General features: G+C 36.6%; 1 protein-coding gene across 1 annotated transcript; it reads right to left on the minus strand.

Moving 5' to 3' along the window:
* Window positions 1–13460: 13460 nt before the first annotated feature.
* CD163 (CD163 molecule) lies at window positions 13461–41760 on the minus strand. Its single transcript, XM_033117333.1, has 17 exons — window positions 41630–41760; window positions 40405–40491; window positions 37659–37979; window positions 33809–34129; window positions 25953–26273; window positions 25141–25461; window positions 23024–23338; window positions 22611–22925; window positions 22133–22225; window positions 21737–22051; window positions 20283–20603; window positions 19264–19572; window positions 18660–18692; window positions 18353–18451; window positions 17024–17119; window positions 16031–16082; window positions 13461–13662 (listed from the first exon to the last, which is right to left on the minus strand). The coding sequence occupies exons 1-17, from the start codon at window positions 41658–41660 to the stop codon at window positions 13656–13658; spliced, it is 3357 nt and encodes a 1118-aa protein (XP_032973224.1). The 5' UTR covers window positions 41661–41760; the 3' UTR covers window positions 13461–13655.
* Window positions 41761–66165: the final 24405 nt, after the last annotated feature.

The raw sequence follows: 66165 nt of genomic DNA on the forward strand, positions 1-66165 counted from the left end.
TCCTCGGCTGACTAGCTGTGAGACTTGGCTCAGGGTGTTCTACTGCGTGAGGGTTGACCACGTACATGTGGTTTGGCCTCTATTGGCTCTTGTGCCTGTAGAGAATTCCCTCTGGTGTGTCACTTGTAGGTCAAACCTGGTAGTACTCTGGTTTGGTCTGGAGTTGGCAAATCACCAAGCACAAAAACAACAACAACAACAAAGAAAAAATCAAATACGTTCACATGTAAAAACAACCAACAACCCCCACTCAACACAGGCAAAGATATCAAAGATATAAAGACAAAACAAAACAAATCAAAACAAAACAAAAAGCAGCGCCAGTCTTGGCTTAAGCCCACCAACTAATCTCCAGGTTGTCCTCTGCTGTACCAAAGAGTCCTCTGCGTATTGTGCAGGCAGAGCTGGTCACATGGTGCCCAGAGTGACGTTGGAACTGCAGATTTAGATGCGTGGGGCTGAGGGGTCTGGATGGTAGTGTCTACAAAGTCGGTGCAGTTTCTGCTCTTGCCTGCACATATGCGCACTGAGAGTAGCACCACCAGCCCTGTGTCCAGTTCTCCTGAGTCTTAGGGCACTTCTTCCGCGCGTGTGTGTGTGTGTGTGTGTGTGTGTGTGTGTGGCGGGCAGGAGATTTCTGAGCTGCTGAAAGCCCAGAGCTGCATCTGCCACTTACTGCTGATCCCTGGGAGTGCCTCTGCAATTGTAATTGCCCCGCCCTAGGCAGGCCAGAAAGGGTGGGGGCTGGGGATGGAGAGGTCTTCTCTCTCCCAGCCCACCCGTTTCACACTTTTCCCACAGGCCAGAAAAGGTGGTAGCTGGGGGTGGAGGAGTCTCTTCTCTCCTAGCCCAGCAAAAATCACACTCTTCCCAGCCTCTTCCCTGGGTCAGAGCTGCACACCAGTCTTCCCAGAGCCTGAGCACTAAGGCTCCTCTGTAATCTGACACTACTCCTCAGTTCAGGGGCCAGTTTAAGTCTCTGGAAGGGCGGGGGTAGGATTGAAAGAGTGGGTGGGAGGGGCCCAGGTATGGAGTTTGTGTCCTTTGTCCGGCCTAGGGCCCAACTGGAGGTCTCACTGAGGTTATTGCGTCAAATGCTGGATATCCTGCCCCCTCAGCGGGAGAGATCAGCTGTGGGACGCAGGGAAAGAGCCCACCTCCTGGCTTCTGTGTTCTCTGTTCCGTCCTGGGATCCCCTGCGTCTCTACAGCTGTGGATGCCGGCCGCGTTTCCACCGTCGCAGATGCGGGCTGTGTCTCCACTCCGCTCCCTTCCCTCTTCCCCTGGTCGCCCAATTTGCCCACCTTCAAGTAATCCTTGCACGAGTCTCTTAGCTGTTCTGCGTGATGAGCAGAGAGTGCTTTCATGGGTTATAGATCTCCCGTTTGTGATAAGATCTGGAGGAGAACTCAAAAAGTGTGCCCCACTGCCGCCATTCCTATGACATCTCCTCACCAATCCTCTTCTTATTTAATCTCTGTTTTTCTTTATAGATGCTCCTGCCATTTCTTGGGGCACATTCTTTTTTATTTTCTAATTTAATTTTTTGTTCTCTTTTTATATGTTATTTATTAAATTTTATTCTTCTAACATCCTGATTATTTGAAAAAGTTTTAAATAATTTTGTTTCCTTCATCTTTGAGCTTGTGCATTTATTTCTGAAGTCTCTGATTATTTCTTACTGAATGTAATTTCTTTTACTTTCTCTTTTTTTTCTTTTTACCTGTCTAATAAATTTCTTGTAAATGTTTCATTCGTCATGTTTCACTACTTTAGAATGAAAGAATACTACTCTAAAGTCCTATTGTACCTCTCTCAAAATGTAATTCTGCCCAGGATTAAATGAATTTAAGGAGACACAGGGCTCAAAAATCAGACACTAAACAGAAAGCCCTCTAGGTATTTAAAACAGGAAGTGGTTTACTACAGAAAATTATATGCTTACAAAGTTCTCATGAAATTTAAAAAACCACAAGAAACCACTGCTAAAGGTCATGATGCTGCAATGCCAAGGCGAGCAATTTTCAGGGTATGTGCAAAGGCTCCTGCAAAACTAAATCTCCCATGAATTGAAGAACATGTCATTGGTGGAACATATCATTCAGGATAGCCCAAACTGATCCTGAAGGGATTGTGGGAAATGTAGTTCTCAGTCTCCCAGTCCCAGTTGTTCAGGGAGAGCATAAAAGAAGGCAGCAATAGGAGGAATTGATAAGAATGTAGTTCAGAGACCTACTCAGTGAAAGGGGGAGCTAGTTATCTGCTTACCATCAGCAGAACACCTACTGATCACACCACAGGACTCCTCTAGCTATTTGTGTTTCTGTTCTTAACAGGGATTCTTCAGGATGCTGGGTTAGGAGGGCTTCACATTACCTACATATTATGCCAAGATCTCATTGTTTTAGAAAATAATTCCAACTCTGGAAACCATCCCTTTCCTTACTTTCTGAAAATACACTGCAATCACAATAGCTTTACATTCATTCCCCCAAATCTTATTTGACTTTTTTGATATATAAGTTATATATCATGTGTGGGGCACCAACATTCTAGTGTTAATTTCCTTCCCAGGAAACCATTGCTCTTCAAAAATGCTCCCTAGCTAGTGATATGCCTGATGAATTTATTTAAAAAATATACATTGTTAACCAATCTCTGTGACCTAAATTGAGATTCAAGAAGGCCTAATAGTTTTCTTAATGGACAATGGGTGTTTACTACCCTTATACTTGTTTAAACAAATAGTTTATCATGGTTAATTTCCAAACTCAAAAGGAGTTCTCATTTATGCTAATGATGTCATGGAATAAAACTTCCAGAAACCCTTCAATTGCCATTCTCTTGATAAAATAATGCTAAATATCAAGTAAAAAAAAATAGTTTCATTGAACTATTATTGTCTTTCCATATAACCTTCATCTATCATTTAAATGTCAACAACCTCCCCATTTTTGTCCTTTAACCTTTGATTAACATTTTTGGCCATTAAATTAATCTTAAAATTTCAAACATTGTTTTTAAATGGAAAGGCAAATATCTATATTGTCTTTTAAATATCTCATTATTATTAAAATGGTGTTTTTTCCTGTTGTTTATCTATATAGGGGACATAAACAGACTTTATATGAAAAAGAATAAAAATATTGAACAGAGTTCTTCATAAGAAGGAAAGGGCTTTTTTTGGTGAAAAATGATGTGCTGGAGTTATTGAGTATCTTTAGGCATAAAACACTTGCCCAAGATCTTCCTGTGGAAAGTAATCAAAATGAAAGAAAATAAAACATAATAGATAATTGTTTTTCTAGTGATTAACTAAAATATCAACAATTGTTTTTCAATTCAGTTTCTAAATGTGGATTTTTATCTCAATAAATATTTTTAAAATTTAGGTTGAGAAATTTTCAGTTTCTGAGACTGTCCTCAAAATGAAGCCCATAAACGCACATAAGTATCTTGGTTCCTGTATCCATCCCCTGAAACCAGAAAGTAACCACGAATCTCAGGAGATGATTTCTTTTTCGTTCTATTTGCTTAATGGCTATTTTTCCTTTCTAACATTCCATGAAGACCTCCCCAATTAATCCAGCCATAGTCACCCTTGCCTTTTCTGCCCGGTATTTTATTTCCTCAATTGGGTGAGAAGCTCTCACAGGACAGTATTTGGGCTGCATATTCCTTGTCCAATCTTGCACTGGGCATATTTTTTGTTCTTAGGCAGTGTTGTGGCGTCAGTGATTTCTCTTTGTTGTTTTGGGTGAGAAATAGGGAGATTGTGGACCCTGAGAGGAAACATACTCACAGCAGTAGAGATTAGGCATAAAGGCTTCTGGAGGTAGTATGTAACAAGTCTTGGAAGATGGCAAAGATTATAGATGCATCTTGTCATGGGGTCTGCACTGGTCACCTTAGCAAAGGTTGAATTCAGACCAGGAATTGAAGTCATTGTATGAACTGGGGAGTGGTGGTGGGACAGAGTGTTCCCTATGTCAGTGGGCTGGGAATCCCTAGAGAAAGTGACTTGAAGTATAAGACAGCTTCCGCTGTCAGGTGCTCTTTTGAATGGGGGAGAATTGATTGATCTAAGTTCTTTGAAACATATTAGATGGGTTTGTGTAGTAGGCTAGCAATGCAGAGATAACTGTGAGCAAAGCTGTGTTCTTGTACCAGGTATGCTATGGCCTGATCCCTTGGCTCACTCCCCAGTGGTTCCAGAGCTGCTGCCAACGATCAAGGGAGCACATTCTGGTGCTATTCAGAGCAATCCCAGTGCCTGATATTGTTTAGCTCAGAAGACAACATTAAATTTATCTGAGAAAATAAATAATTCCCTCCTCTGACACATGTGATTGGGGAGATATCCTATCATTAATGGGACACACATTCCTGACGTGAATAAGTACGTACACCAAGACGGAATTCTGGAGCTTCTACTGAAAGATCTGGGCTTTCTTTTCAGGAACACTTGCTCTTTCTTCATCTTTAAACTTAGATGTCTTTTTCTCTAAATAAAGCTGGCTCTAAAGCTGAGAAGTCTGAGGAAACAGGCTGTTCCTTTTATATGTAGATATGATTCCAGTGCAGTAACACACTCATTCTGAATATTTGTGTCTGAGTCTTCTGTCTTCCTGATTGAGTTTAGCTATGCTAGTATTTTGAGGGCCATTAAGGCTTTTGTGGAAGTGAAGCTATCTGATATTATTCAATGTTTCCTGTATGGTATATATAGGAAAAGGCTTGGCCAATCTGCCTGAGACGTTCATTACTCCCGTTCTTTCTGAAACTGTGACTTTATCACCTGATCACTCAGGTAATGACAGAGCTGCAAAAGAGAATTCCTTTATCCTTATTTACATCTTCATGTGAGTTTGAATTAGGCGTCAGATAACATCTAAATGTAGTCTTTTGGCTACACATCCTACTTGTAATGACCATCGTTTTCATTGTCTTCTCATTTTTTCCCCTTCTTTGGTGAGGCTGATGAACACATAAAGAAATATAAATTTTAATGTGGAGCTTAGAAAATGTATATATGGAAGGAGGGTAAGGGATCCATTAAACTGTAAGGTACTTGAAAATATGTTCCTTACTACATGATCTGAGAAAATAATTCCTTCTCTTTGGAATTTAAGGCCTTTCAATGACCCTGTGCTAAGAGTTCTTAAAAATCATGCTTTCACATATGATAGAAATACTGGGTGGCAGAGTTCAGGACCTGGGTAGAAAGTCCATTCCTGGTATACCTCTGGAGCATGAGGAAGTATCTGGGGCCCTGACTGAGCTAAGGATATGGGAAACCCTATAGATCCTGAGGATCTATGAGAGAGCTTTCAGATATTCTCTCCGACCCAAGGAACTTTGTATTAGCCCTGTTCAGATACAGATATTCTCGGCATAATGCTGTGTATAAGGATAAAAATGATCATAACTCCTATATACTGTGTATCTGAGGCAACTTGCATCTCCAAGTAACGTCAAATCTTCCCTCCTTTGTGCTGTTCTATGACTCCTTATGGCATTATAGAGTCTTAGGTTGTCTGTGTCCACCATATCTCTCTATCAATATGAATGTTAACATGTTCTACAGATTTTCTGACCAGGTTTCCCTCACACAAAATTGAAATACCTGGTCTATAAAAGGTTATCATGTTGCTTTGAGGTAGGTAAAAAAGATAGAAAATACATTTTTGGTTGAATAAATATTTGGATTTGAGAACTTCTTTGTTTACTAACTCAAGGGAAGAATGATGGTGCCGTATATCTGGATTTTTCACATCCTCAGCATAATAAAAGAATATGGTGGTTTTAATTATAAAAAAATCACAAAATCCAACACTGCCATTATAGAAATAAGAATATATAATTTAAAATAATATAATTTATTGTTGTAGTTGGAAAAGTTATGTGAATTGCTCCAAATTTCACATGAAGTCACTGTAACTCTGTCATTTTTACAAAAATGTCTCCACTACCCCAATTCATGTTACATTTCACCTCTGCTCCTGGTCTTGAAATCCTGGTTTGCCCAGAGGACCCCAAATCAGAACAACAATATCCGGAATGACGTCATAGGAATGGCGGCAGCCGGGCGCACTTTCTGAGTTCTCCTCCGGATCTTATTACAAACGGGACCTATAACCCATCAAAGAACTCTTTGCTCATCACACAGAACAGCTAAGAGACTCGTGGATTACTTGAAGCTAAGGATTACTTCAAGGTGCGCTAATTGGGCGAGCAGGGGAAGGAAGGAAGTGAGTGGAGTGAAAACTCGCGGCCCGCGGCAGCATCCCGGCCCGCGGCGGGGTCCCGGCCGTCGGTGGTGGTGAAAACCGCGGTGGCACCCGCAGTTCCGGGCACGCACGGGATCCCAGGGCGGAACAGAGAGCACAGAGATCAGGAGGTGGGCTCTTTCCCTGCGTCCCACGGCTGATTTCTCCCGCTGGGAGGGCGGTTAGTGGGCCCTAGGGCGGACAAAGAACACAGACTCCATACCTGGGCCCCCCCACCCCACCCCGCTCTTCCAATTCTACCCCCGCCCCTCCAGAGACTTAAACTGGCCCCTGAACTGAGGAGTAGTGTCAGATTACAGAAGAGCCGTAGTAGTGCTCAGGCTCTGGGAAGACTGACAGGCAGCCCTGCCCCAGGGAAGAGGCTGGGAACAGTGTGATTTTGGCTGGGCTAGGAGAGAAGAGACTCTTCCACCCCCAGCCACCACCTTTTCTGGCCTGAGGCAAGAGTGTGACGCGCGGCTGGGCTGGGAGAGAGAAGACCCCTCCATCCCCAGCCCCCACCCTTTCTGGCCTGCCTAGGGCGGGGCAATTACAACTGAGAGGCACTCCTAGGGATCAGCAGTAAGGCAGACGCAGCTCTGGGCTTTCAGCAGCTCAGAAATCTCCCGCCTGCACCCCCCCATACACACACACACTGAAGAAGTACCCTAAGACTCAGGAGTACTGGACACGGGGCTGGTGGTGCTACTCTCAGTGTGCATATGTGCAGGCAAGGGCAGAAAATGCACTGACTTGGTAAAAACTATCATCCAGACCTCTTAGGCCCACACATTTAAATCTACAGTCCCAAAGTCACTCTGGGCACCAGGTGACTGGCTCTGCCTGCGCAATAAGCAGGGGGCTCTTTGGTAAAGCAGAGGACAACCTGGACATTACTTGGTGGGCTTAAGCCAAGACTGGCGCTGCTTTTTTTTTGCTTTGTTTTGTTTTGTTTTGCTTTGTCTTTATATCTTTGATATCTTTGCCTGTGTCGCGTGGGGGTTATCGGGTGTTTTTACATGTGAATGTATTTGATTTTTTTCTTTGTTGTTGTTGTTGCTGTTGTGCTTGGTGATTTGCTTTGTTCTGAAACTGCCCTACCAGGGCCCAGCTTAAGAGGCACAAGATTCAACATATCCAGAGGCCAACTCCAGACCAAACCAGAGTACTACCGGGTTTGACCTACAAGTCATACACCCAGAGGGAATTCTCTACAGGCACTAGAGCCCATAGAGGCCAAACCACATTTAAGTGGTCAACCCTCACGCAGCAGAACGCCCTGCGGTGGGCAGAGCCAAGTCTCACAACGAGTCAGCCTAGGAGTTAACCCCACCTACTCACAAGCAAAAAGCAATTAAAGATCTTCTTGAACAGGACAATATACACAACACAAGAGTCACCTTTGGAGCTCACGCAGAGGAGAAGAATAAAGTAGTGCAAGTCAAATATAAAGGACACATACTACATAAGATAACCTAGCAAGAACTAAGAACTCTAGGGGATCTACCTAATACATCAAAACAAACACAGAGAGTCAGCCAGAATGGGGAAACAAAGATACACGTCCCAAATAAAAGAACAGAAGAAACCTCCGCAACTGGAACCAAATGAAACAGAGGTAACCAACCTTTCAGAGACAGAGTTCAGAACACTGGTGATAAGAATGTTTAAGGAGCTTAGAGAAGACATAAAGAAGGATATAGAAATCATAACGAACAACCAGTTAGAACTAAAGAACACAATTACCGAAATTAAGAACTCACTTGAAGGAATTACCAGCAGGTTAGATGAAGCAGAGGATCGAATCAGCGACTTAAAAGACAAGGTAGCAGAGCTCACCCAAACGGAACAACAGAAAGAAAAAAGAATAAAAAACAATGAGGATGGCTTAAGAGACCTCTGGGATAACATCAAGCGCAACAACATGCCCATCATAGGAATACCAGAAGGTGAAGAGAGGAAGCAAGGGATTGAGAACATATTTGAAGTAATAATGTCCGAAAACTTCCCCAGCCTGATGAAGGAAACCAACATACAAGCCCAGGAAGTGCAGAGAGTTCCAACCAGGATAAACCCAAACAGGTCCACACCAAGACACATTATAGTTAAAATGGCAAAGCTTAAAGACAAAGAGAGAATCCTAAAAACAGCAAGAGAAAGACAGAGGGTTACATACAAGGGAACTCCCATAAGACTATCAAATGACTTTTCTACAGAAACATTGAAGGCCAGGAGGGAGTGGCAGGAGATACTCAAAGTGACGGAAAACAAAGGCCTACAACCTAGACTGCTTTACCAGCAAGGCTATCATTTAAAGTTGATGGAGAGATAAAGAGCTTTCCAGAAAAAGATAAGCTAAAGGAATTTATTACCACCAAGCCAGCATTGCAAGACATACTAAAAGGACTTCTGTAAATAGAAGAAAGATCAAAACAACCTAACTACAAATTTAAAAATGGCAATAACTATGTACCTATCAATAATCGCTTTAAATGTAAACGGATTAAATGCTCCAATCAAAAAACATAGGGTGGCTGACTGGATAAGAAAGCAAGACCCTTGTATAGAACAAAAGACACACATGGGCTGAAAGTGAAGGGTTGGAGTAAGATATTTCATGCAAATGGAAACGAGAAAAAAGCTGGAGTTGCAATCCTTATATCTGACAAAATAGACTTTAAAATGAAGAACATATTAAAAGATAAAGATGGGCACTATATAATAATAAAGGGATTGATCCGACAAGAGGACATAACCCTAGTAAACATCTATGCACCCAACATAGGAGCACCTAAATATATAAAACAGGTACTGACTGACATAAAGACAGAGATCAACAGTAACACTATCATAGTAGGGGACTTCAACACACCCCTGGCAACAAGGGACAGGTCTTCCAGACAGAAAATCAATATGGAAACAACAGCTTTAAATGATACATTGGACCACTTGGATTTAATTAACATTTTCAGAATATTTCACCCCAATGCTGCAAAATACACATTTTTCTCAAGCGCACATGGAACATTTTCCAAGATAGAACATATGTTAGGCCACAAAACAAGTCTTGATAAATTTAAGAAAATTGAAATCATACCAATTGTCTTCTCTGATCATAATGCTATTAAATTAGAAATGAACTACAGGAAAAAAAACTGGAAGACACACCAATTCATGGAGGCTGAATAACTTATTACTAAATAATGAATGGGTCAAGCAGGAGACCAAGAAAGAAATCAAAAGATATCTCGAGACAAACGAAAATGAAAATACGACGACCCAAAATCTATGGGATGCCGCGAAAGCAGTCCTAAGAGGGAAATTAATAGCTTTGCAGGCCTACCTAAAGAAACAAGAAACATCACTAATCAACAGTTTATCTTCACACTTAAGGGATCTGGAAAAAGAACAGAAAATAAGCCCAAAGGGAGCACAAGGAAAGAGATAATAAAGATCAGAGCAGAAATAAATGAAATAGAAACCAGAAAAACAATACAAAAGATCAATGAATCCAAGAGTTGGTTCTTAGAGAAGATAAACAAAATTGACAAACTTTTAGCCAGACTAATTAAAAAAAAGAGAGAGAGGACCCAAATTAATAAAATCAGAAATGAAAGAGGAGAACTGACAACGGACACCGCAGAAATACAAAAAGTTTTAAGAAGTTACTATGAGAAACTATATGCCAACAAATTTGACAATCTGGAAGAAATGGACAATTTTCTAGAGGCGTACAACCTTCCAAGGCTAACTCAAGAAGAAACAGAAAACCTGAATAGACTGATTACCACCACGGAAATTGAATCAGTAATCAACAATCTCCCAACAAACAAAAGCCCTGGACCAGATGGCTTTACAGGTGAATTTTACAAAACGTTCAAAAAAGAATTATCACCTATTCTCCTCAAGCTCTTCCAAAAAATCCAGAAGGAGGGAAGACTCCCAAACACTTTTTACGAAGCCACTATCACCCTGATCCCAAAATCAGACAAAGACACCACAAAAAAAGAAAACTACAGGCCGATATCTCTAATGAATATACATGCAAAAATCCTCAACAATATATTAGCGAACAGAATTCAGCAATACATTAAAAAGATCATACACCATGATCAAGTGGGATTCATCCCTGTTATGCATGGGTGGTTCAACATCCGCAAATCAATTAATGTGATACACCACATTAACAAAATGAAAAATAAAAATCACATGATCACATCAATAGATGCAGAAAAAGCATTTGATAAAATTCAACAGCCATTTATGATAAAAACCCTTAAGAAAGTGGGAATAGAGGGATCATATCTCAACATATTAAAGGCCATATATGATAAACCCACAGCTAACATCATACTCAATGGGGCAAAGCTAAAACCATCCCCCCTAAGATCAGGAACAAGGCAAGGTTGCCCACTATCTCCGCTTCTATTCAACATAGTGCTGGAAGTTCTAGCCACAGCAATCAGACAAGAAAAAGAAACAAAAGGAATACAAATTGGTAAGGAGGAAGTAAAATTATCATTATATGCAGATGATACGATACTATATATAGAGAACCCTAAAGACTCCACCAAGAAGCTATTAGAGCTGATAGATGAATTTAGTAAAGTAGCAGGATACAAAATTAATATTCAGAAATCAGTTGCATTTGTATATATCAATAATAAAACATCAAAAGGAGAAATTAAAAAAAAACAATCCCATTTACAATTGCTCCAAAGACTATAAAATACCTGGGAATAAATTTAACCAAAGAAGTAAAAGATCTGTACTCAGAAAATTATAAGACACTGAAGAAAGGAATGAAGGAAGATATAAATAGATGGAAACACATATCATGTTCATGGATAGGAAGAATTAATATAGTTAAAATGTCCATACTGCCTAAGGCAATATACATATTCAACGCAATTCCTATCAAACTACCAACGACGTTTTTCACAGAAATAGAACATATAATCCTAAAATTTATATGGGACCATAAAAGACTCCGTATAGCCTCAGCAATCTTGAGAAATAAGAACAAAGTGGGAGGTATTACAATACCTGACTTCAAATTATACTACAAGGGTACAGTAATCAAGACAGCATGGTACTGGCATAAAAACAGACACATAGATCAATGGAACAGAATAGAGAGTCCAGAAATAAATCCATGCCTATATGGCCATTTAATCTATGACAATGGAAGCAAGAATGTACGATGGGGTAAAGACAGTCTATTCAATAAATGGTGCTGGGAAACCTGGACAGACACATGCAAAAAAATGAAGCTGGACCACCTCCTTACACCATATACAAAAATAAATTCAAAATGGCTTAAAGACTTAAATGTAAGATCTGAAACCATAAAATACCTAGAAGAAAACATAGGAAGAAACTTCACAGGCATTACCCAGAGTAAGATTTTTACTGATATATCCCCTTGAGCGAGGGAAGTAAGAGAACAAATAAACATGTGGGATTATATCAAACTAAAAAGTTTTTTCACAGCAATGGAAACCATCAATAAAACAAAAAGGGATCCTACTGAATGGGAAAAGATATTTGCCAATGATATATCTGATAAGGGATTAATATCACAAATCTATGAAAAACTCACTCAACTCAACTCCAAAAAAACAAACGACCCAATTAAGAAATGGGCAGAGGACTTGAAGAGACATTTTTCTAAAAAGGACATACAGATGGCAAACAGACATATGAAGAAATGCTCAACCTCACTAACCATCAGAGAAATGCAAATAAAAACCACAATGAGGTACCACCTCACCCCAGTCAAAATGGCTATCATCAATAAATCAGCAAACAACAAGTGCTGGCGTTGATGTGGAGAAAAAGGAATGCTTGTGCACTGTTGGTGGGATTGCAGATTGGTGCAGCCACTATGGAAAACAGTATGGAGGTATCTCAAAAATCTGAAAATGGAACTACCCTATGATCCAGTAATTCCACTCCTAGGTATCTATCCGGAGAAATCCAAAACTCCAATTCAAAAATCTTTATGCACTCCTATGTTTATTGCAGCACTATACACAATAGCTAAGACATGGAAACAACCGAAATGCCCATCGGTAGATGACTGGATTAAGAAACTGTGGTACATTTATACAATGGAGTATTATGCAGCCATAAAGAAGAAAGAAATCTTACCATTTGCAACAACATGGATGGACCTAGAGAACATTATGTCAAGTGAAGTAAGTCAGACAGAGAAAGATAAGTACTATATGATCTCACTTATATGCGGAATCTAAAGAAAAGAATAAGTCAATGAACTAATCAGAAACAGTATTGGAGACAAAGAGGAAAAACTGAGGGTTGCTAGATGGGCGGGAGGGGGGTAGGGGTAAAGGGGAAGGTGAGGGGATTAGAAAACAATCAGTAACCACAAGATGGCCATGGGGTTTGAAAATTAATCTGGGGAACGTAATTTAGTGGTTACCAGAGGGTAAGGGGGTTGGGGGATGGGAGATGAGGGTAAGGGGGATCAAATATGTGGTGATGGAAGGAGAACTGACTCTGGATGGTGAACACATAATGTAATTTATAGATGATGTGATACAGAATTGCACACCTGAAATCTATGTAATTTTACTAACAATTGTCACCCCAATAAATTTAAAAAATAAATTAATTAATTAATAAAATTTTAAAAAAGTAAAAAGAAAGCTAAAAAAAAGAGAAATCAATCTGTTTTGATTTTGTAATAAGAAGAAAATTATTATTTAAACCAAACTAGAAAAATATGCATTAGATGTAAATAAAAACATTGTCAAATGAAAAGACATCATATTATATTTATGAAGCTCGAAAGGCATCAGAAAGCGCACTCAGAAATTCATAAAATGTAAAATAAATCAGACAAAAGAAGTCAAGAACCATATGACTTCACTCATATGTGGGATATAAAACTCAAGGTAACAAAGGAATAAGACAAACAAATAAAGAAACAAAAACTCATAGATGCAGACAGCTTAGTGGTTACCAGAGGGTGAGGGGGTCAAGGGAAAAAGGGGTTAAATATATCGTGATGGAAGGAAAACTGACTCTGTGTGGTGAGCACACAATGTGATATACAGATGATGTATTACAGAATTGTACACTTGAAACCTATGTAATTTTACTAACCGTTGTCACCCAATAAATTTTAATTAAAAAAAAGAAATTCATAAAATCAAGAATAAAAAGTTAAGACAAATTCAAATCAGTTTTTATTTAATCACACTGAAAGTATTATACAACTTTTAGTAGTCACAGTCATCAATTTAATTTTTATAAATTTAGCAGCAGTCTTTGGAATATAGGGAAAATAGGACTGTATTGTGATCTTCAGTGAAGGAGTTGAATTCTTCATTCAATAGTCCAGGTCTTCATCAAGGTATGTCAAAGGCTGAATTAAAGCCATAAATAAAAAAGTGTTATTTTCCTCTTCACATGCACATGCATAGAAGAATTACATTATAATATAATATAATGTGTTCCATTATCACACACATACACCACTCACTCACCTATATTAAAAAGCATACTACTTTCTTAAACAGAAAAATGCAATGGTTTCTATTCCATAGAACTACAGTGGCGCCTAGAATTTCTATTTTTAAAAACACCCCACATGATTCTGAAGCAGTTATTCAGCTATTCAGCAGTGATTACTCTTTAAGGAAAAAAAGTAGTTTAAGCATTATTTATTATATCAGAAGAATATTTATGTTTGAGATTACACATCAAAAGTCATTTATAGTCCTCAGTTTACAATGGTGTTAGAATTTTTAAATGTTTCTTTATAGATATTCACGTATAATTTTATAGATGGAAACATTGTATTAGATTAAATAACATGAGCACATAAATGGAATGATATTATTGCACTTTTATAGATGATTTTTCCTTTTTTAGTTGGCTGCACCATAATTTTCCAGCCACTACCTCACTGATTGCCATTCATTTTGTTTGCAGCTTTTGCCACTACTATCAAAACTGCAAAAAATAATCTTTTATATATGTTCTTACATACTAGTGGCTTTATATGTATGGAAAAAATTCTGTGGGGTAGAATTGTTGGGTCAAAGGATCTGTGAAGCATTAAAAAAATTTTTTTAATAGAAATTTCCAGGTTGCTTTCTCTAAAGGGTATCACAATTTTCATTTCCAATAGCAATGTTTGAAATTACATTTTTCTCTGTACACCCACCAACAATAAATATTGGTGCTTTTAAATTTGTTTTGGTCTGATGTATATAAATTTATATATTCTTAATCATAACTTGAATTTCTCAGACATACTGGTGAATTTGAGCATTTAAAAATGTCTACTTGTTATTTGAAATTAATTTTGTACAAATTGCCTTTTCACAGCATTGCCCAATTATCAATTAGATGTCTTTGTCTTAAAAATTGCTAAGATATATATATATATATATATATATATATATATATATACACATATGTATATATATGAAATTTATATACACATACTTACCCTTTTCATGCAATATACAAGTTATAAGCATTCTATGTGTGTATGTATACATATATATTAACACTTTACATTTATATAGTTTTAAGAGTTTCAACTTTTATCTTTTGACTCAATCTGTATTTTTTATATGTCATATGTAATATTTCTACAAAAATCTTACTTTTGCTATATGTCATTTCTAAATATATAGTCCTCCCCACATTTTTTTAAAGAACAGAAAATGTACCCACTAACTCATTTCACCATGTTTTCTCTTTGATGTATAACTCAATAAATTTCTTGCCTTGTTCATTTTTTTTGTTGTTGTTATACTTTTCTCATGAAAGCAAATTGTAAAATGTAAATCTGATCACGACTTGCCCTAGCTTAAACTTCTAAAGCGTGCTACCTGCCCAATAGTCCCTAAAATAAAATATAAACATAAAATATAGCCAGTAAGACCATTCATGCAGCCTTTTCTTTGTTTTAATTTTTATTAAATTTATTGGGGTGACATTGGTTAGTAAAATTATATAGGTTTCAAGCGTACACTTCTATAACACATCACTATGTATTACACTATGTGTTTACCCACCCAGACAGCCTTAGGATCTCATCTCTTACCCTCTATCCACATTAACTTCTCCATAGTCTCACCTATAGACTGAGAAATTTCATTAAACAATTATGTCTTTTTCAACAGCATCTTTTATCTCTGTACCTTCAGTGCTCAGGACACCACTTGTCACCAAAATATGTTCAATATATCTGAACATATATATCAAAACTTCTTATTGTTTCCCAAAGGTGTGCTTCTATTTCATGCCTCCATATTTTGTACATGTTATGTTCTTTCTCTAAAATGGTCTTTCAGTCATCTCATGTTTAACTTGAACATTACATCTTCACAATCTCCCCAAACTTTCTTTGGCAAACTTTCTATATTCCTATAGTATCTTATACTACTCTACATGGCATGCATTATACAACCGTAGATATGCCTTATATTTTTCCTGAAATGACCCTCAAAATATCTTTAAAAGATTTATTCATGTGTATTTACCTAGTTTCTCCTTAATTCTATGATGTACCATTGTTATGGCTAAGAATATATCTATAACTAAGAGATATATGAGTCACAGTAATAAAAATGTTATACATTCCAAATATAGATATACACACAGATGTATATGGAAATATATGTGTATATACATTCTTTCTAATACCAGAAGAGTCCTCAATTTTCCAAAGGAATATACTTGTTTAGCACAATGATGAATAAATTCTCCTCACTCACCTCACTGGATTATAATTCCCATTTTCTTTTTCAGTGTACTTCAGAATGGTCTCTTTTTCATCCAGAAACAGAAAAACATTTAGACATAGAAATTAGTCCAGCAGCATTAAAACTATCTGACTTATTGGGATTTTCTTAAAAGAAGAAAATAATTATGGGGAAATAAATCAGACCTCCCCTCAAGTGCCTTAGAAGCTCTTTGAACATTTAAAAACACTGTCCACAATTAGGAAGGTGAACAAGTGTGATTCAAGGGGCACAGAAAGACTTTCCTGTGCCTTAAATATGTTTTCCTGATGTAACTGCAGCAAATACAAATTCCTTGGGCTGAAGATGTGAGGCAGGCCCCTGTCAGAAGGTAAGGACTATTGAAAAGGAATTGAGCCTTCATGTAGTGAGTGGATATTGGGATATTTTTTCCAACCTAGCAGAGTGATGCTTCCTAGAGGCAGAATAGCACCAGTGCACTGGTGCTAAATAGTTGGGGGATAGAGAAAGAAGCATTATGTAAAATGAGGCCAGTCCTGTGAATAGTGATGACTTCTGATGGGAAAAAAATATAGAGAGTTCAAGTTTATAGGTTTTAGGGAAAATATAACACGTAGCCAGTTAGAGAAAGGAAAGTAGCAGGAGTGGGAATGGAAGAAATTGTAAAAGAGATATATGAAAAGTTAAACTACTTTTCAGAAGATTAATTTTGTTGTCATAAAATGAGGTCTAAGTCATGATATTCTACTGCATGGTTATTTGTACCTCTGTCAGAAATAATCATAGACTTCTTAGCCAGAGGTTTCCCCATGTTTGCAATTTTTATGTTCTCCAAAAAAAAATTTTCAGTTTATTCCTGCCTTTCTTCCTTATGTGCATCATAAGCTTCCTATTACTAGCTGTTTGCTATTTCTTTCCACTGCTATGCAAAGTAGAATGCCTCAGCCTCAATTGCATCTACTGGTCTGCACCCCGGGGATGTAGACCCTCAAAGAACCCACAGACCTGAGGAGTTCAGCAGGTCCAGGTCATCTGCTTTGGGGCAGGAATTCATCTCCTGGTATTGAACTTGGGAGACAGAATGCTCTCCTCTCAAGGAAACTGAAAACAGAGGTCCTAGGTTAGGAATCAGCAGACCACAATAAAGTTTTTTTCCCCTATGTGTGCTTTTCCCCAGCGAAGCAAACATACTTAATCTTCATTCATACCCTTGTCTTGTTTCCATCCCATTCTACTACCAAGATTTTCCCTTATAATGCCACAAACTCAAGTCCAGTGGAATGATGCTATTGCCATGGTAGAACAATCCAGTTTCTTTCCCTAAGGCAGCAGTAGTCTTTTCTCTTTTTTTAAATTAAAGTTTATTGAGGTGACAATTGTTAGTTCATTGGAGCTTTCTCTAAAGTCTGTCTCCTCTCCATTCTCACTATAAAGTTATTTTTCATCTTTCATCTCAACTAATTCAAAATGCTATCCTTGTCAACAATGTGGTCCTCCTTCAATTCCTTATACATCCTTTTGTCAAACAGAACTTTCTGAAAGGCCACTTGGCATAATACTCTTTGATGACTATTCATCTTCTTACCATGGAATACAGAACTTCATAATTTGTTTCTTCCCTCTTCTCCAGCTTTATCAGTAGCTTCTCTCCTTGAGCTCAAGTTTTACTCCCCACCAAAAAACCACAAATGTGATATCTGTCAAGCTTCTCTACATTTGTACATATTTTTCTCCTTCCCTATATTGCACCTTCCCAGTTCTTTGAACTCCTATCTTCAAAGTTTGCCTCAAAAGCCTCCTAGAAGCCTCTGATACTTCCATTTCCCTTTCAGTTAGTTATTCTCTTCTTAGTGCCATCTTTTTCTTTATTTGTATTAATGTATAATACTATACTACAGTTTATTTGTTTACATATATATCTCTTCCACTAGGTTTGAAATTCCATGAAGACAAAAACACTTGATTATCCATGTCTACATCAGGGCCTAGTACATTGCTTGGCAGAACAGTAAAATTAGAATTAAGCATATAGTAAGAGCAAATAAATGTTCGGGCAATAAAGTATTCACCCGAAACCAAATAAGCATATCCATTCTAAACTATCAATTGTATAATGTCCCAATTAAACATGTAGGTGAAGTATAGGAATCATCAATATAACCAAGCCCCTTGTCTTTTCTGAAATCTTGCTCTCTCCTTTTGAGAAACTGCTTAAGCCTCTTCTTGGCTCCATGTTTCTGGCCATTTGATACTTGAATCTAATATGTATATTTTTTAATCCCAAGAATCTTCTAATCCCATAAGACATTAGAGAGATCATAATTTGGCTCAGACCTGTAAGTCGCTGTAACTGTCTTCGCTTCTGAGTCCACAAGAGGAGCGCAAGGAGACCAGCCAACAGAATGAATCCGAATGCAACAAGGAATGCGAGACCTAAGCACAAGTAAATATCACAAGAGATGACAATGTCTTAGCTCAAAAACCTGGATCCCTAGTTACCACCATCCCTCCCTTACATCAGATACAGGATCACCGAAGTGAATTTCATATTCTCAGAACTGCTTCTGCTCTAAAATCTCTTAACAAAAGGGTTCTAAATAATCCAGGTAATTGATCCCATGCTCATAAACCCCAGATATACCTGTGATATTTGATGGTTCTTTGGTTACAGGTCCTGTAGGGAAAAAAAGAGGAGACTCAATTCTAAAATAACATATAGAACAAATATTTCTATTTCCATCTACTTGAAACTTATAGAATGTTCATAACCAATAATCCCCAATAAATTTAATTAAAAAAAAATATATAGAACCTGGTGCCTGGGGAAGGTGATAGATGAGAGGGAGAGGAAGAAATTTAAACTGGAGAATTGGATGGGTAGTGGTATCACTTCCTGGATTAAAGAATACAGTTTTTATTGAAAAAATTTAAAAAAAAATTCTATTTTTTTATGTGAGCCCTCAGTGCTTCTCAGCTAAGTAAACTACTCCTTCCCACCCAAAACTATGATCTCCCTGTCTTTCTTCCTTCTGCATAGAGATCCAGATAAGTAATATGCTTTTCCTTGGTGAAAGTCAACGTATAAAAACAAATATTTTCATCATTCCTTCAGACAGAAACATCATGATTCTCTCTGCACTAGATCCTGGTGTTGACACATCCAGTCTTTACACAATATACTTGACTGCCCAACCCTTCTTCTGCTGCCAGAGAGTCCAGATTTCATCCCGGGTCCTGGCACTCACCTGAGCAGATCACAGCAGCATCTTCCTTGTGCCCACAGTCACTGTGTCCCCAGGATGTGGCAGAACAATCCCACAAGGAAGATTCATTCCCTTTGCACTTCACTTCATTTAGCCATACGGGTCCAGTTCCCTGACCAAATGCTGCCTCTTTTAGTGGCTCCAAAGCTGAGCCACAGCCCAGCTGTCGACACACCACCTGAGCATTGTCAAAGTTCCAAGAGTCATCACACACTGTCCCCCAGGAACCTTCATGCCAGATCTCCACACGTCCAGAACAAGTAGTGTTTCCTTCTTGAAGTCTTATCTTGTCTGAAAAATCAGAGACACCTAGGTCATTTCTGAGAAGATAAAAACTCCTAAGAGGTCACAGGGGAAAAGAGAGATTTGAAACTCTTTTCAAATCTCTATTTTAAAACTTTTCTTATTTAATGCACATTTAAAATATATTTTAATAAAATTTATCTTTTATGAAAGCACATGCCCTTTTAGCAAAATATTTCATCCTGGACATAATGCTAGTGTGACTCAGGAAATGTGAAATGAATAATGTTAACATTATATAATGTTAAGTTGTTAAATGGAAAAGAGCTTGGGGTATTGCCAGATACATAGAAATTTTCTTCCAGTTTAATACGATGGAGAATGGGGAAATACTTCAGCATTGATCTTTCTGACTGCTTTTCTCTTTATATTAATACAGCAAGATAATATTCGAAAGAAAAATGGGAAAGGTAAGGTAGACCATTCAATAGTCAATACTAAATCACATATTCTCTGCTCCTCATTTGTTCATAGAGAAAGAAATTGAATAAAACTTTCAAGAAGACCACAGAGAATATAATATTTGAAAAATGATCTCAGATCCTGAAAATCTATAGGTAAAGTTAAATAAAACAAATTACACTGTCCAGGTAGAATAGATGCTCGTATTAACTAGGGTTTAATCATTCCTAGTACTTAGCAGAAGACGATAATGGAGTCATAGAATAGAATTTTCATATAGGCCAACAAATACTCACTGGCACATGTGATCCAGGTCTCCTCTGAGGGGCTGGCCAGTCTCCGCTTCCATGGAGATGATGGGCACTGCCATAATGTGTCAGAACCTTTCGGACACTGAACGTTGTCCACCCACATGTGTCTGGACATTGTCTTGACCACAGATGCAGGGATGATATGCCCTTTGTCTGCACAGCCCAGCTGCCTGCATATCACCTCCACAGTGGTTAGAGACATATTACTCTTGCCCACGCTGCCCCAAGCTCCATCATAAAAAATTTCCAGACGCCCAGCACAGGTCTCTCTGCTGGTTTCACTGATCAGTCTCAGAGACATGAACTCTGGGAAATACAAAGTTAGTAGTTTCACAGCTTCTCTAAAAATTCAGAAGACTCCCTTCTTTTACTCTGATATGAAAATGGCTTTAAAAATAGGTATACTGTCAATTACTAGTAATTCTTTAGTAACTTCTGGGTGATTTAGTAGCTTTTAGTAAAATATAGTATTTGTTCTATAAATATCTTCTGCTTTTCTAGTCTTGGGTTTTGTACTCAGGGACCTCTTTAGAATGGCACAAATGATTCTAAGTTGACTTCTAGATTTCAATAAAAGGCTCAAAGCCTTTTATTAATTTATACTTTGGATTTTTCTTCCTAAGTTACTGTCACTTAAGAATCTTATTCTGTTCATTTTTGTGTTTTTTGCAACTGCCCTTGGCAGTTAAAATTTAGTGAGCTACTCAGACACTAAAACCAAGACTTTGTGCACATTATCTTAAAATGAAATATTTCCCTTTTTGACACCTCACAGTTTTGTTGTGTATGTCCTCTACCAAATTTATGTCATGAAATGTGAAATGATACCCAAATCACTTTTGGGATAAAGAATTTTTCACTTCCCTAAGTTACTGATTCATAGTACTGTTTTCCGAGTATATTACAACTGACTACATTTTTCTACTTCACAATAGTTTCTAAAGCTTGCCATGTATACAAAAAAAACAGATTCGTGGCCTCTTATGGTAATTTTTGCTCCTATGACAAGTAAGTCTCATTTATTTGTCTGTCATGAAAAATTATTTGTGCATAGTAATTATTTTTGTCTCTGTAGAATGTAGCACTGATGTATTTCTTCTTGTCCTTTTTAATCTACTGATTATCAGGTGGTGCTCTGAATCCTTATCCAATATCCAGCTCCATGTATATTTATAAAAGAACTCATTAGTTTTGTTGTCATTTTCATGACATGCAAGCTCATTTCTGAATATTCCTCCTTCTGATTGTATACTACCTTGCATATGAGGCAGCACTACACTAATTCATCAAAGCTACACTTCTGGGATCCTGGCTCTTGCAACAGTTCTCTCTGAGTTACTTTTCAGGGAATTCTCTCAGATTAATATTCCTCACTACCCTTTGCCCCACCTCAGTCCTCTCTTATGTAATTGTGACCAGAGGTTATGTGCAGAACTTACCTGAGCAGATAACTCCTGCATCCTCCTTATGCCTGCAATTGTGCCGCCCCCAGCCATGTGAAGGGCATTGCCAAATATGAGATTCTTTTCCATTACAGTTTATCTCATCTAGCAAGATTAACCCTGTTCCTTCCCCAAAATGAGCAGAACCAGTGGCATTAATGGCCACTCCACAGCCCAGCTGTCTGCACACCACATGGGCATCAATCAGGTCCCAGCTGTCATCACAGACGGTCCCCCAGGAGCCCTCATGATAAATCTCAATTCTCCCAGCACAGCGACCACTTCCATTTACCAAGCGAATTTGATCACTCCCTGGAAAGAGAAAACAAAATATTAATAAAATGCATTCCTAAGGATTGAGATCATTTTCATAGTCTGGTCACTGATTCTCACCTATGCAGGCAACAGCACTTTCTTCTGAAATGGTAGAGCTTGTTGGGTCTGAAGATGATGAATTGCATGGGGATAGTGTCTGATTCTGGTTTCCTGTAAACATCAAACTGCTCAGTCATACAAGATACAAAAGGTAGGGTGAGGAATGGAGGTCAGACGAAGTATTAGATAGATGAGCTGAGGACAAACATAGCTTTAGAGGGAAAGGAAGGGGGATGGGTCAGCCAGGCTGGGATTAATCAGGTGCTTTGAGAAGGGCTGGCACATGATAAGCAGTAGATAACTATGAGGTCCACAAAAATTAAGTTTATACTCTCTCTAAAAAGACAAATGTGGTTAATATTCAGGTACACTTCTCCTGATCCCTCAAAATGGATCATTCCCTTTTACTTCTGTTCTTCATCACTATAGGTATACTTGATCTTAAGGCACACCACTAGATAACAGGCTCATCACTGTCTACCCTTGATCCTCTTACCTGAGCAGATTACAGAGGCCACTTGCTCTGCAGAACATAGCGATGCACCCAGAGCAGTTACAGGACAATCTCCTATGTGCTGCTCAGTCCCAGTGCAGTGAAACATGTGCCTCCAGGTTTGACCACTTCCTTTCCCAAAATGTGCTCCTTCTGGGGTAGAAAGGGCAACTCCACATTTCAGCTGCTGGCACAAAACGTGGGCATCTTCCATGTCCCAGTGAGAGTTGCAGAGGGATCCCCAGGACCCAAGAACCTTGAGCGCCACTCTTCCTTCACATGGGGATTTGCCATTCACCAAGAGGATTTCTGTGTATCCTGGAAGGAATCAGGGCTTTACAAAAGGTGTCTGTGATTACCTAACCCTACCCTCTTCATGGCAAGGGAACATATTGAACATGTTCTCTGGGTCTCACTTGAGCAGACTACTCCAACGTCTCTGCTGTGGCTGCAAGTCTCGTCTGGGCGGGGTGCTACTGAGCACAGTGAAAGATGGGACTCATGTCCATCGCACTGGAATTCTTCAGCCCAGATATGTCCATTTCCTTCTCCAAAGTGAGCTCCCCCCATGATAGAAATGACTGTGCCACATTGTAATTCCCTACACAGTACACTGGCAGCTTCTAGAGAGAAGTCAGAGTCACAGATGGTGCCCCATGTGTCACCACGTTTTACTTCAACACGACCAGAGCAGGGAATGTCCCCTCCAACCAGTCTTGGTTCCCTGTGGGCTGAAAAAATAATATTTCAGTGAGAGATAACATGATTCCAAGATTTTCCTTTATGATGGAAGTGAGGAAGGGAGTGAAGAGTAAGAAAGGGGGGCCAGAGTATTTAGTGATTTTTTTTTCTATACTCATTTCTTTTGGCTTTTCTGCCTAGAATTGGGCATAGCAAATTCTAGACCTCTTCATTCCTCATTATAGCAATTCATCTGAGAGAATTCTGGAACTTTACCTCCTGGAACCAACTATTCCTGGAAGCATGATAACTTTTTCCTTTCTGTATTTTCCTTATGTTGTTCATAGCATTGGAGACCACAGATAGTGTGTATCCATGCTCTCTATCTTTTAGACCTGTACTCAGTTCTTCACCTACTGCAATGTGGGATCTGCACTAACATTTTCAAATGATTTTAAGTAAAGTTTTCCAACATAACTTCCTGTTTTCAAAATGAAAATTAGACCCTTTTTTTTTCCTTTTGATCTCTGTTGCACTCAATACACGAGACACTTCTTTCTTCTCCTTCCTGCTTGACAATGTTTTATCAGAACTTTTCATGAATTTCCTGACTGAAGGTTCTATCCTCAGCTTTCCTATCCTATTAATGGACATCTTCTCTTAACTGTCAATAAATATGTCTTCGTTTATACTTTTCTCTTTAAATTTATATTCATAAATATATCTACTTAGACATCAGGAATTTAAGGTGTTCAAAATTGAATAAATTATGTATTGACAAGACCATTGTATTTTTTACTTAATTAATGATATCTAAACCAAATTAGAATGACCTGAAACTGAACAATTTCTTTATCTACCAAAAATGTTATAATAATGATCGTAGTGAACACTAAGTGAAAACCTATTATTATGGCATTTTTACTAAGTATTTAACAAACATTATTTCATTCTTACAATTGCCTTAGGGTAGAATTATTAAAATCATTCTAATTTTCTGAAGCATAAAGAGGTGTAGTAATTTGCTAAGTTCACAGCGAGTTAGTAAAGAGCCAGGATTTGAAGGCAGAGGCTAGAATCTTGACCCTCACAATACGCTAGCACATGTGGAAAGTCACCAGTCTCTGTCAGTCCTCCAGCATGTTTCTTCTGCATGTTCTTTGCTATTGCTTTAATGTAATTTGTCATCTTGTTATGTAGACCTTTGCAATATCTTCCTAAGTGTTCTTTTTGCTTCTAAGTCCTCTTTCTAATAAATCTACAACATGATCACAAACATATTATTAAATTTCAAATGTTTTCACATGATTTCTTTGTCTTCAAGATGATTCAATGTTGCTTTCCTGTTTATACAATAATCTGTCCTTTCAACAAACATTACTACGCACCTACAATGCTTTACGCATTTGGGTGGGTTAAAAAGTCTGTCACAGAGTTCAGTCTATCAGTGAAGACAGATAATGCTAATACTACTAATAATAATCATAACCATTTATTGCTCACTTAGTGTGTAATTCCTGTAAGGAAGGTATTTTTGTTACTATCATTTTTCTTTTGAGGAAACTGCAGCACAGAGAGCTTTGGTAGATTTCCCAGTATCAGCCATCTATTAAAATTAAGGAGAGATAATAAACACTAATAATTTAACATACTTTAAAGTACTCTATGATGTTACCTTAAAAGCATTAATATCTATTACTCTATCAATCATACCTGATGCCCCAGCCTAACAATACTTGGGAATACCATGCTTTTTCATGCTTCTGTGCATCTGTGGAAACTTTTCTCTCTACTTATAACACACTTCTAAACTTTAAATTAAACTTCTTAACATATTGCTTGAACATCTTACCTGAGCAGGTAATTTTGGCTTCTTCATAGTGATCACAGCTAAGTCCACCCCACTGCCAATTCTTGCAGTCCCAAAGCGAAGTCTCATTTCCATTACAGCTGCTTACAAACAGCCATGTGTTTGTTGGATTAATTTTGGAATAAACTTGATAGGATGTTTTGAGTACAGATCCACATCCCAGGTGCCTGCAAACCACATCAGCTTCTTTCAGTCCCCAGCCTCTTTCACACACTTTCCCTACTAATTTCTGAATTTCCACCTCCACTGTCCCAGCACAGCGGCTGCCACCACCTTTAAGTCTCAGTTCCAGATCTGATCCATCTGCCAAAGAAACATAAACTTAGGCCATAGATACATATGGAGGTTAAATAAAGGACATATTTTTTATTTTGTTTCTTCCAAGATAGTGAGGCACTGGAAATTATGGCTTGCCCATCTCCTGGTTCTTTTAACAGCCAGTATAGATCACAAATTTGGTTACAAATGGGATTATAGTTTCAAAGGTTAATAAAAATTACCAATAGCAGAAAAATATGAGCAAGTCAGATTTTTTTTAAAAAGTGCTATAACATTTTGTGTCTCAGCGCTCCAGGTAGATTTAGAATTTGAAGTGTGGTTCCTCACAGCAGTCTGAATAATTATTACAGAAAATAGAGTCAGACGATGCTCCAAACTAGTCAAATAAAGATTCCACACAACTGTAAGAATTCCCAACAAGGAAATTATTAGATATTTCTGTCTCTCACATCTCATACTTATTCTTACTCCTACAAAATACAGGTCCTTCCTCCTCTATTTTTGTTTTAACTTACCAGAACATGTCACACCCGCATCTTCAATATGATTGCAATAATGCTTTCCCCATTCGTGGTGTTTGCACTGCCAGACAGCAGATTCATTTCCATGGCAGGAAACACGGTCAAGCCAAATGTTTCCAGTTCCCTCACTGGCATTAACTCGACCAATGGCAGTGACAGCTGTTGGGCATCCCAGTTGCTTACATGCCACAGCAGCATCATTACTATCCCAACCATCATCACACACTGTCCCCCATTCTCCTTGGAATTTCACTTCTAATCTTCCTGAACATTCAGTGACTCCATCTACCAGTCTCAGGCTCAGATCTGCTCCATCTGTAAGAGGGACACAAAACAAGTCAGTGATAAAGAAACAAGAGATTTCCAGTTAAGATGGCAGAATAGGTAAACTCTGTGCTTACCTTTTCCCATGACCACATCAAAATTACAACTAAATTAGAGAACAACCATCACTGAAAAAAACCTGAACTAGCCGAACAGAATTCATATAACTAAGGGTATAAAGAAGAAGCCCCATTGAGACTAGTAGGAGGGGTGGAAATACAGAAAGGGCAGGTCCCACGACCATGGTGGGACAACTAAGCATCAGGAGGGATCTCTCAACTGCAGAAGTCCCCCTTAAGGAGTGAAAGGTCCCAGCCCCACTCCAGGCTCCCAAACCCGAGGCATCAACGTCAGGAAGAGGAGTTCCCATAACATTAGGCTGTGAAAATCAGAAGGGATGTGTCCAACAAAGACAATGGCATGCTAGAGACGGAGGCACTGCAGGTCCTAAAAGGCCCACACACAGAATCACTCACTCACAATCTCACTCACACTAAAGATTAGTGCAGGGGCAGCAGCTTTAAAAGATCCAGGAAAAACTAAATTGACTAACTTCAGGGTGAGAGCTGGAACGGTAGGGATTGGGGCAACTATCTCCGGGGATGGGAGTGCTGACAGACGTCATTGCTCCTTTGTTGAGCCTTTCTCCCACCCAGCTGGCAGGAGCAGGTTGGCACCAAATCTGTACTCTCCATTAACTTGGCTAACACCATTTGCCGCTCCCTGGTGATTCCCTGAGGCCCCACCATATCCAACTCACACCCTGGAATAAAGCCTCTTCCAGTGGCTTCCCCACAAAAGTGGCCTGCCACAACTTACATAATCAACCAAGTGATGGACATAAAGGGAACTAGTGAGAGTAATACAATAATAATAGGGGACTTGAACATCCCATTGACACCAATGGATAGATTATCTAGACAAAAGATGCACAAGGAAATGGTGGCCTTAAATGACACTTTAATCAGATGGACTTAACTGATATTTTTAGAACATTTAACCCAAAAGCAGCAGAATATACATTCTTTTCAAAAGCACTGGGAACATTTTCCAGTATAGACCACATGTTAGCCACAAAACATGGCTCAAGGAATTTAAGAAGATAGAAATCATGCCAAGTATCTTCTCTGATCACAATGGTATGAAACTAGAAATCAGTTAGAATTGAAAACATACAAATATGTGGAGACTAAATAACATGCTACTAAACAATGAATGGGTTTACAATGAGATGAAGGAAGAAATCAAAAGATACCTTGAGACAAATAAAAATGAAACACAATGACCCAAAATCTACAGGACACAGCAAAAGCAGTTCTAACAGTGAAATTCATAGCAGTACAGGCCTACCTCAAGAAACAAGAAAAAATCTCAAATAAACAATCTAACTTTATGCTTAAGAAAACTAGAAAAAGAACAGCAAACAAAGGCCAAAGTGAGTGGAAGGAAGGAAATAATAAACATCAGAGTGGAAATAAATGAAATAGAATTTTAAAAACCAATACAAAAGATCAATGAAACCAAGAGCTGCCTCTGTGAAAAAATAAACAAAATTGATAAGCCTTTAACCAGACTCATAAAAAGAGAGAGAGAGAGAGAGGACCCAAATAAATAAAATCAGAAATGAAAGAGAAGTGACAGCAGACACCACAGAAATACAAAAAATTTTAAGAAAATACTATGAACAATTATATGCCAACAAATTGGACAATCTGGAAGAAGTGGATAAATTTCTAGAAACATTTAATCTTCCAAGACTGAATCAAGAAGAAACAGAAAATCTGAACAGACCACTTACTACAAATGAAATCAAATCAGTAATCAAAACAACTCCCAATAAACAAAAGTCCTAGACTGAATGGCTGGGCTTCACAGGTGAATTTTATCAAACATTCAAAGACTTGACACCTATTCTTCTTAAACTATTCCAAAAAATTCAAGAGGAGGAACTGCTCCTAAGCTCATTCTATAAGGCCACCATAACATGGATTCCAAAACCAGACAAAGACATTATAGAAAAAGAAAACTATAGGCTGATATCCTTGATAAACATAGATGCAAAAATCCTCAACAAAATGTTAGCAAACTGAATTCAGTAATACATTAAAAAGACCATACACCATGATCAAGTGAGATTTATTCCTAGGATGCAAGTTTGGTTCAATATCTGCAAATCAATTAATATGACATACCACATAAAAAATGAAAGATAACAATTTTATTATCATATCAATAAACGCAGAAAAAGTTTTTGACAAAACCCAGCATCAATTTATGATTAAAAAAAAAACAAACTCTCAGCAAAGTGGGAATAGAGGGCACATACCTTGAAATAATAAAGGCCAATACAACAAATCCACAGATAACATCATACTCAATGGGGAAAAGATAAAAGTGTTTTCCTTAAGATCAGGAACAAGACATGGATGCCCACTCTCACCACTTTTATTTAACATAGTATGGAAAGCGCTAGCCACAGCAATCAGACAAGAAAATAAATCAAAGGACATCCAAATTGGACAGGAAGAAGTAGAATTGTCAATATTTGCAGATGACATGATACTACATATATCAAAAACTCAAAAGATTCCACCAAAAATTATTAGAGCTAGTAAATGAATTCAGTAAAGTAGCAGGATACAAAATTAATGTTCAGAAATTGGTTGCATTTTATGTACCAATAAAGAACGGTCTGAAAGAGAAATCAAGAAAACAATGCCATTTACCACTGCATAAAAAAAAATACCTAGGAATAAATTTAACCAAGGTGGTAAAAGACCTGTATTCTAAAAATACGGTGGCTCAGGCGGTTAGAGCTCCATGCTCCTAACTCCGAAGGCTGCCAGTTCGATTCCCACATGGGCCAATAGGCTCTCAACCACAAGGTTGCCTGTTCAATTCCTCGAGTCCCGCAAGGGATGGTGGGCTCTTCCCCCTGCAACTAAGATTGAACACGGCACCTTGAGTTGAGCTGCTGCTGAGCTCCCGGATGTCTCAGTTGATTGGAGCATGTCCTCTCAACAACAAGGTTGCTGGTTTCGACTCCCACAAGGGATGGTGGGCTGTGCCCCCTGAAACTAGCAACGACAACTGGACCTGGAGCTGAGCTGAGCCCTCCACAACTAAGAGTGAAAGGACAACTACTTGACTTGGAAAAAAAGTCCTGGAAGTACACACACTGTTCCCCAATAAAGTCCTGTTCCCCTTCCCCAATAAAATCTTTAAAAAAAAAAAAAAGAAAGAAAAGAAAGACACTGAAAAAAGAAATTGAAGAAGATACAAATAAATGGAAGCATATATATAGCATGCTCACAGATAGGAAGAATTAACATAGTTAAAATGTCCATACTACACAAAGCAATCTATAAATTCAATGCAATCTCTATCAAAATTCCAGCGGCGTTTTTCACAGAACTAGAAAAAATAATCCTAAAATTTATATAGAACCATAAAAGAACCTGAATAGCCACAGCAATCCTGAGAAAGAAGACTAAAGCTAGAGGTATCATGCTACCTAATATCAAACTATACTAGAAGGCCATAGTAATCAAAACAGTATGGTATTGGCATAAAAACAGACACATATATAAATGGAACAGAATAAAAAGCCCAGAAAAAACCCATGCCTATATGGTCACTTAATCTACGACAAAAGAGGCAAAAATATACAATGGGGTAAAGACAGTCTCTTCAATAAATAGTGCTGGGGAAACTAGAGAGATACATGCAAAAAAGAGAGAGTGAACAACTTTCTTACTCCATATACAAGAATAAACTCAAAATGGATTAAAAACTTAAAGGAAGACCTGAAACCAATAGAACTCCTAAAGGAAAAGATAGGCAGTAAACTCTCCAAGATTGCCCAAAGTAATTTTTTGGGGGTTATGTTTCCTCAGGCAACAGAAACAAAAGAAAAAATAAACAAATGGGAATACATCAAACTAAAAAGTTTTTGCACAGCAAAGGAAATCATCAACAAAACAAGAAGACATCCTACTGAATGGGAGAAGATATTCACCAATGATACACCTGATAAGGGATTAATATCCAAAATTTATAAAGAACTCATACAACTCAAGTAATCCAAAAAACAAACAAGTAATCCAATTAAAATATAGGCAGAGGACCTGAACAGACATTTCTCCAGAGAGGACATACATTGGCCAACAGACATATGAAAATATGCTCAACGTCACTAATCACCAGAGAAATGAAAATTAAAACCACAATAAGATACCACTTCACACTTGTCAGAATGGTTATCATCAATAAATCAAAAAACAACAAGTGTTGACAAGGATGTGGAGAAAAGGGAACCCTCATCCACTGTTGGTGGTACTGCAAATTGGTGCAGCCACTAGGGAAAACAATTTGGAGGTTCTTCAATAAATTGAAAATAGAACTACCTTATGACCCAGCAATTCCACTTTTGGGTATTTATCCAAAGAAATCCAAAACACTAATTCAAAAAAGATATATGCACCCTTATGTTCACTGCAGCACTATTTACAATAGCTACGATATGGAAGCAACTGAAATTCTCATCAATAGATGATTGCATAAAAAAGATGTGGTACACGTGTCTCATTTGGGAGACCATCTCAGGGAAGATGTAGATGCCTGATCATTGCACTGTACACCTGAAGCTGAACAATAATGAATGCCAACTATAATATTATATATATATGTATATATAGGTATGTATACATTTACAAGAGGCAGAGTACAGCATTGGGAGTGGAGATAGTGGAAATGGGATGGCTCGGTGCGATGTCAGAGAGATAGTGGATGGGGGGAGGGGGGCCCACAGTGTGAGGGATATAAATGATAAACGTCTAAGAAAAAAAAAACAACTCATAGACACAGACAATAGTTTAGTGGTTACCAGAGGGTAAGGGGGGTGGGGGGTGGGAGATGAGGGTAAGGGGGATCAAATATATGGTGATGGAAGGAGAAGTGACTCTGGGTGGTGAACACACAATGGGATTTATAGATGATGTGATACAGAATTGTACACTTGAAATCTATGTAATTTTATTAACAACTGTCACCCCAATAAATTAAATAAATAAATAAAATTAATTAATTAATTAAAAAATTTTAAAAATTAAAAAAAAAAGATGTGGTACATATATACAATGGAATGTTACTCAGCCATGAAAAAGAAAGCCTTACCATTTGCAACAACATGAATGTATCTAGAGGGTATAATGCTAACTGAAAGTCAGACAGACATAAACAAATACCATATGATCTCACTTACATGTAGGATCTAAAGAGCATAAACAACAACAGCAAAAAACAGTAACAGAGTCATAGATATAGAGACCATATTGATGGTTGCCAGATGGGAGGTGTGTTGGGGGACTGGGTTAAAAAGGTAAAGGGATTAAGAAATACAAATTGGCAGTTACAGGATAGTCACAGGGATGTAAAGTACAGTATAGGGCATATGGTCAATAATATTGTAATGACTATGTATGGTACCAGGTGGGTATTAGACTTATCAGGGGATCACTTCATAAATTATATAAATATCTAACCACTAGGCTGTATACCTGAAACTAATATAAAATAATACTGAATGCAAACTATAATTTAAAAAAAAAGTCACAAGGATGTAAAGTATGGCACAGAGAATATAGTCAATAATGTTGTAATAATTATGTATGGTGTCAAAGAGGTACTAGACTTATTGGGGTGATCACTTCATAAGTTGTATAAATGTCTAATCATTACAGTGTACTCCTGAAACTAACATAATATTGTATGCCAACTGTAATTGAAAAATAAATGAAAAACAAAGAAACAAGAATAAGGGGACTCTAAATAGCTGTATCTGAGATGAATTAAGGAAAAGGGGGAGATATAAGTAGAGACAGAGAAAACAATGATATACTACTACTGAAAACTATTGAAGAAGAAAGAGTGGATCAGGTAAGAAGACAGAACTTTTCAGTGTAGAGAGCATGCACTGTAGGAAGAGTTCCTAACGAGAGGTCCAGGGGCTGAATTTTATCTAATGATCTACTTTTTTGACCACCACAGATTTTTTTTTTTGTCGGAATTGTTTGTTTTTTCTTGCTAAATATATATTTGCATGTATTTAGGTGGTACCCACATACTCTAGTTCGCCTCAATATTTAACACTCAATTTTCCCTCTGACTGTATTTCCTATCTATACTACCTGGTCAGTATTATGTGCCTGGCACCTTTGTGACGACTTCCTTAGTTTAAAAGCAAAGCACAGAGAACAAGGACTTCACCCTTACTGCTTTCATCTTCTTCCAATCAATATTCCTCAAAGTTCAGAACTTGATTCTAAGTAATAGCCTATAATAAATAAATTAGTTTTTTCCTTCGGCAGTTTTACTTTTTGCTGCCATAATACTATTTATTAGGATTCCTCAGCATGTATAAAACATATTGAGAAGAAATGTGCTGATTGTTGACCCAGAAATATTTTGATGGGTAAAGGAAAATAGAAGGTACATACTGAGTTTTTTTCTACCCCAAATCCCTTTCATTTTCTTCAGCTAATGAAATCTGCAGGAATCCCATTCTTTGCGATTCAGACTATATATATAGATGGTTATATTGTTCAAGGAAAAGCAAATCCGAGAAATAAAAAAGGAGCCAGAACCCTGATGACATTGCTTTAAGTGCTTGAATTCAGCCATGTACTTCCGGAATTGCCCAGTTTTCTGAGTCAGCATCTTCTTATTTTAATATTAGTTTGAATTGAGTTTCCTGCATTTGCCTCCCTCCCCCCTCAAAAAGAAAAAAAATACCTGGGTGAATACAGGGACATTTTAACTCCAATTATATTTTCCTAAATGTTCCTTGGGGTTCAAGATATCCTAGATCTTCTTCAAAACAAGAACTCAAGTTAAAAAAGGGAGACCATCATCCCTGCACATACAAATCCATTGCCCATGTGCCCTGATCAAGTATGGAACATGAAAGTCTCTAGACAAACTCAGTGTCTGGTCGTATCATAGCAGTAGCATAAATGAGGTTTTACCAGGAAACCAACAATTTTGTTTTAATCATTTGATTCTGTGAATTTGAGCTACTACTTTGGGAAGGGATGGGTTAACATGGCTAATGAGGAGACTTTTATAGGTAGAGGATAATAAGGTTATTTCCTTTTAAAACACATCCTGATAGTAAAATTTGCTAGTTAAGCCATTTCTTCTTCCCTCTTCTCTTTTTCTTTCTTTTTTTTTTTGGGGGGGGGTGTGGATGGGATTGGACTATTCTCTAAAAGTCTCCTTTTATCCTTATTATTTGGATCTCAATTTCACTTTTCATCCCTCCTTTCTAATCTATTAATCCTAATTTCAGTTACAATAAAAACTCCACAGCTATCAGAACTGGAACTTGACATTAGGTAATAATAAAGTGACAATGAAAACTGACTTCCTTATACATTTAAGAGTTCAGCCTTTTAAGGCTCTTATCCCGCATACCCCATTTTTTTTGTCTTCTCTTGGAGAACATAACAAACCCACATCAGTCTTACCTAAGCAAATCACTCCAGCATCCTCAGCATGATCACAATTATGCTTTCCCCATCCTTCGTGTTTGCAGTTCCAGAGAGCTGACTCATTTCCATTGCATACAAGATCATCAAACCAGATTGGTCCAGAACCTTCTCCAAAAATAGCTGAACTAGAAAAACTGATAGCACTTCCACATTCAAGTTGTTTACAAACCACAGAAGCATGACGCACATTGAAATTATCATCACAAACTGTTCCCCACTGTCCCTGGAATTTGATCTCTATTCTTCCTGAACACCGGTTTCCTCCATTCATCAGCTTCATCTCCAAATTGGATCCATCTAGAGCAGAGAAAAGACCAGAGTTCAAAGTGGTATGCATTCAGAAGGAATTTCAGAAAATAAGATTCTTCGGGACATTTGGGATTTCATGTTTTCCTTAAAATTGTGCCTCATTTTGGATGCTGCCCATCTTCACATATTGGAGAATTTTAATTTTTTAAAAGTAAGTTAACAATTAGGATTTTTATGTACATCTACTTACCAATGAAAATGTTTTACAGATTAAATTTATTTTTTGTTTTGTTCCTTCATGAGGACAGAACAAACACTCTTTTATATAGAAATAGATAAAATCTATTCAAATCAGTTATTTAAAAAACTAGAAAAAAATAAAACTGGTCCACACAACAAAGTAGTAAAAATGACTAACTGGTCACTTGTAGAACATTTAAAATCTTTATCACAAAAAAAGTTAACAAAAAAATAAATAAATAAAAAGGAACATTTCTATAAAAATAAAAATAAAATCTTTATCACAAATAGTTCAGAGCTTGAGTAATTGTCTGAAATTGAATTTGAAATTAGAAAACAGAAAAAAGCAAAAATAAAATGCACAATCATGAATGTTTTGCAAAAGTACCCTGTACTATACCAAACTATTAAAAACTGAGGCCAAAAATCAATCAAAATAATTCATTTCTTACCAATTTCCTGTTTAAACCAAAGGGTGTTGTTTTTCCCATCCCCAAAGCATCTGGTACTAGTTTTCGCAAAGAACAGCTTTTTCATAAAGATTTTCTCTATACACTGTCCCTTAGATTTTCTATGAGGACTAAAATATCTGAGAAAAGAAGATTTGGCATGAAACTTTGGGACACATGAAAAACAAAAACTGTTTGTGGTTAAACAAAAAGTTTAGAAGCTTCTTTTTGAAAAAGTAATTCAATTTTAAAAGCTCTAAACTCCAGGTAAAAAGATCACTTAACAAGATTTTTTATTATGAAAAATTAATAATAATAATAATAATAATAATAATAGCTCACAATCAAAATATGCATAAGTTGTTCCAAGTGCATCAGATATGTTCTCTTCTTTAGTATTCACAACAAATTTAAGCCTTATGTGTTATTACCACTATCCCTACTTTACAGATAAGCAAACTGAGGTTAAATAATTGACACAGGATCAAATACCTAGAAAATAATAGAGCTAGAATGTGGGAGGGGAAAAAGCAGTAGTGCATCAGAGTCTATTCTCTTCACTTTTATGCTATATTGCCCCTGTGCATATAATAATCTTAAAATCTCCCAGGAGGCACAGGTTCTGAGGTTTGAGCATTGATCAGGATGGAGAACCTCAGAAAGTCAGACTCTGAAACCACATGAAACTAGGGAGGTGAGTGTCTATATATTCCTAATATTAATATTATGCACCAGTTGGAGCTTTAGATGTATAAACTTGAAAAAGTAAGTTTGATCAACTCCATCCTTAAGCATAAAAAAATAGAAAACAAGAGTTAAAAATACTACATTGTGTCTTAGCTTAAAAAGTCAACTTTATAGACAGAAATAATGCTAGGCTCTTACCAGAAATAATTATGGTAAGAGCCTAGCAAGATTTATTATGATTTTTAGCTTTGCTGTAGGTGTTTGATGTACATCTTAGCATTGCTTTTCCCTGAGTAATGATTAACATAAAAGACAAGAAGAAAAGGAAGAAGGAGGAGGGGGAGAAAAAAGAGAAGGGGAAGAGGAGGGGAGGAAAGAAGGAGGAAGAGAGATGGGGAAAGAAGTGGGGAGGAGGGAGAAAAAAGGAGGGAGAAAGAAGAAAGAGAACTGAGTAGTCAAGGTAATGAGAACTAATGAGCCATGAGGAAACTAACGTTAATTTTTAACTCCTGTTACATACCAGACAGTGTACCAGTAGGTTTACATGTATTCTGTCGTTGAGTCCTCAGAAATTGAAGTTTAGAAAAATTTAACAACTTGCTCAAAATAATAGCATTAGTAAGTGGTTGACTGGAATTTATTCCAGCGTTTTTCTAGGTACTAGCCTGTGTTGCTCCCATTATACCACAATACTTGGGTAGAGATTAGCCCCTTCTAAAATCAGTCCTATGAAGGAGATGATCTCTAAGAAAGAAGCTGGAAGGTGAGAGGGTTGCATAAAGCTCAGTGAAGTGGGCAAAGAGAAATGAGAAGCCCAGGAATCTGAATTGGGTCAGAAACACAACTTTGGATTTGTCAAGAGAAAGGTCTGACACATGACTTTCTGAGTCATTGTAAGGTCAACAGACATAAAACTCATAAAATATTTTATAAATTAAAACCACTATGTGGGGGGGTGGGGATAAGGGGGAAAGTGAGGGGATTAGAAAACAATCAGTAACCACAAGATGGCCACGGGGTTTTGAAAATTAATCTGGGGAACGTAATTTAGTGGTTACCAGAGGGTAAGGGGGTTGGGGGGTGGGAGATGAGGGTAAGGGGGATCAAATATATGGTGATGGAAGGAGAACTGACTCTGGGTGGTGAACACACAATGTAATTTATAGATGATGTGATACAGAATTGTACACCTGAAATCTATATAATTTTACTAACAATTGTCACCCCAATAAAGTAAAAATAAAAAAACCCACTATGTAAATGAAATGAATAGCATTGTATACTGGAAAAGGAGCAAAGAAGGATTAGTGCTAAGAATATTTATTTTTTGATTCAGTAAGTTGATTATCAGTTAATGGAAAAAAGGGTAATTAATGATTTATGTATGTGTCAATGCATGAAAGCAGTATGTCATTGGGAAAGGGGACAAGGAACTAACTTCAATATCATGATTTTTTTATGTAGGAGTAGGAGATTATAGTCAGATTACTGAATATAAAATGGAAGCTAGTCACTTCCTCATTGATTGAAATGTTCAGAATCTTTATTTATTTATTTATATTGTCTTCTGGATTTTATTTTATTTTTAATTAATGTTTTGGGGTGACAATAGTTAGTAAAATTACATAGGTTTTAAGTGTACAATTCTGTAATACATCACCTATATATAATATTGTGTGCTCACCACACAGAGTCATTTCTCTTTCCATCACCATATATTTAATCCCGTTTACCCTCATCTACCACCTCCCTCTCCCCTCTCACCCTCTGGTAACCACTAAACTATTGTCTACGCCTATGAGTTTTTGTTTCTTTATTTGTTTGTCTTGTTCCTTTGTTGCTTTCAGTTTTATATCCCACATATCAGTGAAATCAAATGGTTCGATTGGATGAAGAAGATGTGGTATATATACACAATGGAATACTATTCTACCATAAGAGAAGATGAAATAGTGCCATTTGTGACAAGATGGATGAATCTTGAGATCATTGTGCTAAGCAAAATAAGTCAGACAGAAAAAGTCGATTTATTTTTTTAATATGGGCTTTTTCATGTGTTTTCTGGTCTTTTAGCAATGGATTGGGTGATATTATACGTGGACTAGATTACTTACCAAAAACTCCTTTTTATTTTTAATCCATCTGTATATTTTTTCCCACAAAGCATTTCATGTTGAGGCTTTGACTTATGCAAGTCTTACCTGAGCAGGTTACTCCAGCATCCTGTTGGTGAGTGCAGTTATGTTTTCCCCATCCATCATGTTTGCAGTTCCAGAGAGCTGATTCATTCCCACGACAAGAAACATGATCCATCCAAATGCGTCCAGAGCCTGCACTGGAATTAGTCCATCCAGTGGTTTTGATAGCAGTTGGACATCCTAGCTGCCTACAAATTACAGAGACCTCATCCACGTCCCAGCCATTATTACACACAGTTCCCCACTCCCCCTGTACTTTCACCTCCACTCTCCCAGTGCACTTGTTTTCACCATCCACTAGTCTCAGCTCTTTGTTTGTTCCTCCTGCAACAAAGGGTAAAGGCAGCAACTGGTCAAGATCCAAAGAGCAAGTAGAGAACTATTATTCCTTAGATTATCTATTTTCCAAAGCCAGGTTTGAGAAACATTCCTGGACCCATCTATGGTACAATAGGATAATGAATGCTATTTCATAGAAATTCAAATACAAATATTGGCATCACAGGCTTCAAATTAAACAATGACATAAACCAGTAAATCCAACTAATACAATATTATATATCATTATATTATGGCTGATATTCTTTATAATGCCAATGTATAGAATCTACATGGAGAGTTTACTATTTAAATAAGGTAGTACAAAATCTTAAAGGAATGAGCTATGTAAGTTTCTCCAAAATCCCAACATCAATAGAAAGAAGGCTGATGGTTAGGATGAAAAGACCAGTTATAAAAAATGTTACTCCTGTTTCACATATATATGTAAAATACCATACATTTTTAAAATACCAGTTGAAGCCTGCAAAATACTTAACTTCAAAAAGAAAGTATACACAGACTGAAAGTAAAGAGATGGAGGGGCAGCCAGATGGCTCAGTTGGTTAGAGCGTGAGCTCTGAACAACAGGGTTGCCGGTTCGATTCCCACATGGGCCAGTGAGCTGCACCCTCCACAACTAGAATGAAGACAATTAGCTGCCGCTGGGCTTCTGGAGGGGTGGCTGGATGACACAGTTGGCTAGAGCGCAAGCTCTCAACAATAAAGTTGTGGGTTCAATTCGTGCATGGGATGGAAGGCTGCACCCTCTGCAACTAAAGATTGAAAATGGCAACTGGACTTGGAGCTGTGCCCTCCACAAGATTGGACAACAACTTGGAGATGATGGGCCCTGGAGAAACACACTGTTCCTCAATATTCCCCAATAAAATCTTAAAGAGAGAGAGAGAGAGAGAGAGAGAGAGAGAGAGAGAGAGAGAGAGAAATGGAAAAAGTTACTGTGCTTCCTCCAAAATAAGACCTACCCTGAAAATAAGCCCTAGTTAAGATCGGCAGCCAGATGGACACATTTAGTATGTTATGACGATGTTCCAGAAGAAGATGACATGACTGTATTTGAATAAATATAGATTGTTATACAAGAAAAAAGAAGACATCCTCTGAAAATAAGCCCTAATGGAACAAAAATTAATATAAGACCCAGTCTTATTTTCAGGGAAACACGGTATTTTATGAAAGTGGAAATAATATTTAAAAAACCTGGGATAGCAATACTTATACCAGACAAAATAGACTTTAAAACAAAGGCTACACATCTGGGTATTTATCCAAAGAAACCCAAAACAATATTTTGAAGGGACATGTGCATTCATATTTTCATCACAGTATTATCTACAATAGCCAATATACGGAGGCAACCTGGTTGTCCATAATGGATGAACAGATAAAGAAGAAGTAGTACATATATGGAATGGAATATTACTCAGCCAAAAAATAGAATTAAATTTTGCCATCTGCAACAACATGGATCAACACAGACGGTACTGTGCTGAGTGGAGTAAAATCAGACAGAGAAAGGCAAATATCATGTGATTTCCCTTATACATGGAATCTAAAGATAAACAAACAAACAAGGTCATAGATACAGAGAGGATTTTGATGGACGCCATTAGGATGAGTGAAGTGGGGGAGGGGGTTAACAGGTACAAATTGGTAGTTACAAAACAGTCATGGGGATGTAGAGTATAGCAGAGGGAACATAGTCAGTAGTATTGTAATAACTATGTATGGTATCAGATGGGTACTGGATTTGTTGCAGTGATTACTTTGTAAGTTATATAAATGACTAATCACTGTGTTGTACACCTGAAACTAATATAATGTATGTTGACTGTAATTGAAAAAAATCTTTAAAAAAGTACTAGTTGAAATATGACAGAAATGCATCTACTTAAATAGAAGTTGAGATGGAGATATTTTCCTTTTATCTTCTACCATAAAATAAATCGCCTTTCCCCCACATCCCTCCCAAATGTCTCAGCCAGCACTTCATGATTATTTTAGCTGTGGTCCCACTGATAAATATATCCAGTCTCTCAATACCTTTTTGATAAATTTTAACATTTGAATTTATTAAAGTGTCCCTAAAATTCCCATAATCCCAATGATTCTGAGGTTTTTCCTCCCCTTATTTTTCTTTTTTTTTTAGTTAGATGTTATTTCAAATCTTTAAATAAAATGCATTTTTTTTTCTCTGTGAGAGTTTATTGTGGGGGAAACTGTGCTATTATTTTGTTCATTTTTTGTGTATCACATGGTTAGTTTCTTATTTTGTACATTTAATATCTGATCCTTTGAAACCATGAAGCATGTTTTCAGATGCTATTTGGCCTTAAGGAGAATTATTTGCTTTTCACTGATTCTTGTCAGAGTGGGCTAAGGCTGCAACTAGATTTGACAAAATACTCACCAAGAGAACTGGTAATCAAACAGGCACAGAGAACTGAGACCACAGCAACAATGAAGGAACTCGAGTAGACAAAACATCTTCTAAAATCTGTGAAGAAAAATAAAGAGGGCAAAAGTGTAGCCTTCCTAAAAAGAGACTTTAGAGAAGGCAGATGGTTTCAGAGGTTTGAGATTAATAAAGAAGATCAAATCAAGACAGAAAAGCCTTCCTTCTTAATGGCAAGGCAGACAGAAAAAATTCATAGCCAGGGTCATAGAGTCTCAGTGAAATAGCTTTGAAAATGTTCATGTTGATAGGCAACCTAGTGGTGAGTAATTAGAAGGAAATTGGGAATGGAAAAAGAATTTCAAGAGCAGTCTTAAAAACTGGAAAATTGAAAAGGCATTAATGAAACTTAGAAGTGGGTAATTCTCCCTGAAGGCACAGAGCAATATTCAATTATTGATGTTCCTGTCTCTAAGCCTACTTAATTCACATTGTTAGATGGTAAGTTCCATGAGGAAATGGATTATATCTATAATGCTCACCATAGTTTCACGGGTACCTGGCACTGTCCCTGCTAAATAGAAGCCAAACAATACATTGATGAAATAAAGTAACAATGTTTATATTGGAAAGACCCAAACATTGGACCTCATCTTCAGATATAGCATAAAATGCTCTTTACAGCTCTCTTCATCACTCTCATTCTTCCTCCTACACTAAGCTAACAATAATTTAAAAGTAAAAAATGCTATGTGGTAACCACATAGGAGCACTCACTTTGGGACAAGTTACTGAACTTTGCACTTACGATTTATGCTTTCATGTGATATGTTATACTTCAATATAAAAGCTTGAAAAAAATTAAAAATTCTAAATGAGTTTAACACATCCATATAAACCATGAAGTAGATTTTAACACTCTGGTGTGTTATTCTGTTTCTTTGTAATCAACTTACAATTAATATTCATTCCTACATGCTCTATCTTTTCTAACAATTATTGTTTTAATACTCAATTCACTCATTTCAGTTCTTAATTTCACCTCAGCAGTTTTACAAAACTGACACCAAATCTAATCTAGAATATATGGCAGGTATGAGGTCCTACCATATAAACTTAATGCCCTCTTCCCATTTCTTATTCTCCTGAAACCAATCACTATTAAATTAGATCAACTGACTGTCAGAATAATGCTATACTCCGTTAAAGGATAAATGTACAATAAATGAGAAAATTTTACCAGCAGATCCAGAGTTTTCATGTGGTACCATTCTGAGTTTGCCTGTCCCAAAGTCTTATGATTTCTAAATCTTCTTGTATTATTCCCTAGAAATGTTCTCCTAAAGAAGAGGACCACTAAGAATTCTAAAAATCATCTCACTTCCACAAAAATATAGAAAGGTTATGTAATAGAGGTGGAGTCAACCAAAAAAGGGAAATCATTAAAAGAGTAAGGTTCCCTTTCATAATCATGTTTTCTTCAATATGGGGCATAAAACAACCAAAGAAATTGAGAAAAAATTCACTACAAATTTACAAAATTAATGGGAAATATTAACTCATATACTGTTGTTAAATTGACTACATCAAATTTCTGCACTTTGCTTTGGACTAATACATTAGAATCAAAATTGGCAATTGTTATCTGGTCAAATTATGTCAAAACACTAAAATAAAATAGGCTAAATATAATTAAATAATTAATGTTTTTTTATTATAACCGATTTTAATATTATTTCCATAATTAAATGTCTAGTGAATAATTTTATGTAGATTGTCTATAGACAGCCTTGCATTTCTTTTCTAATGGGATGGAGAACAGCAATAAAATTAGGCATGACTATTACAGATTCCACAAATGGTGGAAATTTTACAAGACATTATTTTACAATAAAATTTTAATTCACAATAAAATTTTACAAGACATTATTTTAGCTCTAAATAACTCAAAATCAAGTAAGAGTATCAGATATGATAGCACTAATGAACATAGTTTCAAAGTATAGTGTGAAAAAGAAAGAAAGAAATGGTCATATCAACTGGGAGACAGAAATGAACAGCCAGAAAACTCTTATCTGTGAGAAGATGCTGAAATTGTGCCTAAAATATGAGAAGGACTTTGCCAAAAGTTAAAAAAGATAGAGGAATTTAAGGCATAAAAATAGCACACAAAAAAGAATACAAGCATGTGAAAACATAAAAATTTTATAGCTCATGATGGCATTAATATTGTCAGGTGTTAGTGGTGCACCAGAACTGGAGAATTAATGAAGCATCTCCAGGGGCAGTTGGGTGGCTCAGTTGATTAGAGCATGAGCTCTTGACAACAAGGTTGCCCATTCAATTCCCACATGGGATGGTAGGCTACGCCCCCTGCAACTGAGATTGAAAAACAGCGACTGGACTTGGAGCTGAGCTGCACCCTCCACAACTAGATTGAAGGACAATGACTTGGAGCTGATGGACCCTGGAGAAACACAATATTCCTCCCCACCCCCCAAAAAAAAGCAACAAGAGAAAAGCAGTTAGTTACCTACGGGGGAGCACCCATAATACTATCGGCTGATTTCACAACAGAAACTTTGCAGGCCAGAAGGGATTGGCACAAAATATTCAAAGTGATGGAAAGCAAGGACCAACAACCAAGATTACTCTACCCAGCAAAGTTATCATCTAGAATCAAAAAACAGATAAAGAGCTTCCCAGACACAAAAAAGCTAAATGAGTTCATCACCACCAAATTGGTATTCTAGTATTAAAAGAAATGTTAAAGGAACTTCTTTGAGAAATATAAAAAGAAAAAAAGATTAAAAATATGAATAATAAAATGGCAATAACAACATATCTATCAACAATTATTTTAAATGGATTAAATGCTCCAATCAAAAGATAAGCGTGGCTAAAATCAAGCGTGGTAGGAAATCAAGACCAATTGTTTTAATACTCAATTCACTCATTTCAGTTCTTAATTTCACCTCAGCAGTTTTACAAAACTGACACCAAATCTAATCTAGAATATATGGCAGGTATGAGGTCCTACCATATAAACTTAATGCCCTCTTCCCATTTCTTATTCTCCTGAAACCAATCACTATTAAATTATATGCTGCCTGCAAGAGACTCACCAGATCAAATACACACACAGACTGAAAGTAAAGGGGTGGAAAAAGTTATTTCATGAAAATGGAAATTAAAAAACAAAGCTGGGGTAGCAATATTTATACCAGATAAAATAGACTTCAAAACAAAGGCTATAAAAAGAGACAAAGAAAAATTCAGTAATTCCACTTCTGGATATTTATCCGAAGAAACCCAAAACACTACTTCGAGGGGACATGTTTACTCATATGTTCAGTGTAGCATTATTTACAATAATCAAGATATGGAGCCAACCTGGGCGTCCCTGAATGGATGAATGGATAAAGAAGAGGTGGTACATACATATAATGGCATATTATTCAGCCATTAGAAAGAACGAAATCTTGCCATCGTTGACAATATGGATGAACCTAGAGGGTAATGTGCTGAGTGTAGTCAGTCAGACAGTGAAAGACAAATGTTGTATGATTTCACTTACAAGTGGAATCTAAAGAATGAAATATGAGTAAACAAACAAATGAAACAGAAACAAGTTCATAGATACAGAGAACATTTTGATGGTTGCCAAATGGGAGGAGGGTTAGGGGTAGACATAAAAGGCGAAGAGATTAAGAGGAATAAATTGGTTGTTACACAGTAGTCATGCAGATATAGGGTATAGTATAAGGAATACAGTCAATAATATTGTAATAACTATGTATGGTATCAAATGGGTACTAGATCTATTGGGGTGACAGATGGGAGGGAGGTTGGGGACAGGGTAAAAAAGGTGAAGGGATTATGAAATACAAATTGGAAGTTACAAAATAGTCAATGGAATGTAAAGTAAAGCATAAGGAATATAATTAACAATATGGTAATAACTATGAATAGTGCCAGGTGGGTACTAGACTAGTTAGGAGAATCACTTAAATTATATAAACGTCTAACCACTATGCTGTACACTTGATGTAATGCACAGCATAGGGAATACAGTCAATAATATTGTGATAGCATGATACAGTGTCAGATGGTTGCTGGAATAATCATGGTGATTATCTTTAGGTATAAAAATGTTGGCTAACTTATGGTGTACACCCGAAACTAATATAATAGTGTATGTTAGCTACATTTTAATAAAATCTTTAAAAAGAGAGAGAACAACCTTCACAGCTATTTGCCTTTAACAGAAGACAAAAGAAAACACAAATAAAGATAGATGTTGATATCTGGGGAAAAAATACACTGAATCGGCTTAATGGCAAATTAAATATTGCAGAAAAAAGGTTAGTGAATTTGAAGAATAGCAATAGAAACAACCCAAAATGAAACATGCAGAGAGAAAAAAAATTAAGGAAATGAAAAGAGCATCAGTGAACTGTGGGACAACTTCAAGCAGCTTTATATATGTGTAATTATAGTCCCTAAAAGTATTTGAAGGAATAATGGCTCAAATTTTTCCAGACTTTGTGAAGATTCTAAACCCACAGATTGAAGATCAACAAACCTCAAGCACAAGAAACATGAAAAACACTACAATAAGACACATCAAAATAAATTGTCCCAATCCAATGATAAAAATTTTGAAAACAGCCAGAAAAAAAATTCACACAAGTACAGAGGAACAAAGACAGGAAAATAACAGATTTCTTGTCAGAAACAATGCAAACAAGAAGCTAGTGGAGCATCAGTATTAACTACAGAAATAAAAATATACTTCTAACCTAAATTTCTTTAACCAGCAAAAATATCTTTCAAATACTGAGGAAAAATAAAGACACCACATTTAAAAGCTTAAATAAATCATTACCATTAGATACACACCACAAGAAATGTTAAAGAAAGTCTTTCAGGCAGGAGAAAAATAATATTCGGTGGAAATATAGTTTAACATAAGAAATAAAGAGCATAAGAAATGGTAACTACATAAGTAAATATATCATTTTTATCTATTTAGTTATTTTTTAAAAATAATCCATTGTTTAAACAACAATAAAGCTGTATAGTATGTATAGTATGTATAGTATGGAGTTGATAACATCTGTAAAAGGAAGAATATATGAAAATAATAACACAAAGGGTAAAGAGACAAATGGAAAAATATTATGATAAAGTTTATGTACTATATGTAAAGTGATAGAATATTTTTTGAAGGTAGATAATAATGAGCTAAAATTGTATACTATAAACCTAAAGAGGCCACTAAAATAACAAAACAAGGAGTTATAGCTAATAAGCCAACATACTAGATAAAGTGGAATCATAAATCACATTCAATTAATCCAAAAGAATCCATAAAGAGTCAAATATAGAACAAAGAATAGATGGGACAAAGAGAAAAACAAAGAGCAAGGTAATAGATTTGGGCCCAACTATATCTATAATTACATTAAATATAAAGAGTCTAAGCACCCCCAATTGAAAGGCAGAACTTGGCAAACTGGATTAAAAAGAAAAATTCAACTATATGATGCATAAATATGAAGACAAAAAACAGGCTAAAAGTTAAAGGATGGAAAATAATATGCCATGGAAAATAATAATCAGTTAAAAGAAAGCCCAAGTGGCTATATTAAAATCAACAAAAGGGGATTTCAGAGTATAAAATATTTTCAGGGATAAAGAAAATCATTTTATAACATTAAATGTGTCCGTTTATCAAGAGTACATATCAATCCTACATGTTTATAAAATTAACACCAGAGTTTTAAAATTCACGAAGCAAAAATTTATAGAACTGCAAGGAGAAATAGAAAATCCATAATTATAATAGGATATTTCAATGTCTTCTCTCAAAAATTGATAAATCAAATAGGCAGAAAATCAGTAAGAATAGTATAGAATTGAACAATATCAATCAACTTATCCTAATCAACATTGATAGAACATTTTATCCATAACAACAGAACACACATTCTTTTCAAGAGCATATGGAACATTTCCTAAGGTAGATAATATTTTTAGACATATAAAAATTATCAACAGTTGGGCTGGCCCAGTGGCTCAGGCGGTTGGAGCTCCGTGCTCCTAATGGCGAAGACTGCCGGTTTGATTCCCACATGGGCCAGTGGGCTCTCAACCACAAGGTTGCCGGTTCGACTCCCATAAGGGATGCTGGGCTGCGCCCCCTACAACGAACAATGGCAACTGGACCTGGAGCTGAGCTGCGCCTTTCACAACTAAGATCGAAAGAACAACAACTTGGGAAAAGTCCTGGAAGGGCACACTGTTCCCCAATAAAGTTCTGTTCCCCTTTCCCATTAAAAAAATCTTAAAAAAAAAAAAAGAAGAAGAAGAAGAAATTTAAAAAATTTATCAACAGTTAAATAATTCAAATCATACACAATATCTTCTCTAATCACAATGGAATGAAATTAGAAATCAAAAACAATTATCTCTGGAAAAACTCAAATATTTGAGTTGTATACCTTAAACTTGTACACAGAGGTATATGTAGGCTCATAACCCAGCATGGGCCAGGGAGCTGTGTCCTACACAACTAGACTGAGAAACAACGGCTTGAACCGGAGGTGGAAGAAGGGGGGAAAATCATCTAGTATTTGTAAAATAAAATAAGTTTCTTTACTGCTGTGTTAAAAATCTGTATATATAAATTGCACATTTATAGTAGTATTATATAAATGATGGAATGAATCCATGCCTTTTCCTTACTGACTCTTGCACTGCTCAACCACAGAGAATATCTGTGTTCTATTCCTAATTTGCCTAAGATACAGCCTCTTCACAATGCTGAGCAAACTCAATTTTTCCTTTTTTAAGGCTCTACCAATCAGTGAATAAACAGTCACATTAATTGTCTAGTCTTCTGTTGCAGTTCATGAAGAATGGCAATTTAGACCTAATTATCCTTTGTGATAGAGTGCCAGGACTCTCTTGGTTTCAAATTCTTCAACTATTATTTTTCAGCCTTTCTGGAAAGTTCTTCATTCCTCATATCAAAGTGTTTTCCCTCAAATCCCAGAGTGCATTGTCTTCTGACTCCTATATGCTCTTAGCCTTAATTAACTCAATATTATCCTTTTTCTCAGATTATTTTCCCTTAATTTTCTAGCATTTTGAGTATAAGTTTAAGCTACACATCTGCAAACTCACCACTTACATTGAACATACAAAGTGTAGATGTTTGTGTAATATCGTACATGCTGATTGTGTACAAATAGTTCATTGCAGGCTGCTTATTGACTAATACTTGGCTTTGATTTCTTCATATTTTTATTTTTTTGGTCCCAATTTTCGTAACTGGACTTCTGCTTTGTTCATGCCTTGTGACAAACAGTCTTTGTCATGTACTACTTCCAGTAATGATCTACTGATGCTTCACTTACTATCTTGATCATCTCCAAATCAGCGAGTGCTTCAAGACTGAAGGACCTGCCTTCCAATAGATACTTATGAGACAAAAGCAAGATATTGTCTTTATATTGTTTTACTAACAGCTAGAGAGTCTGGATATTTCCCAACAATTGCTATGGCTAAGTAACTTAATATCACCATTTTATGGTTTACAACTGGCCTTAATTACTTCCTTTTTGAGTGTAAATTGTTTTGCTATACCAAGTAACATTATAAATTCCCCTATACATTTATGATCCCTCTGAAAATGAGCATTTGCTTAGCCCTTCATTTTCTCTTAAGCTAGTCAAACACAACCACACTCTGTACACTGACAGCTATTCAATACATGTTATGGATAATGCCACGTTTCTTTCTCCTTATACTCAATCGTCTTTTGCTCTTTCTTCACATCTGTAATATAAATTACTTGGTCTAAATCTCGACTCTGGTTTTATTCCTGGTTGCTCCAATTTCATGTTAGTACTTGATATCCTCAGCATTTCATATTTGAGGTTCCCAACGTTCTTAGCTTAGACTTACAACTCCAGCTTTTCCATTTTAAGAGTTCTTGTGAGAAAGCAGTCTATATTTACATTTTTCTTTTCCTTTCACCCAATCAAACTCAATACAATATGGTTTCTACTTCATATTTTATATTTTTGCATTTAATAAACAAATTTTTAAAATGTGTACTCATGTCAAGTACTCTCTTAGATTCTGGGAATACATTATAACTTAATTTACTCAAGGCTTCTAATCTCCTATAGTCTAGGAGGAATGATAGACATAAACATAAGCAAATGTAACATTCTATGTAATACAGAGGACAAGAATATAGCAAGTGGACTTAATCTCCTGCAACCAATTCTGGAGGATTTGTATGACATCTGAAAGGAAATGTCCTTTATGTTGAGCTCTGAAGGATGAGTTAGAAAGTTACAATGGGAGAGTAGAAGATTGCCGAGGCAGAAGAGAAAGCATGTTTGCATTCGACAAAGTAAGAAATAGATTAGTGCATTGAAGGAGCAAGAAATCCAGTGTGATTGCAACATAGAAACTGAAAATGAGATTGGCATTTGTTGAATTCAGAGGCAAGGCAGAGACAGATCTCACAGAACACTTAAGCCAATGTAAGAATTTTTCTTTAAGGACATAAAGAAGATTATGCATGGTAGCAAAAAGGGTGGTAATACGATCAAATTTCTGTTTTCAACAATTACTCTGGCTACTTTATAAAAAGAGCTTACAAAAGGACAGAAGTAGATATAAGAATGCTAGATAGGAGGGTCTGATAGTGTTTAGTAGGAAATGAATTATGGTATGGATGACAGGTTGTAGTGGTGGTTCATCAGTGTTTAATTATTCCAAGAAATTAATGGCTGACTGGCTAAATAAATAAATGAGGTATATATTTGTATCAATAATGACAATGTGCCATAGCACAAGAATTATCATTAATTCAATTATGTCTACTTGAGATTCAAGAATAGAAGAAGAAAACAAGTGGATATGGACAAAATATAGGTTGGTAGTCTAAAAGATAGACTTTGATGACTGATGATGAGGGAGTGAAAGAATTCAAGATTATGGATTGAACAACTGATAAAGTTATCATTGGCTATGACAAGAAACACTGGTGGAAGGGCAGATTTGTAATGAAAGGCAGTGAGTTAAAATTAGACATGTGACTTTTGAAGTCTCTTTGAGACACATAAGAATAAGCAATGTGTAAACAATATATAAGATATTAAGAATCATGGAGGAGAAATCTGGACTGAAAATGCAAGTTCAGGAGTATGAAGATGGCAATTGAAGATACAGAAATCAAAGAGACCACTTACCACAAGAACATGGGTAATGATGAACGTCCAAGAAGCTCCAAGATCAAATGGTTGGATAGAGGGAAAAAGTTTTCAAAAGAAGCAGAGAAGTAATATATATATATATATATATATATATATATATATATATATATATATATATATATATATACACACACACACACACACACATATACATGCATACATATATATATACACATATGTGTGTGTGTGTGTGTGTGTATGAAAATCCTGGAGAGTGATGTCCTATAGTCATCAAAAGAAAATATCAGAAATAAAAACAGACTAGTCCATGTGTCAAATGATGTTGACATATCAAATAAGATGAGGACTGAAAAGAGTTTTTTGGATTTGTTATGTAGAGGTCAATAATGAATTTGGTGAGAAGAGTTTCAGTGAAGTGACTTTTTGTTTCTGTGAAATATGAATAAATGACATAGCACAGATTGTTGTAGAGTGAGCTGAATAACAGAGCTGAGAGTCCCAGTGAGGACTAAGACAATTCTTTAAAATGGTTCTTATCTGCTCAACTGTGTTATTCTGCCCCCCAGTCCCCAGGAGTGATTGCAGCCATGGGAGATAAACCAGAGGAGAAATGGGAGCAAAGCAAAATCCAGCTACAATGTCTCTCTGCGTCACCCATTCAGAACTTTCTCATCGTTTGTAAGAATTCGTCATTCTTACTAATTCCAAAAGCAATTACACTGCAATTCTACCAAGAAAGGACTACTTCCCATAATTTCTATCCCACTATTTTTTTTTAACCAGACCACTTCTAACCCCTGTGAAAACATTCTACAGAAATGTTAGAGATTACAAGTTCTTCTCTTACTCTTTTTTTAATTAATTTCAGGTGTACAAAACAATATAATAGTTAGAAATTTCACCCCTCACAAAGTGATAACCTCCCTCCCCCAATCTATTGCCCCTCTGACATTGTATGCATCTATTACGATGCCACTGACTCTATTCCCTATGCTCTTACTCTTAACTGGCCACTGCAATATCCAGGAACAGATACAGTAAAAGTTTGACTGAAAGGAGAGGCAAGGTTAGTGGTTTCTGAAGGTGAAATAATATGCGTGTTGGAGAAATATTAACAAGTTCAACCTGCATCATCTTAGAAATTAAAGGGAGGTAAGTTTTAACTTATCATCAGACACGTGAAGAGAGAAAAACAGCAACCTAGAGCAGATGGAAGCCCCTACATTGCTGTGTTGATGTCAGTCCTGTATCACTATAGCTTATATGTGTATATCTTCAATGGCACCATCGAGAAACAGATTTCTTTGATATATGGGATATAAAACTGAAAGCAACAAAAGAAAAGACAAACAAAGGAACAAAAACTCATAGACACAGACAATAGTTTAGTGGTAACTGGAGGGTAACGGGGGAGAGGGGTGGTAGAGGGTAAATGGGGTCAAATACATGGTGATGGAAGGAGAATTGACTCCAGGTGGTGAACATACAGTGTGATATAGAGATGGTGTATTGCAGAATTGTACACCTGAAACCTATGTAACTTTACTAACCATTGTCACCCCAATAAACTTTAGTTAAAAAAAAAAAGAAACAAGAAAGGATTTATGGTTCTAACCCTTTTATGAGAAATAAGTGGAATCATCATGACCATGAATTTGAATTTGAATTCTGGACCTGCTAGACTGAACAGATAAAAGGAGGAAGGAGAAGCGTTGAGTCCTGGCCTTCTGCTATAGCACTTGAAAGATCAATTTACTTGCATCCTAAATAAATAAACACCTTTTAAATATACATGCATATTTAAGGCTTATAGTTAGCTCCACAACACTGAATCTTAGTTCTCAGTATGTGAGAACATTATATTGCAGAATCTTTTGCCTGTTTACTTGTATTTTTAATTTAGAAAAATAGTTGCACCAAAGTTTGCTTTTTCTCTTATGTGAACCCCTTTCAAAAGTTGTCAAATCAAACGTGACTTTTACCAAAGCATTTCCTACAACTCATTTTATATCCATGTAAAAGTAAATTTCAATGGTTTTTATTAGAATTACTTTCAGATATTGACAACTTCAACTTTTGGTGAAAAGACATTTAACCATCTAGATTAAATGATTTTTGAAATACATATCAAATTTTACCTTTTCACACATAAGAGTAAAATATGTATGTGGAGAAAGCAACTTGACCTAGGGGAAAACTATATAAGTTAAGAAATATCATGGGGGAAAAAACTTGAGCTGATTCTGAGATAAAAATGCAAATGTATCACAGAGTAATACTATATGAGCTCATTAGTATCTGTTAATCTAACAGAATTTCTTTACCAAATAAGTTGCTAATAGTATGTGAAACTCTCAGGGAAGGTAAAGAAAAGCGTAGTTCTAAAAAGTCAAGATTTTGAAATAAAATTTAGAGGAAGGAATGTAGAACTGTGTCATTAAGATCTGTAAGGAAAATTGCAAGGGACAGAAAATATCAATAGGCATGTTGAATGTGAACCTCAGAATAAAATTATCAAAAATAAAACTTACTTTTATAAAACAATTTACAGGATAAAGCCAGACACCACTCCATATATCAGTAATTTTTTGACCCTGTAACATAATTTTATGCATTAAATGAAAATATGTTTACTGAATAAATGAATAAAAGAATACATTTTAGTTTTAAAGTATTTTGTTAAAAGATTTTTTTATACAACCTCTCATTTGAGTCTTGGTCTAAGATAATGTCTGAGTATACCATGAAGAAAATTTTCATTTAATGGATCTATTCTGTTACTTAGTTAATACAACTTAGTCTGTGCCAGAAACTGTGATAAGTGCAGGGAATAAAATGATTCCTGCCCTCAGAGAATTTACTATCTAATTTAGAGCTTAAACAATTACAAACAATGTCATAAGATTCATATACAAACTCAGATGAGAGCATTAGAAAAAGGAGAACCTATTAACTTTGCTCTTGGTACACTACTTGGGGGTTCAAAACAAATTCCTGTTCAATAATGTTTTAAATAATTATATGAGTAAATAAGTAATTAAATGAAAGAAGATGAAAAAAACATTTAAGCTGAAGATCTTATTATGTTAGAAGTTGCCCTTTGAGACCCTCCCAAATGATGGAGTTTCATTGCATTTCCAAAGTGTCTTTTGAGCTAGATGCTTTGGTTTATGCAGCTGAATTATTTTATGACCAAGTTGCACACAATAAGTTTAATTTTCAATCCATTTTAAATCCAGGCATATATGATTTAAAGTTAAAAGAATTGAAAAGCAGAATATAAAAGTAAGTCATTTTACTATTAGGTTCAATAAATAGTGAAGGAATAAAAATGACAAAAGTGGGGGAAATAGTAGGCTGACCAAATAAGAGAGACTACCTGGGACATAGGAGAGAACAAGTGTTCCATTGAGAATTAAAAACAGAAACATAGGATATGAGGCAGGGGTGGAGTACAATTGTAGCCATCAGACAAGAATGCAGGAAAAGAGTGCACTTCCCTAGGTTGGTCAAAATATGCTGTTACTATACCTGCAAAAGAAAAGAGGATTTCCAGTGAGTGAGTTACAGAGTAGGATATCCAGAAGAGAAAACAGACATTGCAGAAGTTTGTTTGTTTGTTTGTTTTTGCTTCTCGCAAAATCATCAGGTCTGGAAAATGAGTATCAAAATTGGAACGAATTAGACATTTGTTTAAAAATTAAGAGAAGTTCACTTAAAAACCAGATACTGAACATGAGGAAGGAAAACACATTCCCAGAGACAAAGAGAAATAATAAATACTGAATTCTGACATGTAAAAAAGAAAGAGAAGGAAACGAAGGCTTTTGGGAAAGCCAAGCCCATCTTGCTTACTAACAATTGCAGATGACCCACTCTTTCCTCCAGTAATATGTTGTACATTTCCAGGCATGCTGCCTCATTTCATCTTGCCGGCTACCCCGTGAAATGACATACTTTCTCCATCTTTCAGATAAGGTTGCTGAGGCTTAAATAAGTTAAATGGTTTACCCAACGTTGTTTATTATGTAGAAGAACAAGCATCGAAACCGTGACATTTTGACTCCATGCCCACTTCCCTTTCCTTTGAAGCTTACTTCAGAGTTAGAAAACCCCTTGAACTCTTTTTTAAGAGATCCCAGAAATTCTTAATGTAAGAGAAAGCAAATCACATGCACAATGACTTTCCATCACGAAGAATACAATCTCAGAGACCGGAAACTTTCATTTAGGCTGAAGAAATTGAAAAGAAGGGAACATCTGAACTCCAAGCAAAACTTAAATCCTTGGAAAAGTGCCAGGACAACTGGGAAAACATAATTCGGTGGGGTTCTGAGATATTGCATCTTTTCTTATTGTTAATGTTCCTGGTGTAAGGATATCATCATCTATTTATGGTAAAAAAAAATATTTTCTCTTATTTTCTCTAGAGAAAAAAAGTAATAAGTTAGGTGATAAAAAAACTTATTCTTCCTATTGAATTCCAGTAGTGGTATGTAATCAATATGTTCATCCTTATAAAATTAATTTATATTTTCTTAGCATAGAGATGAATGTTTTCATATATGGATTTTTTTAGGAGTGCAATGTTCTTCCCTTTTTGAAAGCAGCTGTTTGCAAAACCCAGGAACATCATATTCAGTTACTTGCTGAAAATCTCAGCCTTTTATACCCATAATAAGAATTGGGTACAAAATGTATGCAGACTTTCTCCCATGTGTTTACAATTTAATCCTTATGTCCAAGATATTTAAAAATTCACCCATAGGCATAGATCCTAAGGAAACAAGTGAACAAGTATGCAAATATAAATATGCAATTATTTATAATAGTGAAAATTTTGAAACAAGCATGTGTCCAATAAAAGGAGAAAGTTGTAAATAGTTGTTGCCCTTATCTACCACCCCTCACAATTTAGAACAATCATTCAATGGAATACTATGCAGCTGTTAACAATAATAATGTCACTTTCTATGTACTGACTTGGAAAATCCATGTTATTTTATATGTGAGAAAAGCAGGATGCAGAATATTATAAGATAATATGGTTACATTTTACAGATATCTGTAAATATTTATATTCATACACACACATCTATGTACATACTAAAAGTTCTGAAGTGATCAAACAAAAATTGAATTGGGCTTTATTTATGACTGACTATACTATTTATTTTATTTTTAAATTAAAAGTAACAGGGTATCTTTTCAAAACAGACTCTGGCTCCCACCTACTCTAACTTATTTATCTATTCAAATATTTACTGAACATCCAGTAGACGTTAATCTCTGGAACACATGGTATAAATTCATAGATGAACAAGACACCATAAACAAGAAAATTAACAACTACAATAGAGTGTGACATAGGTTTTGATGGCAGTGTATATGGATACTTTGAGAGCACGGATAAACATCTCCTAACTTGACATAAAAGGGGTCAAGAAAGCTTTGTCCTGGGCTAAATCTAAAATTGCATCAATAGTAGTCATGTAGATAAGGGAGGAAATATCTTAGTCATAGATATAACTGGTGCAAAGACTTTGAGACATGAAAATATGACACACTTGGGAACTTGAAAGTAGTATGAATAAAATAGAAGTTATCTAAACATATGGTAGAATTTATATTAGGAAGTCAGGGGGAAAAAAGGACAAGCAAGGAGTCTGGACTCTGTTTGGGAGACAATGTGGATTTAATGAAAGAGTTTAGTCATAAAAATATGGTTATATTTGAAAGATAAAAAGATAGAAAGAGAATGAAGAACAATATGAAAAGCATGATATGTATCCCAAGTGGGCATAAAATTTACACACCTAAAATCAACTTTCCTCTGAAATACTCACACATCTTTAATTGAGATTTTACCTGAAGTCCTGCAAGGAATTCAGTCCCTGTGCCTAAAATTTCTGAAACTCTCCAGTGGATGTTTGCATGTTTTAATTATTTGTCAAACTACCCCTCTTACCTTCTTTAGGATCACCTCTGATCTCTTGTTCCTGTTCCTTCCTAATATTACTGCTAATAGTTCTTAATAAAGATTTCAAAGGATCATTAGAAAAACAAACTAGAAAATTTTAAATTGCATATCACATTGTGTTTGCCCTGCCCTGTCACAGGGTTCTCCCAACATTCTGCCGTGTTTCTGGAACTTGTTTATACTCAAATCAGAGGCATCTCTCTAATATTTCTTTTTTCTTAAAGTTTGTTGGGGTGACAATTGTTAGTAAAATTACGTAGATTTTTGGTGTACAATTCTGTATTACATCATCTATAAATCAAAATGTGTGTTCACCACCCAGAGTCAGTTCTCCTTCCATCACCATATATTTGATCCCCTTTGCCCTTATCAACTACCCCTCACCCACTTACCCTCTGGTAACCACTAAACTATTGTCTGTGTCTATGAGTTTTTGTTTCTCATTTGCTTGTCTTGTTCTTTTGTTGTTTTTGGTTTATATACCACACATCAGTGAAATCATATGGTTCTCTGCCTTTTCTGTCTGATTTATTTCGCTCAGCATTATACTCTCAAGATCCATGCATGTTGTCACAAATGGTCCTAATTTGTCTTTTCCTACCGCCGAATAGTATTCCATTGTGTTTATATACCACAACTTCTTTATCCATCCATCTATCGAAGGACATTTTGGTTGTTTCCATGTCTTGGCCACCGTAAACAAAGCTACAATGAACGTTGGAGCACACGTGTCTTTATGCATAAATGTTTTCAGATTTTTGGAGTAGATACCCAGGAGAGGGATTACTGGGTCATATGGTAATTCTATTTGTAATTTTTTGAGGAACCTCCACACTGCCTTCCATAGCAGCTGCACCAGTCTGCATTTCCACCAACAGTGTATGAGGGTTCCTTTTTCTCCACAGCCTCTCCAACACTTGTTACTATTTGTCTTGTTGATGATAGCCATTCTGACTGGGGTGAGGTGATATCTCATTGTGGTTTTCATTGTTTCAGGTCTTATGCTTAAGTCTTTGATCCATTTTGAATTAATTTCGGTACATGGTGACAGATAGCAGTCCAGTTTCATTCCTTTGCACGTGGCTTTCCAATTTTGCCAGCACCATTTATTGAAGACGCTGTCTTTTCTCCATTGTATGTTTTTTGCTTCTTTGTCAAAAATTATCTGTCCATACTTATGTGGTTTTATGTCTGGGTTCTCAATTCTATTCCATTGGTCTATGTGTGTGTTTTTCTGCCAATACCAAGCTGTTCTGATTATTTGTTGCCCTGTAGTACAAGCTAAAGTCAGGGAGTGTGATACCTCCAGCACTGTTCTTTTTCTTAAGATTGCTTTGGCTATTCGGGGTCTTTTGTGGTTCCAAACAAATCTGATGATTTTTTGCTCTATTTCTTTAAAAACTGCCATTGGGATTTTGATGGGGATTGCATTAAATCTGTATATTGCTTTGGGTAATATGGCCACCTTAACCATGTTCATTCTTCCAATCCATGAGCACAGAATGTCTTTCCATTTCTTTGTGTCTTCCTCAATTTCTTTTAAAAATGTCTGATAGTTGTGAGCATATAGGTCTTTCACATCCTTGGTTAAGTTTATTCCTAGGTATTTTATTCTTTTTGCTGCAATTGCAAAGGGAATAGTTATTTTTTTATTTCATTTTCTGAGATTTCATTGTTAGTATATAGGAGTGCAATGGGCTTTTGTACGTTGATTTTTGTAGCCGGCAACTTTTGACTGTATTCGTTGATTGTTTCTAATAGCTTTTTGGTGGAGTCTTTAGGGTTTTCTATATATATAGCATCATGTCATCTGCAAAGAGTGACAATTTAACTTCTTCATTCCCAATTTGGATGCCTTTTATTTCTTTCTCTTGCCTGATTGCTCTGGCGAGGACTTCCAACACTACATTGAAAAGCAGAGGTGACAAGGGACAGCCCTGTCGTGTTCCTGAACATAGAGCAAAGGGCTTCAGTTTTTCACCATTATTTATGAGATTAGCTGAGGGTTTGTCATATATGGCCTTTATTATGTTAAGTATTTTCCTTCTATACCTATTTTACTAAGTGTTTTAATCACAAATGGATGTTGTGTCTTGTCAAATGCTTTTTCTGCGTCAATTGATATAATCATATGATTTTTGTCCTTTGTTTTGTTTATGCGAAGTATCACATTGATGGATTTGTGTATGTTGAACCATCCTTGTACCCCTGGGATGAACCCCACTTGGTCGTGATGAATAATCTTTTTAATGCATTGTTGCATTCGATTTGCTAGAATTTTGTTTAGGATTTTTGCGTCTGTATTTATCTGAGATATTGCTCTGTAGTTTTCTTTTTCTGTGTTGTCCTTACCAGTTTTTGGTATCAGGGTAATGTTGGCCTCATAAAATGAGTTAGGGAGTATGTCTCCAATTTTTCGGAAGAGTTTGAGCAGAAGTGGTATTAGATCCTCTTTGAAGGTTTGGTAGAATTCACTAGGGAAGCCATCTGGTCCCGGACTTTTGCTTTTGGGAAGGTTTTGGATGACTGATTCAATTTCCTTACTGGTGATCGGACTGTTTAGATTTTCCAGTTCTTCATGGTTAAGCCTGGGAAGGCTATATGTTTCTAAGAATCTGTCAGTTTCTTCTAGGTTATTGAATTTGGTGGAATATAGCCCTTCATTGTATTCTTGGATGATCCTTTGTATTTCTGTGGCATCCGTGATAACTTCCCCTTTTTCGTTTCTGATTTCGTTTATTAGTGTCTTCTCTCTTTTTATCTTAGTGAGCCTAGCCAAGGGTTTGTCAATTTTGTTAATCTGTTCAAAGAACCAGCTCTCTGTCACATTAATTTTTTTTCTATTGTCTTTTTGTTGTCTATTTCATTTAGTTCTGCTCTGATTTTTATGATTTCCTTTCTTCTGCTGACCTTGGTTTCATTTGTTCTTCTTTTTCTAGTTCTTTAAGGTGTAACGTGAGGTTACTTATTTGGGGTTTTTCTTGTTTCTTGAGATAGGCCTGTAATGATATAAATTTCCCTCTTAAAACTGTTTTCGCTGCATCCCAAAAATTTTGGTAGGATGTATTTTCATTCTCATTTGTTTCTATGTATCTTTTGATCTCTCCTCTAATGTCTTCTTTGACCCAGTCGATCTTTAAAAGTATGTTATTTAGTCTCCATGTATTTGTGGTTTTTCCTGCTTTCTTTTTGCTGTTGATATCCAATTTCAAAGCCTTGTGATCAAAGAATATGCTTGGTATGATATCATCCTTCTTAAATTTGCTGAGGCTCGTTTTACATCCAAATATATAGTCTATCCTTGAGAATGTTCCATGTGCACTAGAAAAAAATGTATAATCTGATGTTTTAGGAAGAAGTGCTCTATAAATGTCAATTATGTCCATTTCATCTAATGTGTCATTTAGGGCTGCTATTTCATTATTTATTTTCTGTTTGGAGGATCTATCCATAGCTGTTAATGATGTATTTAGGTCCCCTAGTATAATTGTGTTTTGGTCAATTTCTCCCTTGAGTTAGTAGTTGCTTCGTACATTTCAGTGCTCCCTGATTGGGGACATAAATATTGATGACTGTTATGTCTTCTTGGTGTATAGTCCCCTTTACCATTGTGAAATGTCCATCTTTGTCTCTTGTTACATTTTTCACCCTGAAGTCTGTTTCATCTGGTGTCATTATGACTACACCTGATTTTCTCTGGATACCATTTGCTTGGAGTGTCAATTTCCACCCTTTCACTTTGAGTCTATGCTTGCCCTTGTAGCTGAGATGTGTCCCTTGGAGACAGCATATGGTTGGTTTGAGTTTTTTGATCCAATCTGCTACTCTGTGCCTTTATATTGGTGAGTTCAGTCCATTTACACTTAGGGTGATTACTGATATGTGAGGATTTCCTATCATTCTGTCTTTAGTTTTCTGGTCAGACTGTGTCTCCATTGTTTCTTTGCCTTTTTGTTGTTGTCTATTATTTCTGTGTGGTGGTATTCTATGATGTTTCCCTCTGTTTCTTCTTTTATTACAGTATATATTTCAGTTCTGGATTTTTTTTGAGTGGTTACCCTTAAGTTTATGTAAAAGAAAGTTTTTTTTTAATTTATTGGGGTGACAATTGTTAGTAAAATTACATAGATTTCAGGTGTACAAGTCTGTATTACATCATCTATAAATCCCATTGTGTGTTCACCACCCAGAGTCAGTTCTCCTTCCATCACCATATATTTGACCCCCCTTACTCTCATTTCCCATCCCGCACCCCCTTACACTCAATAGTTTATGTAAAAGAAAGTTTGATAGCATATTCCATTTTCTTCAGCATGCTTACTTTCTCCATTCCCATATTCCGGTTGAGGCCTTTACTCTCCCCCTGTTTATGTTTTGGTTGTCACAAATTGTCCCTTTTGATTGTTGTCAAATAGCCTCCTTTGGTATTTCTTGTAGTGCAGGTCGTGTATTAGAAAATTCCCTCAGCTTCTATGTCTGGAAAGGTCTTTATTCCTCCTTCATATCTAAAGGATATCTTTGCTGGGTATATTATTCTTGGCTCATAATGTGTCTCTTTCAGTAGTTTGAATATTTGGTTCCACTCCTTCTTGGCTTGTAGAATTTCTGCTGAGAAATCTGATGATAATCTAATGGGCTTTCCTTTGTAGGTTACCGTCTTCTTTTCCCTGGCTGCCTTGAGGATTCTTTCTTTGTGGTTGATTTTTGACAGCTTCAATACAATGTGCCTTGGAGAAGGCCTGTTGGGGTTGAGGTAATTAGGTGTTCTATTTGCTTCTTGGATTCGAGGATCCAGTTCTTTCCACAAGTTTGGGAAGTTCTTATCAACTATTTGTTTGAATATACTCTCTGTTCCCTTCTCTCTTTCTTCTCCTTCTGGTATGCCCATTATTCTTATATTGCTCTTTCTGATGGAGTCATAAAGATCTTGTAGAGTTCTTTCATGTCTTTTAAGTCTCGAGTCTCTTTGTTCTTCCATCTGTGTCATTTCCCGGTTTCTATCTTCGATGTCACTGATTCTTTCCTCCATCTGGTCAACTCTACTACCTAAGCTGGCTATTTCATTCTTCATTTCTTCTATTGAGTTCTTAATCTCCAGAAATTCTATTTGGTTCTTTTTTAAAATTTCAATCTCTTTCGTAAAATGTTCATGTTCTTTGATTGTGTTTCTGAGTTCATTAAACTGTCTTGCTGTGTTTTCTTGCATCTCGTTGAGTTTTTTCAGAACTGCAATCTTGAATTCTCTGTCATTTAAGTCACATATTTCCATGTCTTTAAGTTCATTTTCTGGAGACTTTTCATTTTCTATCTGAGCTGTCTTGTTGCCTTGGTTATTCATGGCAATTACTGATTCATTATTTCTCTTCCTAGACATCTACAGGAGTGGGTTCTGCAACAGGTTGATAGGAAGTGGTCTTTCTTTTGTTTTCCAGTACGTGTTGGTAGAATGTTTTATTTTATCTCCGACTGCAGCCTTTTTTTCTCTCTCACACTGTTGTGTTATGTTTTCTCTGCACTATTCCATCTTCTCACACAATGGGGGGATTCCCTGGAAGGCAGGCTTCTCCTGGGTCATAGGGCGCTGTGTCCAAGTGGGGATGCGGAAGGCTTTTGACGTTTCAAAGATCTTCCTTCACCAGATGGAGAGCCTGTGTGTTTCACCAGCTCTGTTTACTTCTGCAGGGATCCGCCCAGATAGGTGGGGACAGGGGTGGGTTGGGTTGTGAGAGGTGGCCCAGAGCAATGGCAGCGACCACCACCACAGCCAGTCCTGCTTCCACAGCTCCCTCCCCTTTGCCGGAACTAGTTGGGCTGCAAATCTGTGTCTGCAGACCACAGTTCTCAGAACTGCAAATATTCTGTTCTTTTGATCTGACACTGGTACTGTTCCGCTTCTAGCACTGGGCAGGTGGGGGCAGGGTGAGCTCTGGGAGGGTCGGGAGGGGACGGCTAGTCTCAGTGCCTACGGCTTCCATTCTCTGCAGCAGTGAGGGCTTAAACCACCGTTTTCAGCCTTCTTCCCTCAGTCTTTGCTGCGAGGTCTCTGCTGTGACCGTGTGGTTCAGCCGTGTTATACGCTGTCCCTTCAGCCCCGTGGGCCATAAACAGAGCCCTAGCAGTCCGAGTTCTTCCCTCTCCCGCAACTGCAGCAGTTCCAGGATGCAGCGAGCTCGGAGCACTGAGCTAGGTCTGCGTCCTGTGCCAGTGCGGCCCCGTCTTTGCACTTCTGCCTTCCTTCCTCCCCTTCCTCCTGCTTGTGCAATTTGCCCACCTTTAGGTTATTTCTGTAGCGCGCTTCTTAGTCTTGCCTGTCTGCTGCACAAAGAGTCCTTCGTGGAGTTATAGTTGTTCAGTTTGTTGTAAATTCCACGGAGATTTCAAGAGGCTCACCTCACACCGCCATTTTTATGACATCTTCTTGTTTCTTTAGGTAGGTCTGCATTACTATGAATTTCCCTCTTGGGACTGCTTTCACTGTATTCCATAGATTTGGGGTCATTGTGTTTTCATATTCGTTTGTCTTGCGCTATCTGTTGATTTCTTCCTTAATCTCATTGTTGACCTACTCATTATTTAGTAACATTTTATTCAGCCTCCATGTATCCGTGTGTCTTCTAGTTTTTTCCTTGTAATTGCTTTCTAATTTCGTAGCACTGTGGTCGGAGAAGACACGTGATATGATTTCAATCTTCTTAAATCTATTGAGACTTGTTTTATGGCATAATATGTGGTCTATCTTGGAATATTAAACAACATGCATTTTTTTTAATTTATTGGGGTGACATTGTTAGTAAAATTACATAGATTTCAGGTGTACAATTCTGTATCACATCATCTATAGGTCCCATTGTGTGTTCACCACCCAGAATCTGTTCTCCTTCCATCACCATATATTTGATCCCTCTTACCCTCATCTCCCACCCCCTTTCCCCCTTACCCTCTGGCAACCACTAAACTATTGTCTGTGTCTAATTTTTTGTTTCTCATTTGTTTGTCTTGTTCTTTTGTTGTTTTTGGTTCATACACCACCTATCAGTGAAATCATATGGTTCTCTGCTTTTTCTGTCTGACTTATTTCACTTAGCATTGTACTCTCAAGATCCATCCATGTTGTCACAAATGTGCCTATGCCATCTTTTCTTACCGCCGAAACAATATACTTTCAAAGAATGACTGGGTCAAAGAAGAAATAAGAAGAGAGATCAAAAGATACATAGAAACAAATGAGAATGAAAATACATCCTTGAGGCGGCCAGATGACTCGGTTGGTTAGAACATGAGCTCTCAACAGCAAAGTTGCCAGTTCATTCCTGCATGGGCTGGTAGGCTGTGCCCCCTGCAACTGAAGATGGAAACCACGACTGGACTTGGAGCTGAGCTGTGCCCTCCACAACTAGATTGGAGGACAACTCCCTGGAGAAACACACTGTCCCCCAATATTCCCCAATAAAATTAAAAAAGAAAAGAAAAGAAAAGAAACGAAATACATCCTACCAAAATTTTGCGGATGCAGGGAAAGCGGTCTTAAGAGGGAATTTTATATCATCACAGGACTATCTCAAGAAAAAAGAAAAATCCCAGGTAAATAACCTCACATTACACCGTAACGATCTAAAAAAAGAAGAGAAGAAACCCAAAGTCAGCAGAAGGAAGGAAATAATAAAAATCAGGGCAGAACTAATTGAAATAGAGAACAATAAAGCATAGAAAATATTAATGCTACAAAGAGTCTGTTCTTTGAAAAGATTAATAAAATTGGCTAACCCTTGGCTAGACTCACTAAGATAGAAAGAGAAAAGACACAAACAAACAAAATCAGAAATGAAAGCAGGGAAGTTACCATGGATGTCACAGAAATACAAAGGAGCAGCATCCAAGAATACTATGAAGGACGGTATACCACCAAATTCAATAACCTAGAAGGCTAGAAACATATAGCCTTCCTGGGCTGAATCACAAAGAATTGGACATTCTAAATAGACCAATCAGCAGTAAGAGAATTGATTCAGTCATTTGAAACCTTCCCCAAAGCAAAAGTCCAGGACCAAATGGCTTCATTAGTGAATTCTACCAAGCATTCAAAGAGGATCTAATACCTGTCCTACTCAAAATCTTCCAAAAAATGGAAGAAGTCACAGTACTCCCTAACTCATTTTATGATACCAAACCTGGTAAGAATAACACGCAAAAAGAAAACTGTAGACCAACATCTCTGGTGAATACAGCTGTATAAATTCTAAACAAAATTCTAGCAAATCAAATGCAACAATGCATTAAAATGATGATACGTCACGATTAAGTGGGGTTTATCCCAGGGGCACAAGGATGGTCCAACATATGTAAATCTATCAATGTGATACACCACATAAACAAAATAGAGGACAAAAATAATATGATTATATCAAAGGTGCAGAAAAAGCATTTGACAAGATACACATCCATTTATGATTAATACGCTTAATGAAATGGGTATAGAAGGAAAATATCTCAACATAATAAAGGCCATATATGACAAACTCTCAGCTAATATCATGATTAATGGTGAAAAATTGAAGCCCTTTGCTCTCATTCAGGAAAACGATAGGGCTGTCTCCTATCACCTCTGTTTTTCAACTTGGTATTGGAAGTCCTAGCCACAGCAATCAGACAAGAGAAAGAAATAAAAGGCATCCAAATTGGGAATGAAGGAGATAAATTGTCACTTTTGCAGATGACATGATGCTATATATAGAAAACCCTAAAGATTTCACCAAAAAGCTATTAGAAACAATAAATTTGACTTCAAAGGCAAAGGGAGTAAAAGCTAAAATAAATGAATGAGACTATATCAAACTAAAAAGCTTCTGCACAGCAAACGAAACCATCAACAAAATAAAGAGGCAACCAACCAAATGGGAGAAGATTTTTGCAAACAACACCTCTGATAAGGGGGCTAATATCCAAAACATATAAGGAATTGACATAAGTCAACAGCAACAACAACAAAACAAACAAAAAACAATCCAATTAAAAAAATGGGCACAGAAAAAAAAAAAAAAAAAAAAAGGCACAGGACCTGAGTAGACAGTTTTCCAAAGAGGACATACAAATGGCCAATAGCCATATGAAAAAATGGTTAGCATCACTGATCACCAGAGAAATGCAAATACAAAGCACAGTGAGATATCACCTCACACCAGTTAGAAAGGCTTTCATCAATAAGACAAATAATAACAAATGTTGGAGAGGCTGTGGAGTAAAAGGAACCCTCGTACACTGTTGGTAGGAATGTAGATTGGTACAGCTGCTATGGCAGGCAGTGTTGAGATTCTTCAAAAAATTAAGAATGTGGGCAAAAATTGTGACTAATTGTAGAACAGGTTATTTTAGTTTCTGTTCTGTGGAAAGTGTAAAGCATTCCAACAAAGAGTTTAATGTAGCTTTTTTTCACCCTGCTGTTGATTGCTAATATAATAGTCTGATCATGACGCTGAATAAATGTGTTTTTGTTTTTTAAAAATTAAGAATGGAATTACCATATGACTTAGCAATCCCTCTCCTGGGTATATACCCCCAAAATCTAGAAACATATATCTGTAAAGATATATGTGCTCTGATGTTCATTGCAGCTTTATTTATGGTGGCCAAGACATGGAAACAGTCAAAGTGTCCTTCGATAGATGATTGGATAAAGAAGATATGGTATATATACACAATGGAATACTATTCTGCCATAAGAAAAGATGAAATTGTGCAATTTGTGACAACATGGATGGATCTTGAGATTATTATGCTCTGTGAGTTAAGTGAGACAGAAAAAGTCAGGAACCATATGATTTCACTGGTATGTGGGATATAAAACTGAAAACAACAAAGGAACAAACAAAGGAAGAAACAAAAGCTCATAGACACAGACAATAATTTAATGGTTACCAGAGGGTAGGCGGGGAGGAGTGTGGTAGATGAGGGTAAAAGGGTTCAAATTTATGGTGATGAAAGGAGAACTGACTCTGGGTAGTGAACACACAATGTGATATATAGATGATGTATTACAGAATTGTACTCCTGAAATCTACGTAACTTTACCAACAATTGTCACCCCAATAAACTTTAATTAAAAAAAAAAAGAATGTGTGCATGTCACTGATAGTAATCAAGGAGGAGATAAACAGATGTGCCCACACATAACATACACAAGTATTTAGACTACAGTCTTAGTAAAGACTTACCTAACAGAAAGACTGTGCTGAGGGCACCATCAAATTATTGATTTCAAATGCATTTAGGGGTAATTTTTTTTTTTGTATTTTAAATAAAAGCAAACCTTTGAAAGAGTAATTGTTGGGAAATGATCTAGAATCTTGTTGAACTACCTTGCTTATGTTCGAATGCTTAACATATTTTTATCTTGATTTGTGCATATGCAAGAGCACCATAGTGTCTCCAGATCTTAGAACAGCCTGAAGGTCTTACTGTGGCCCTACGCTCCACACAACTGTTTTTACCATCCCTTTTCTATCTCCTATGTGTGTGTATGGAGCAGTAACATTCAAGTCC

Source organism: Rhinolophus ferrumequinum, chromosome 10 (genome assembly GCF_004115265.2).
Source record: "Rhinolophus ferrumequinum isolate MPI-CBG mRhiFer1 chromosome 10, mRhiFer1_v1.p, whole genome shotgun sequence".
NCBI classification, from domain to species: Eukaryota; Metazoa; Chordata; class Mammalia; order Chiroptera; family Rhinolophidae; genus Rhinolophus; species Rhinolophus ferrumequinum.

Bases quoted from the DNA above. Each gene is read 5' to 3' on its own strand.
- CD163 (XM_033117333.1), bottom strand. From the start codon at position 41,660: ATGGTACCACATGAAAACTCTGGATCTGCTG. The intron at 23,339-25,140 runs GTAAGATGTTCA...TTATTTTTTCAG, and splicing joins AGCCAAAATTACCTGCTCAG to CCCACAGGGAACCAAGACTG. The intron at 20,604-21,736 runs GTAAGTTCTGCA...TGTATTTCCCAG, and splicing joins TGCAGGAGTTATCTGCTCAG to AGTTCATGTCTCTGAGACTG.